Raw genomic sequence first — 72089 nt, 5'->3', positions numbered from 1 at the left:
ATTTATCCATGTCAGTTATAGTACAATATGCTTTAGATATTTAATTCCTGGGCACTTAAATTGAAAGTTAGTGGTATGGTTATTTAAAAACTCATTAAAAACAATTTAAAAAGAGATAATTTCTCACTGTAATTGTGTACTTTTCTCCATTTCCATTGCTTATATAGATACTTATTGCTTCTTCTTACCATCTTTTAAATGATGTTTAGTTACTTATAATAGTTTTCTTTATGTGAGCATAGTTATAAACACACATGATAGTATAAAATAATACAAAGAATAGTGTACTCTATCTTACTTATCAGTTTGTAAATACTCATTTGTGTGTGTGTGTGTGTGTGTGTGTGTGTGTGTGTACTTTTAACGTGAGTGAGGCATGTGCCTTGAGAGTGTGGCGGTTGCCATGGCAACAGAAGCAAGCAGGTCTTTGTTACCTAAAGATGGTGTCATTGCTGGATTCAGAGGCTAGCTGTAAACCACTTCTGATTATAACATACCTCCCTTTTTCTTATCATAGAGGGAAGAGAAAAGGGAAATAGGGGAAGCCGATGCTAAAAGGGAAATAGGGGCTTTAGACATCTTAAACTGCTCCCTGCTGTCTAGGAGCATTATCAGTTTTGGGGTGTAGCTGACTTTCACCATCCGGGTCCACTTGATAATTGTGTAAAAGGAAATGTTTGAGTTTTCAGTTAGAAAATTTTGACTTTTTCTTTGAAGGAATGTGGAAACAAGATTAATGAGGCAGGGAGGAAATAGTAGCTCCAGGAAAATGGGGAGAAGAGGCATTAAGAAGGGCAGTATCCTATTTCCATGTAGGGTTTTCAAAAACCCAGGAATTGGAGGCCTCATGCTGTTCCCTAAATTTCTAGATGTCTGGTTGCAGCTGATGGAATTTATTTCTTACTGTCCCAGATTCATTGACATAGAAACAGCATTCTTCCTGGAGAAACAGACAAAGACCACCTTCTTTAGCTGTCAGAACATCTAGTCCCTGTCAGTTCTGAAGCACAACTGGTGCCAAAGAATCGATCTTTTTCTGGATTATGAGCATGGTTTCATACATTCCTTGGAAACCATTGTCAAGCTGGGATAAGAACTTCGTGTATAGGGTTACGGAAATCGTCGGCCCTGCTGTTCCACTGCCAGCACCTGTAGCTACTTCTGCAGCAACCAGGAATAGCACAACCTGCAGTGCCCTCTTATGCTGGACAGGTATATGTCAAAAACTGGAATTGGTAGAGATTCTTTGCCATGTATTACTCCTAGTTCAGGGAAGGAACACCAGTGTGCAAACTCCTCTTGACCAGCTGGCAGGTAGGTGACAATATATACCAGTGCCACAGAGAATTGACGTGTTTTGGACTGCAGGGCACTTAGGCAGAGATTGGGTGACCAGGTTGGGTGCCATAAGGAGTTGGTACACCAAGGTCAGGGTCTGAATCAAAAGGCTAAATGACAAGTTATTACCATTTGTGAGGGAGGATGTCAAGGACGTAAGGACCTTGGAGGAGTGTTTGATTATTTCTCCTATTTTTTCGATATCTAGAGTTTGGGAAATTGGACAAAATTTCTCTGGATGTGGATAGTACTCACTGGAGACCCTGCTTTGTTTTTACATTAGAGCTTACCAACAACTGTTTTCTACCTGGCATTCCATGGGTCTTGTATATAGAAGAACAGGGTCTGGCATTGCTGACAGAAGTGATTGGTCCTTGATCCTAACATATGTATCTGGAACGACCAATATGGGCAGCCCCCATATTTGTCTGGCCATTTTTTGCAATCATTTTTTGTCTGGTCAAAGAGGAAGCAGACAAAGAGAACATAGTATGCAGGAGGAATGACAGATATAGGGATGACAGCAATTTGGATTGGCTCCAGCATGGAGCGGTTTCCTGATCCTATTGGGAAAGTCTGTTTGTTATCAGTGGGGATTCCTTGAACCACGAATCTCTAGATGTAAGTGATACCATGGATGGAAACGATCAGAGGAGAAGCCCAGGTCTAATCCAGTGGAGTGGAGCGCAGATGCTAGAGTGGAGTCTCATTCTTCTGGGATTGGGGACAAGGTGGGTGGTCTCAACATCTTGTGGGGCTTAAGAGAGCAGGGTCCATGAAGGGCCCTACCATTTAGGAGAGACAGCTAAGAGCTGCTGATCTGGAGGGGACAGAAGAACTTGATCTCAATGTTGATAGGTAGTGGACAGGAGACAGCGTGTGGCCTTAGTCAGTGGTGGTCAGTAAAGTTCCATAGGAGAGAAAGGGGGTGACAAAGTAATGGGGTAAGTGAATGGTCTAGGAGGGGAGCACATTTAGTTGAAAGACCAGGAGTTAGTACTGACATCCGTACATGAGTTTGAAAGGTGAGACAAAGAGGTCACTTGGGGAGAGCTTGTAGCCTAAAATGAGCCAGAGGTAGGAGTTTTGCCCAATCAAAGTTCCTGTGACAGTTTGACAAAAGTGGATTTTAGGGAGCAGTTAGTTCTTTCTACCTTACCTGAAGATTGAGGGTGGTATGGAATATGAAAATGCCAGGTGACATCTAGGGCCTTAGACAGAATTTGAGAAATTTGGGAAGTAAATTAGGGACCATTGTCTCACTGGAGGGAGGCTGAGACACTAAATTGGGGATGATCTCTTGGAAGAGGGGCTCAGAAACTGTCTGAACCCTTTTGTTAGTTGTGGGATATGCCTCCACCCACCCCTAGAATGTGTCAATCAAAACTAGGAGGTACTTAGCACATTTGGCATGTGGGTAAAGACAAGTGGCCAGTCAGCTCCAGGAAGGGAACCTCTGGCCTGATGGGTAGAAAAAGGGGTGCTACAATACCAGAGGTTGAAGTCTGACACTTGACAGACTTTGGAAGAGGCAGTGATGGATTTTAAGAAACTTAAGTCCTTAGGAGTAGGCTTCAGGTGGATTTTTAACAAAATAAGACAATGCCGTGCTGTTAGGATGAAAGCTGTGTCGAAGATAGGACAGAGTTTGATGAGTGTTAGGGAGTGAGAGTGGGGATGTGGGTTGCAGTGTAAGAATGTCCTGGGGAGGGTGAGACATGTGTAGGCCCCTAAGGGCCTCAGCTCTGGCTGCCTCTTCAGCTCCGTCTTTCCCTTGGAGACAATAGAGTCATTCGTCAGGTGGGAACTGCAGTAAACAAACCCTATAGCTGTGTGGAGATGGGAGGCTCTAGCATGGCCATAATTTGGTTTGCATTAGTTACTGATCCTCCTTTAGTCATAAGTACCCCATGCTCCTTCCAGTTAGTAGCAGGTTCAGGATGATATGGAAAGCATGTTTAGAATCTGTGTAGATGTTGAGGGATTGTCCCTGTGCCAGGTTAAAGGCATGAGTAAAGACTACTACTTCAGCCTGTTGATTGGTGGTATGAGCAGGAAGGGCCTGTGCCTCAGTGTCTGACACTATGGGGCAGCTGGCTCTTATGGCTCCTTCATGTAGAAAGGAGCTTCCATCTCTATACCAGGTATAGATGGTCTTAGGCAAATTGCCCTCCTGTATGTGTGAAGGGTGAGGTAATAATTCTTCTAAGGTTTTAATGCAGGCGTGAGATAAGGAGTGGTTAGTATTTGGTGGAGAAAGAAGATTGGAAAGGCAGGTGTGATTGAAAGGTTAGTGTGGAGTCTTCTATTAGTGCTACCTGAAGAGACAGAACCTTGGAGGGAGGTAGATTCTGTAAACCTTTGAAAGGTAGGAGCTGTGACGTGTTATAAGAGGAGAAGACCATGATAGGCAACCCAAATGTTAGTTTTTCTTATTCTTGAATAAGGAGTTCAGCAGCTGCTAAGGTACAAATACAAGGTGCCATCCCTGCATGGTTACATCTAGTTTTTTTTGACAGGTATGCTACAGGTACAAAGGAGGGTCCCAGTTGGTGACCTAAATTTCCAAATGTTGGTATCAGGAACTGCTTTTGCCTCCAGCAATGATGTCATCTTGTCACCTGAGCATCTGTTGTCCAGGCAACGGTCATCCATTTCCAGCATACATTTCATGTTACAGTTACACCACATTTCACATAAGAGGCAGATCCTTTCTGCCCTCTTCCTCTTCTCTCTCCTCTCTTCCCTTTTTCTGCTCTCTTTCTCTCCTACCTCTCTTCACCCCTTGGCTTTTGTCTCTATCATTCCAATAAACCTCTCCACGTGGAGCCCGGTTGGCCTGGTGTGGTTTGTCCAGACGTGAGCCATAGAGCCTCTCTGTAAAAGACAATGTAAAAGGTGGTATGTGTATGGCTACTTAAAAAGACAACCAAAAGCCATCAGTGGCTGAACAAAGAGGAAAGTGAAAGGAAATGGTTCATGGGAATTCAATCAACCTGATAACATTTTACATTTTATACCCAGGTTTGGTGCCTTAGGAGAACAGCCTATAGTATAGTTGGTGACCTCCAAGGGAGCTGGGAGTTGGGTGGAATCTTGTGAAAAGATCAAATACAGAGAACTCATTCTGAACCATACAGATTCCATAGGATGCTTTATGCTAAGAAATATAATGTCAGTGCTGGAATATTGTTATTGGTTAAAACTTAGGCTTTAATACCAAAGTACTCATTTTGGTTCAAACTGAATTTGAACTCCTGCAGCATGAAATACCGAAGAGGGCACCATCCCATATTACCCCATATACTAGCAGGTCACATGGCACCAATGGGTCATTTGGCCCTGGTGGGCTGTTCTCATCTTGACAGACTTTCTGGCCTGTAGCACTAGAAACCTCTTCAACCAATTTGCTAAGTCACTTTAGAAAGTTACTACCATGACAAACCTCAGATTCGAGCATCCAAATTTATCGGCTGGCTGGGGGTGGGGGTGGTAGTGGGACTGTACCTATCTCTGGAAATCAGTTGAGAAGCTGTGTGAAGGCAAACACCACAAAAACTCAGTTTAGAATCAACAGGTAATTCAATCACTGGGTACAACTACTAACATCCTTACTAGTAAGCCATAGTAAATGAAATCCCTCAGTGGCTGATCCTGACTGATCGGAAATCTAAGTGGGAGGCTCTAGTTCATTCTATCACCTACCCCAAGTTCTCCCACAATCCAACAATCCACAAGCCCCTTTTCTCATCCTCTCTTTCTCCCTCCAACCTGGAAGTCTAACCTGGAAGTATATGTCCAGTGATTGGTGCCCTGAAACCTTTATTCAGTAAGGAAAAGACCTTGCCGCAAACACCCACCATATCAAAGACTAATCCATATGAAATAAGCATGGGCATGGTTGACTGGATACCACAGGTCATATGGTAAGGTGGAAAGAGAAAAGAAGATAAGTCTTGTATGCTTCTGATCACTATAGCCTTGACTACTCAGTGGTAGTAGCAATAGAGCCTGCCCAGGACAAGGTAAAGGGTTAGAACCTACACATGACCTTTTCCTCTGACTTTCACATGTGTTTCCACACAAAAGGGTGTGCATTTACCCATAAATATATACACATCACACACATGCCTCACACACACACACACACACACACACACACACACACACACACATACACACACATACAGACCACATACATTAATAAAGACAGATGTGCAAAAAAGACACCTAACCCATGGGTATATAACAGCCACACCTGTATATGTGTATATATGTAGGCATGTGTGTACATATGTCTACTTGAATATTCTAAAATGTTTTTTAAAGATTTATTTATTTACTATATATAAGTACACTGTATCTGTCTTCAGATACACCAGAAGAAGGCATCGGATATCTTTACAGATGGTTGTGAGCCACCATGTGGTTGCTGGGAATTGAACCTATGACCTCTGGAAGAGCAGTCGGGTGCTCTTAACCGCTGAGCCATCTCTCCAGCCCTTGTAAAATGTTTTTGAGTAATTTAGTAAATATGTAATTTATTTATATGTGTATATAGATATCTGTCTGACACACAGTTAGATACACATAATAAATACATAGGTTCTTTGTATATTTGGTTTTGTCATGGAGTATACTGGTTTCTCCATCTTTGTTAATTGACAGTTTTGCTGGATAGAATAACCTGGATTTGTGTTCTCTTAGGGGCTGTATGACATCTTCCAAGGATCTTCTGGCTTTAATAGTCTCTGGTGAGAAGTCTGGTGTAATTCTGATAGGTCTGCCTTTATGTGTTACTTGATATTTTCCCTTACTGCTTTTAATATTCTTTCTTTGTTTTGTGCATTTGGTGTTTTGACTATTATGTGATGGCACAGATTTCCTTTCTGGTCAATCTATTTGGAGTTCTGTAAACTTCTTGTATGTTTATGGGCATGACTTTCTTTTCTTTAGGGAAGTTTCCTTCTACAATTTTGTTGAAGATATTTACTGGACATTTATTTTGGAAATCTTAGCTCTCTTCTATACCTACTATCCTTAGGGTTGATCTTTTCATTGTGTCTTGGATTTCCTCAATGTTTTGGGTTAGGAGCTTTTTGCGTTTTACATTATCTTTGATGGTTGTGTCAGTGTTTTCTGTTATCTTCTGCCGATGAGATTCTCTCCTCTATCTCTTGATTTCTGATTGAAAATACTTGTGTTTCTGACTCCTGATCTCCTTTCTTCTTTTTCCATCTCCAGGGTTGTCACCCTTTGTGCTTTCTTTATTGTCTCTATTTCCATTTTTGATTCCTGGATGACTTTGTTCAATTCCTTTACCTGTTAGTTTGTGCTTTCCTGTAGTTCTTCAGGAGATTTCTGTGTTTCCTTTTCAAGGGCTACTATTCCTTACCTGTGTTGTGCTGTATTCCTTTAAGATAGGTATTTATGTCCTACAAAGTATAATAGATCGACAACTCAAACACAAGGAGGAAATCTAACCCTAGAAAAAGCACAAAAGTAGTCTTCTTGCAACAAAGCCAAAGGAAGAGAAATACACAAATATAATTCCATCTCTAACAACAAAAAAATAACAGGAAACAACAATCCTATTCTTTAATATCTCTTAATATCAATGGACTCACTTCTCTAATGAAAAGACATGGACAGAGTGGATACTTAAAGAGGACTCAGTATTTGCTGCAAAGAGGAAACCCACATAAGTGACAATGACAGACATTACCTCAGAGTAAATTGCTGGAAAATAATTTCCCAAGCAAATGATCCAAAGAAAAAATCTGGACTAGCCATTCTCGTATCGAATAAAATCAACTTTCAACTAAAAGTTTTCAGTAAAGATAAGGAAGGACACTTCATATTCATCGAAGGAAAAGTCCAACAAGATAAACTCTGAGTTCTGAATATCTATGCTCCAAAGGCAAGGGCACTTGTATTCATAAAAGTAACCTTACTAAAGCTCAAAGCATATATTGCATGTCACACAATAACAGTGGGAGATTTCAACACTCCACCTTCATCAATTGCCAGCTCATTGACACAGAAATTAAACAGAGACATAGAGAAACTAACCTAAGTTATGAACCAAATGGACGTAACAGATATTAATAGAACATTTCATCCTAAAACAAAAGAATATACCTTCTTCTTAAAACCTCATGGTATCTTCTCCAGAACTGACCATATAATTGATCACAAAACAGACCTCAACAGATATAATATTGAAATAATTGCATGCATCCTATCAATTTACCATGGACTAAGGCTTGTTTTCAATAACAACAATAGTGAGAGAAAACTCATGTATACATGGAAGCTGAATAACACTCTACTCAATGATAACTTGGTCATGGAAGAAATGAATTAAAGACTTTTTAGGATTTAATGAAAATAAAGGTACAACGTACCCAAACTTTTGGAACACAATGAAAGCAGTGCTAAGAGGAAAACTCACAGCTCAAAAAGAAATTGGAGAGAGCATACATTAGCACCTTGACAGAACACCTAAAACCTCTAGAACTAAAAGAAGCAAATGCACCCAAGAAGAGTAGAAGGCAGGAAATTCTATTAAACTCAGGGCTGAAATCAACCAAGTTGAAATAAAAAAGGAATATACAAAGAATCAACAAAAGTGGAAGTAGGTTTTTTGAGAAAATGAACAAGATAGATAATAAACCCTTAGCCTGGCTAACCAGAGGGCACAGGGTATCCAAATTAACAAATCAGAAATGAAAAGTAAGACATAACAAGAGAATCTGAGGAAATTCAGAAAATAATCAGATCCTACTACAAAAGCTTATATTCAGCAATACAGGAAAATCTGTATTGAATGGATAATTTTCTAGACAGATACCAGGTACCAAAGTTAAGTCAGGATCACACAAAGCATCTAAACAGTCCCATAACTACTAAAGAAATAGAAGCAGTTATTAAAAGTCTCCCAACCAAATAAAGCCCAGGACCAGATGTGTTTAGTGCAGAATTCTATCAGACCTTCATAGAAGATGTCATACCAATATGGTGCAAACTATTCCACAAAATAGAAAAAGAAGGAACACTAGCCAATTCCTTCCATGAAACCATAATTATGCTTGTTGCTATTCAATATTGGCTGCGCCCGTCCAGAAAGAGCACACCAAACCAATACCAACACGGTTCCATGTGGTGAGATTTAATAATTCCCTTATTAAATACAAGGGGAAGGGGCCAGAGAAAGAACAGAAAAGAGAGTGAGGGTGGAGGGAGTCTGCTTGTATTTGTACTGTGTGGTAAAGATGCCCAGGTGGAGGTGAGACTTGAGCCAAAACGTCTTCTGGGAATGTATGGTGTTACTGCTAAAGGCAACACTTGATACCAACAATGCTTATACCTAAACCACACAAAAAAACAAGAAAGAAAGAGAACTTTAGAGCAATTTCCCTTATGAATATCAAAGAAAATACACTCAATAAAATTCTTACAAACCAAATCCAAGCAACCATCAAAATGATAGTCCTTCATGATGAAGTAGATTTCATCCCAAGGATGCAGAGATGGTTCAATATATGGAAATCCATCAATGTAATTCACTAGAGGGGCAGGCAGGGAAAGGTACCCTGATTCCTGATGGAGATAGGTAGAATCCCCAGGACACTTAAAGGGGACTGCCAGTGCCTTCCCAATTTCCCAGGATATCAGTTCCCCCCAAAGACCCCTTTACAGAGGTTTGAGACAGACCAGTCATGTAGGGCAATGCTGCAAGCCCCTTGACCACAGGTCATGTAGGCTCAAGACAGATCAGAGGTAGAAGCAGGATCACACCTACAAATAAGTATATGAGGAGGTCTTCCCAAGCTCTCAGGACAAACCAATAGGAAGTACCTTCTGTCAGACACTGACCCATTTACAAAACTATTTAAGCACAATGAAAGGCGTGCAGGAATTATCGTCTACGAGCTTGTTATAAGAGCTGTTACTCTGCCACTTGGACATGAGATCTGCTCTCCGGAAATCATCACTTCCAGAATCTCCCTTGCACTCCTCACTGGCTAGTCAGTCCCCTGCTGGTTCAGCCCAGCCCAGGTAACCAAAGTGGCAGGCAGTCGGGGTAAGGAGAAGGACCCGCAGTTGGGGGGGCAAATAAATGGTCCCCCTCCCTGACTGAGATCTTTCTCCCTTTACCTGTACCCACACAACTAGCCAGCCTGGTCAGAGATCACTGTGGAGCGCACTCGGGCACCAGAGCCCTAAAATGTAGTGGTGGAACAATGATCAACAAAACTGCAGTGCGGGAAGGTGAGTCACCTCCCCCAACTCTGGAGACTAACAACCTATCTTTTCCTGCTGAGTTTTCAGTCAGCACCATCTCAAGCTTAGGTCAAGCTGAAGGGGCACCTGAAGGCTCCTGGCCAGAGCTACTCTCTGGGGTTGGCTAAAGGTCCCTCTAGCCCCTGTCTAAATCCAGACAGCCTGCAAAACAGCCTGCAATCGGTTTTGGCAGACTCCCTACCTAACCTGGTAACACAGCAGACACTTAAATCTACAGGGCACCTAGTTCTTTAATCTGCAGAAAGGCTTAACGTTTTGGACTTCTGTGGAATGCCCCAAAGCCGATATGCCAAGGGAATGTTCCCATTGGACAAACCGTTTCTCCTCTTTTCTGTGACAGTTAAGTGACACACACGAAAACACAACATTAAAAAAAATTCCTCAGTTCCTGCACCCCCCCCACCCCCTGCCGGCAGTGTTGTTGCAGCTTTCCACAGCCCAACACCCACCCTGTGGCAGTGTGGGGTAAGTGTGGTCAAACTTCTAAGTCCTGTATCACCTAGGGGATGTGCCCTGTGGCAGAGCTGATGCCAAAAACCCCCAAGGCTTCAAAGGAGACACTAAGCAGACTGTCTGCTCCTCTGTCTCCCCCCCCAGTACAGGACTCCATTAAAAAAACAAAGGAGCTTCCACTTGCAACTCCCTTTACTCCACCTCACCCCATCCAACTAAGGAGATCTCTCCTTAGAGGTAGTTGTTAAAACAGCCAACCAGATAAAGACCACATTAGGACAGAAGCTATCACCTATAAAGACAATGGAATACCCAAGGAAATCCAGAACCCCACCTCCAAATCACCCCCAATTCTAAGGGCCACTGTTGAGAGCACACCTAAAAGCTCTAGAACAAAAAGAAATAAATAAACCCAAGAGGAGTAGAAGGCAGGAAATAATCAAAATCAGAGCTGAAATCAACCAAGTACAAACAAAAATGAGTATACAAAGAATCAGCAAAACCAGGAGCTGGTTCTTTAAGAAAATCAACATGATAGATAAACCCTAAACTAACCAAAGGTCACAGAGAGTGTATCCAAATTAACAAAATCAGAAACGAATAGGGAGGCATACCAGCAGCATCTGAAGAAATTTAAAAAAAAAAATTAGATCCTACTACAAAAGTGTATATTCAACAAAACTGGAAAATCTGGAGGAAATGGACAATATTCTAGACAGACATTAGGTACCAAAGCTACATCAAGAACAAATAAACCATCTAAATACCCCCATAACTCCTAAAGAAATAGAAGCATTTATTGTTATTAAGAGTCTCCCAACCAAAAAGAGCCCAGGTCCAGATGGACTCAGGTCTGAATTCTACCAGACCTTCACAGAAGACCTCATACTAATGCTGTTCAAATGATTCTACAGAATTGAAACAGATGGAACACATCTAAATTCCGTCTATGAATTAATAATTGTATAATAAGATTATACAATTAATCTTATACTGAAACCACACAAAGACCCAACAAAGAAAAAGAAGTTCAGACCAATTTCCATTATTATTATTGATGCAAAAATACTCACAAATGACTTACAAACGGAATCCAAGAACACATTGAAATGATCATCCATCATAATCAAGTAGGCTTCATTCCAGGGATGCAGGGATTGTTTAATATATGAAAACCCATCAATGAAATCTACTATATAAACTAAGCGAAAGATAAGAATGACATGGTCATTTGATTAGATGCTGAAAAAGCATTTGACAAAGTTCAACACCCCTTCATGATAAAAGTCCTGGAAAAATCAGGAATTCAAGGCCTATATCTGTACATAGTAAAAGCAATATACAGCAAACCAGTAGCTAACATCAAACTAAATGGAGAGAAAATTGAAGCAACCCAACTAAAATCAGGAAGTAAACAAGACTGCCCACTCTTTCCCTACTTATTCAATCTAATAGTCGAAGTCATAGCCAGAGCAATTAGAGAGTGAAAAGAGGTCAAAGGGATACAAATTTGAAAGGAAGAAATCAAATTATCACTATTTGCAGATGATATGATAGTATAGTTAAGTGACCCCCAAAAGTTCCAGCAGAGAACTACTTAACTTGATAAACAACTTCAGCAAAGTGCCGGGGTATAAAATTAACTCCAACAATTCAGTAGCCTTCTTCTACTCAAAGGATAAACAGGCTGAGAAAAAAATAAGGGAAATGACACCCTTCACAATATTCCCAAGTAATATAAAATATCTTGGTGTGACTTTAACCAAGCAAACGAAAGATCTGTATGACAAGAACTTCAAGTCTCTTAAGAGAAATTTGAGGAAGAACTGAGAAGATGGAAAGATCTTCCACGCTCATGGATTGGCAGGATTAATATAGTAAAGATGGCCATTTTGCCAAAAGCAATCTATAGATTCAATACAATCTCCATCAATATCCCTACTCAATTCTTTATAGAGATAAAAAGAGCAATTTGCAAAACCCAGGATAGCGAAAACTATACTCAATATTAAAAGAACTTCTGTGAGAATCACCATCCCTGACTTCAAGCAGTATTACCGAGGAATCGTCATAAAAACTGTATGGGATTGGTACAGAGACAGACAGATAGATCAGTGGAATAGAATTGAAGACCCAGAAATAAACCCACACACCTATAGTCACTTGATCTTTGACAAAGGAGCTAAAGCCATCCAATGGCAGAAAGATAACATTTTCAACAAATGGTGCTGGTACAATTGGAGGTCAGCATGTAGAAGAATGCAAATTGATCCATTCTTATTACCATGTACAAAGCTTAAGTCCAAGTGGATCAAGGCCCTCCACATCAAACCTGATACACTCACACTAAGAGAAGAAAAATGGGGAAGTGTCTCGAACACATGGGCACTGGGCAAAATTTCCTGAACAAAACGCCAATGGCTCATGCTCTAATATCAAGAATTGACAAATGGGACCTCATAAAGCTGCAAAGCTTTTGTAAAGCAAAAGGCACTGTCAATAGGATGAAATGGCAACCAACAGATTGGGAAAAGATCTTTACAATTCCTACATCTGATACAGGGTTAATATCTAAAACATACAAAGAACTCAAGAAGTTAGAATCCAGAGAGTGAAATAACCCTATTAAAAATGGGGTACAGAGCTAAACAAATCATTCTCAGCTGAAGATTATCGAATGGCCAAAAAACAGCTAAAGAAATGTTCAACATCCTTAGTCATCAGGGAAATGCAAATCAAAACAACCCTGAAATTCTACCTCACACCATTCAGAAAAGCTAAAATAAAAAACTCAGTTGACAGCAGATGCTGAGGAGGAGGTGGAGAAAGAGGAAAACTCTTCCATTGTTGGTGGGATTGCAAACTGGTGCAACCACTTTGGAAATCAGTCTGGAGTTTCCTCAGAAAATTGGAGATTGCACTACCTGAGAACCCAGTATACCTCTCTTGGGCATATACCCAAAAGATGCTCCAACATACAACAAAGACACATGCTCCAGTCTGTTCATATCAGCCTTATTTATAATAGCCAGAAGCTGGAATGAACCCATATGCCCTTCAACAGGGGAATGGATACCAAAAAGTGGTACATCTACACAGTGGAGTACTACTCAGCTATCAAAAACAATGAGGTCATGAAATTCATAGGCAAATGGAATGAATTAGAAAATATCATCCTGAGTGAGGTTACTCAATCACAGGAAAGCACACTTGGTATGCACTCATTGATAAGTGGATATTAGCCAAAAAGCTCGAATTACCCAAGATGCAATCCACAGACCACAGGAGGCTCAAGAAGAAGGATGACCAAAGTTCAGATGCTCCCACTCCTTCCTAAAAGGGGATATATATATATATATGTTTGTGTGTGTGTGTGTGTGTGTATGTGTGTGTGTATGTGTACGTGTATGTGTATGTATATGTATGTATGTGTATGTGTATGTATATGTATATGTATATATATGTATACTAGATAAGATTGATGAGATGATGATTATAAAATGCATCTTGAAAGGAACCGGATATAGATCTCTCCTGCGAGACACATCCAGAGCATGTCCAATACAGAAGTCAATGCTAGCAGCAAACCACTGATCTGAGAACAAGAGCCTTGGAGGGAATTAGACGAAATATTGAAAGAGTTGAAGGAGCATGCAACCCCATCAAAACAACAATGCCAACCAAACAGAGCTTCCAGGGCCTAAAACAGTTCCGAAATACTATACATGGAATAATCCAGGGCTCCACCTGCATATATAGCAGAGAACAGACTTGTTGGGGCACCAGGGGAAGGGGATGCCCCTGGTCTTGCCAAGGTTGGACCACCAGTGCAGGGGAATATGGGGGGGGAATAAAGTAGATGTTTAGGGGGAATACCTGTGTGGGGTAGGGGGATGGGAGGAAATGGGGGCTTATATACAGGAAATTGGGAAGGGGAATAATGTTTGAAATGGAAGTAAAGAAATATATCTCATAAAAATTTTTAAAAAATTAAAATTTAGGAACCAAGAAGATGCCAATGCCAGTTCTAGCTATAATGTTTAGGTCCTGAAATGGAGAAAGTGAGTTAATAAAAGTGAAGACACTGACCACCTTTTGATTTTCAGGCAAGTGGCCACAAATAACTTGAGCCTTCTATATTTATACAATGACAAATGTGCTTACCCAAGCAGTGATAGCATTGCTTACATTATTAAAAAAAACATAATATCCACATTTCAAAAGCTCTATCTTTACACAAAGCCCCCGATAGTTCCCCCTCCTCCTTCTCCCATTCCTTGGATCAATCACCACCTAAACTTATTTTGCATTAAAAAGCACAATTTCAGCAAGACAAAAGAGATGTCTGGCCAGGCATGTCCTGTAAACAGGAAGACATAACCCGTCTGGTAGCAAACATGGTTACATAGTTATGCATGGTGAGAGGCCGAATTAAACATTTGTTGGTAAACTATCTCTAGTTATTATCTCCTATCATAATTCCCTTTTAATTGCAGACAGACAAGTTCATTTTACAAAGCAGATCTTCTAGACATCTTTCTAATATATAGATCTTTGTGAGATGTAATCATTCTAAGAGCCATTTTCAAGTCTCTATCAATCCAACATAATCACTACATTTCCCATGTCTCCATTGATCAGATATAGCTTCTTAAATATAGTTATGTAAGCAGGACCTACCTCTCTCCACAACTGACACAGACTTGCTCAGTGTGACTGGGTAATTCTCTAAAGATATGATTATAAGTCTCAAATTCCCAGGATTTTTGGTAACATCTGGAGGATTGATAGATACAAAAAGAGGTGAAGAACATTTTATCCCTTGAAAGAGTTTTGAGAAAGATGTAGAATCATCCACAGTGACGTAGCCTGTGTGACTCCAGATGGCCTTGTCCATGACTGATGAAGTGATACAATTTTGATAATGACTATATGCAGTACAATGAAGGAAAGGAGAGCCTGTAGGGCATGCAAACTTGGTACTAAATATAAAGGCCACCAAATTTCCCTTGTCAACTAAGAAGTGGTTTAAATGGACTTGCCACATTAGAATCCTGTCACTGAATCACTCATATGCTATTCCTTGCAGCAGCTACATGGCCACTGCCAGAAAGAGGTAGCACCTCTGCTAAATTATATCTGATACATGCATGAGGATCTGAGTGCAGTCTCCAGAGAACATGTAAAAAGTCATGGGACTGTGTTCCAAGCTAATCATCCTGGTGCCTGTGAAATGGAGAAGAAAGAAACCCTGTTGCTTGACAGAGCCCCAGTCTAGCTAAATTGGTAATTCCATGGTCAGCTTGAGACCATGTCACAAAATCAATACAGTAGAGAGTGACTGAGAATGATACCCAGTATTGACCTTTGACCTCCTTATTCCCACCTGTGGACATGCACCTGCAGACACATGTATCCCCACACAAACATGTACACACAAATTTCTGCGACCTTATAAGCAGACTCAAGCCTCTTTAGAAAGTTTCATGTCAATTTTTACCCCGCAACATCTCTCATACAGCACACTGTTCCTTATTGTTTGCACTTTATCTCTTCTTAGTTTTAGATATAGTATGCCCATTGTCTATCATAATGAACTTCATCTTTAAAAATAACCTCAGAATCATTATATTCATTCAGCCTCCTTGTCTTTAGGCAACAGAAATCATTTTTTTAACTTATTTTTACAGGAGACTGGAGAGATGACGGAGAAGTTAAGAACATGTATTACTTTTGAAGAAGACCCATGTTAGATTCAAAGAACTAGATGACTCACAATCACTGGTAATTTCAGTTTCAGGGACCCAATACCCTTCCTTTTCTAGCCTCCACAGGCAACCCTATGCATGCAAATACTCACACATAATTTAATAAAGACACACACCCCCCCCCCACACACACACGTTTACAATTTAAATTATTTTCTGGCCTTATTTTTTTTTTTACTAGGACGAAGAGGGTAAAATTATTCAATCTTCTTCAAATTTCTGAAGGGGAACAACATTTTGTCTTCTCAATAGGAGACAAACCCCTCCAGATTTAGAGGAATCTAAATCCAAGTTGACACAAGTGTCCATCATATACATTAATGTTCCTTTCGAATTGTCTTTTACTTTTCCATAATGGGTATTTCTTACAATTGTGTTGCTGTAGATTTGGTTTTACCACAGGCTTCTTTGATGCTCTGAGCTGTTTTGATTTTAATTTCTGCTCCCCTCTCAATTAGCTTCTCAGCCTACGTTGTTATTCTATCTTATCATTCACTTTATACCATCCATGCTCCATAAATTTGAAGAAGATAACAACAATTTCTGCTTAAAGTGTACTTCTTTTCCTTATAGTCACTGTATTGAAAAACATAGACTTTTGCCTTTAATTGTTGTTTTGTTTCTTTGCCACGAGCTTTTTCCTTGAGTATAATAATATTGTTTTATTCTTTTAAATGTATCCTTTCCAAGTAAGACAATAGAAAACTTGTGGGGGTGCTTTGTAAATGAATATGAGGATGATCCCTCTTGTCTACATTTTGATGTCTTATAAATTTGAAAAATGAGTGCTGATTCCCAACTAAATCCTGCACAGGCAACCACTGTGGAGAGTCCAGTGGAAGTGCTCCATGACTCCTGATGGATGTCAGATCCCCTTGGATTCATACACTTGACATTTTAAACTAATATATTACCCTAAACTCAGGTTGTTGGGGGTATTTTCTTTCATCCTCTACCTCATATCTCAGAAAGAATGAAGAATATTATATTGGAACAAGGTCACTTGATTCTATTTCACGATGTGACTAAGAAACCTGGAATCTCCTAGTGGTATTCCTGATTTGGGTATAAAGGAGAACATTTTGTTTTATTTCTCTAGTTACATATAGTACATTTCAGTGTAGATGCCTATTCCTCCACCATGGAAGGAAAGGTCCCTATAAATCTAAGTGATACAAATGCAAGTGCTATTGTCTGGTCACCCTGGTTACACAATTCCACTGTGGAAAAGTCTCTGGAATCTACATGCCCCATATTTAAGTTTTTTGATTCACCAATATGAGTAATACATGTTCATGAGTCTGAGCTTATAGTATCCAAGTCTTGTTTAGCTTATCTCTGCAAGACCAAGTTGCCTTCATATGAACTATATATGTATTCTTTTTTTTAATTCTCAATATTATGTTCTGTTGCTCTGTAATACTAGGCAGAAATTCCATGTATGTAATTTTTTTTCTTGCTCCAGAAATGGGAGAAACAGAACACACATATGTATAGAGATACTTTCTCTAAGTCTGGGTATGTATCAGCTTTACAGAATTCTTACCATATCTCATGTCAATTATTTCCTTACTTTAATTTATGCATATATTTTAAGTCCTATATTTATAGAATTCTAATTTTCTGATTCTTTTAGTTGAGTATTTGCTTGTTTCTGCATGTGATTGTACACATGTGGATGACAGAGTATAATTTATGGCATCCATTTCCTCCTTCCATTGTGTATGTCCCAAGGACCAAACCAAGGTTAACAGCCTTGGCAACAAATATCTTTACCTACTGAGCTATTTCACTCTTCCTAGTATATTTCATAATTTATCGTTGCAAGCCCAATTGCTACCCCATGCCAAAAAAGGAATGTTTTCTTGGTGGTGTGTGCTATAATCTAAAGCATTTCTTTAGATTAAGTCATTGTCCTCTTTAATACCCTATTATGACACATATAATATCTGTTGGCATGCAGAAACACATATACATATATAATTTCACTGACATACACTGTCGGTGCCCCATGCCTGCACTGAGACGGTACCGAGAATCGGGCGAAAGCCTGCGGAATTAAAGAAACACACACACACACACACACAGGTTATTATTAGCCATTCTTTTGTAAAATTTTTAATATCACTTCAATACACAAGCTTAGAGATATACACCCACAAACTCTCACCTACAAACTATATAGGAAGGTTTTTTATCAATGTGATATAAAACTAGAGATAACTTGGAAGAGGAAGAAGACATCTTTTTTTTTCTTTTTCTTTTTTCTTTTTTTTCGGAACCCAGGGCCTTGCGCTTGCTAGGCAAGCGCTCTACCACTGAGCTAAATCCCCAACCCCGGAAGAAGAAATCTTAACTAAGAAAAAAATTCTTCATAAGATTGTCCTATGAAAAAGCCTCTGGGCACTTTCTTGATCAATAATTTTGTTGGAGGGCCCAGCTCCCTGTAGGTTGTCCCACTGCTGGGTTTATTGTTCTAGCTTTTATAAAAACACAGGCTGAGCAAGCCATAAATATAGACCAATAAACAATCTTCTTCCCATGTCTCTCTAACATTTCCTGCCTGCTTAATCACTGGGATATCTTCCCACCCTACCTGATGCAACTAGGATTTGTTTTAGTGATTTTGTGTTTTGGACTGATGACTCCTAATGGGATCATAAAATAAGACTTAAGTTGAATCTTTCAACGTTCTAGAAAATGTGTAGAATAATTTTATTCTAATACCCCATCTTTGAGACACAGGACATCATATATGAAAGGTCAGAAAGTTTCTGCCATAAATATAGGCATCCTGAAAGGTTAATTCTTTACAGCCAATAGGTCCAGGTAAGAACTAGGTAGATAAATATTAGAAAATGATTGTACATTGTAAGGTTAGTTCATATAAGGAAGTAGCCATGTTTGAAAGTGTCATATAATTGAGGGCCAGGTAAAGTAGTAATTCAAAGAAAAAAGTGACAGAATGTATCACAGATAAAATATGCCCAAGTCACATGAGAACAGCGTAGGAATAGGAGAATAAACAAGAGTAGAGAAAGAGAGACAAAAATAGATAATAGAAAGACAGAGAGAAGTAGAGCAAGAAAGAGAAGTTGTCGTGTGTGGTATGTGTTTATGGAAGCTTTCTGGACATGATTTTACAGATTCAGGTTCTGAGAGAACAAACTATTCACTGGGGAAAACAGAAAAAGCTGGGGAATTAGAAGGATCCAGAAGATTGTAACACATTGTCCAAGTTAATGTGAGTCCAAGTAGAACAACTCATGAAGATGCCAAGAGAAACCATATTGAATCAGGCAGCTTGGAAGGTTGGATTACATGTAGGCTAGAAGCTCCTAGTATTAGGTCTATAAATAGTAGAACAGAGGGAAAAAATACTCTGGCCTAAACCTAAAGGACGTATTTGCATAGCTTGGGTAAGACTCTTATCTCATCACTTTATCTAAGAAAAGAAAAGTGACATTCACTTAGAAAGACATACAGACAGCCACACAGACAGACAGACAGACACACAAATACACAGAGACACACAAACACACAAACATAGAAACATAGAGCAGTGTGGGGAGGGAGGGAAGAAGAGAGGGAGGGAAGAAGGGAGAGAGAATGCTCGCAGTCAAGCATTGAACTGAGAACAAGGCTCCAAAAAGAGAAGTTAGAGAAAGAACTGAAGTAGTTGAAGGGGTTTGTCACCCCATAAGAGGAACAATATCAACCAACCAAACCCCTGCCCTCGATCTTCCATGGACTAAACAACCATCCCAAGAATACACAAGGATGAGCCTATGGCTCCATCTGCATATGAAGCAGAGGATTTCCTTTTCAGGCACCAATGGGAGCAAATACCCTTGGTCCTGTCATGGCTTGATGCCCCAGTGTAGGGAACTGTCAGAATGGGCAGGTTGGAAGGTGTGAGTGGGTGAGTGAGGAACTGCCCTCATAGAAAAGGAGGCATGAGGGCAAATAATAGCTGGTTTCTAGAGGGCAAATCAGGAAAGGGGATAATATTTAAAATGTGAATTAAAAAAATCCCCTCCCCCAATGAAAGAAAAAGAAAGAGAAATAGAGAAAGAAAAAGAAAAACAAATGGGGGTACATAACTAAACAGAAGCAGGCTGGCGATGTGGTGGCGTTATTCCCATGATAGTCAAGCAGCTTCCAGGAAACCAAAGTCTTAGGGTTCCAGGGGAGTATGGTTGCAAAGCTGAAACTTAAGGGAATTGATGGAAGGGCACCACCAGGCGTGGAGCCTGCAGCTTAATTTGACTCAAGACGGGAAACCTCACCCAGCCCGGACACAGACAGGATTGACTGATAGCTCTTTCTCGATTCCCTGGGTGGTGGTGCATGGCCATTCTTAGTTGGTGGAGCGATATATTTGGTTAATTCCGATAACGAACGAGACGCTGGCATGCTAACTAGTTACGGTACCCCCGAGCACTCTGTGTCCCCCAACTCCTTAGAGGGACAAGTGGCGTTCAGCCACCCAAGATGGAGCAATAACAGGTCTGTGATGCCCTTAGATGTCCGGGGCTGCACGCGTGCCACACTGACTGGCACAGCGTGTGCCTACTCTACGCCGGCAGGCGTGAGTAACCCATTGAACCTCATTTGTGATGGAGATCAGGGATTGCAATTATTCCCCATGAACAAGGAATTCCCAGTAAGTGCGGGTCATAAGCTTGCGTTGGTTAAGTCCCTGCCCTTTGAACACACCTCCCTTCGCTACTGCTGATTGGATGGTTTAGTGAGCCACGGCCATGGCGGAGCGCTGAGAAGACGGTCGAATTTGACTATCTAGAGGAAGTAAAAGTCGTAACGAGGTTTCCGTGAACCAGCGGAAGGATCATTAACGGAGAAGGCCGAGGGAGTGTCCGGTCCTTTCTCGGGCCTGTGTGAGTCCCTCCTCTCACCAGGAGGCGCGTCCCCGGGTCCCAGTCGCCTTCTTGGTGCGCGCTGCGGCCGGTCGGCCGAGTGAGCGTTTCGGGAAAGGCAGGGGACGTTATGGAGCAGTGCGGTGGGGGGTCGGGTCTGGTCTGTCGAGGGACCTCCTCTGTTCTCTCTCTCTTCCTCCCTCCTCTGCTTCCTTCCTCACCTCCCTGCGCCTGCCTCCACCTCCGCCTCCGCCACTGCTGCCTCCGCTGTAGCCGCCTGCTCCTCCCTTGGCCGCCAGCCAGCCACGGCCCTCGGAGGACTGAGGTCATTCTGCCTCTCTCTGAACCGGCTCCGTAATCTCATCTCGTGTGCACCGGGGGCGGTACATGATCTCTTCCCGGTCGGAGGCCGGGACGCGCTCGCAGTCCTCATGCCACCTGCTGCCCCTCCGCCACAGCTCTCCCGCTCTGACGGTGCTGGGGTGGCTCTGTCGCGTGCGGAGGGTGCCTGTGCCGCGGGTGGGCTCACGCACCCACACCGCCTTCTGGGCCTCGCGTGGCCGCCCCGCTCTTGTCCGGTACCTACCTGACCTGTTCCAGCGCGGAGGTTTAAAACCCGGGGGGGGGGTCACCCTACAGTCCGTAGGTCGTCCGTGGGAGGGCTTCCTGGTTCCTCCCCCCACCTGGTGCTCCCTCAGACTCAGCGGGCCCCCTCCAGCTGCCGGCGCTTCCAGAGGCGGCGGTCGGGGGTCCGTGTCGCGAGCCCCCTCTGGGCACCCGTGCGGTCCCAGCCAGAGCGCCCGACTTGCCCGCCCATTGGCCGGCCGCCGCCGTGTTTGGCGGCGTCCCATGTCCCATGTGTCCTGCCTTTCCGTTGCCGACCCTGTCTTTTTTTTTCATTTCACATGTATCCTTTAGTTTCCCGCTGGCTGGCCTGAGGTGGAGCCGCCTCGCCTTGTCCCCTCTCTTCCCATGCAGCAGGGGTGGACGGGTGAGCTGGTGCCATTGTTAGCACCCATACGAGTTCGCTCACACCCCAGATACCGATACGACTCTTAGCGGTGGATCACTTGGCTCGTGTGTCGATGAAGAACAAAGCTAGCTGCGAGAATTAATGTGAATTGCAGGACACATTGATCATGGAAACTTCGAACGCACTTGCGGCCCTGAGTTCCTCCTGGGGCTACACCTTTCTGGGAGTTGCTTGAGGATCTATTGCCGCCCCCACTGCGGTTTCGCTGCCTCAGGGGGCGCGCGTAGCGCGGCTGGGACTCTGCTCGCAGGGCCTCTCCCCTCGGCCCTCCGTCTCCCGAAGTTCAGATGTGGGCGGCGTCCGGCGGTCCTCCACGCCCGGTGGGTCTGCGAGCGCCTTGTCATCCACGTCCACCAGCGCCGCTCGCCGGCCACCCTCCTCGTGGCTCCTTCCTGCTCGCTCAGTCGCTCCCGCTCCCGCTCGTGGGGGGCCCAAGTCCTTCTGATCCAGGCCCAGCCCGTGGAGGGTGTGAGGCCGGTAGCAGCCCCCCAGCGCGCCGGGCCCAGGTATTCCCGGAGTCAGGTTACTTGGGAATGCAGCCCGAAGCGGGTGGTAAACTCCATCTAAGGCTAAATACCAGGAGACCAATAGCCAACAAGTACAGTAAGGAAAAGTTGAAAAGAACTTTGAAGAGAGAGTTAAAGAGGGTGTGAAACCATTAAGAGGTAAACGGGTGGGGTCAGCGCAGTCCACTGGGAGGATTCAACCCGGCAGCACGAGTTCGGCCGTGCCGGTGATCCCAGCGGATCTTTCCAGCTCCCCGTTCCTACCGACCCCTCCACCTGCGCGTTTTTTCTCCCCCCTCCACGCGTCCCGCTGTCGCCGTCCCTGCTCCTCCTAACAAGGGGGTCGGCGCGCGTTCAGGCGGAGGGCGAGGGGTGGGGGGGCGCGCGGGTTGGGCCGGGATTGGGGTTGGTGGGTGACCGCCCCAACCCTCCACCCCCCCACCCCCCCCCCCCGGGTCAGCTACTGCCCTCAGCCGGGCGCACTTCCACCGTGCCGGTGCGCAGAAACCAGCTATGGGACCGCTGGGAAGGCCCTGCGGGGAAGTTGCCTGGGGCAGCGGTGCGGCATCACCCATGGGCCCTGGAACACCCCATCCCGAGTGTTACAGCACATCCTCTCCATACAGAAGACACTGACAGACAGACAGACAGACAGACAGACAGACACACACACACACACACACAAATACATATTTAAATATTTAAAATGATGTTTAAAAAAAAACCGTCTTCCTGTTTAACAGAGGTTTAAAGGTAAGTTGGCTGACAGAACGTTTTTGTGGTTTTTTATTCTCTTTTTTACCAAAAAGGAGGTAGATTTGTTGGCCCTTCTATTAAAAGCCAAAGTATTAAGTGGCCAGCCGATGTTTCAACTTTTCCCATTCTGTTCCTTTCACGAAAACCAGGGAGTGTTGTTTCTTTGGCTCTTCCTTTTTGAAACAAAATGAAAGGAGCTCTACCAGTTGGCCTAGTTTCCCTGTTCATTTTTCGTCTTCCACGGTATGCTCGATGAAATAAAGTAAATAAATGAAGTTTCTAGTTATTTATTTGTTTGGGAGACCTGAACTCTCCCTCGAGATATTTCCATCTCCCTCCCCCCCCCACACACACACAAGTCCTCCTCCCTGTATGTGGGGGAAGCAGGATGGGTGAACTGGAGCTAGCTGAGAGGGGGTGGGGTGGGGTGGGGCTGGAGAATATGCATGTCCCTGAAGGTCTGTCCAGGAAATATTGATGCTGCCCTAGCATGCTTTGCTTCATTGCTGAGTCAGGGGGTGCCTCTTTAGGGGGGGCAAGTTTTCTGCCTCAAATCAGTGAGTGATGATTTCAGTGTGAATGTCTGATCCCTCGATGTCCTTTCAGTGCTCTGGCTCATGGCAAATGACTGAAGAAAACCTTAGTTAGACTCATACCCAGCTGTTTGGAAAGGGTAATGGAGTTGATAGCACACCCTCAGGTGTGCTCACTCTCAACACCCAGCCTCGCCCTGCCAACTCTGGATTTCTAAGTAAGCCTGAATCTGCACCATATTTACAGGATTTGGCATTTCTGATTCATGTTTAATGTTTAATTAAATAAAGCTTGTGAAGGGCTGGAGAGATGGCTACGAGGTTAAGAGCACTCACTGCTCTGCTCTTCCAGAGGTCCCGAGTTCCATTCCACAGAAACCACATGGTGGCTCACAACCTTCTGCAAAGGGATATCCCATGTACTCTACTGCCGTGTGTATATGAAAAGGGCTTTAGTGTACTCATATAAATGAAAATAAATAAATACACCTTTAAAAGAATGAAACAAAATGAAGCTTGCAAAGAAATTGAGCATCTTAAAATGCCAGGCACATTTATCCGCTCCTTTTATTTTATTTCGTGTGTGGATCACATAACCACAGAGGTGGTTCCCCTTTTCTTAACCTTGAAAGCCCAACTGGGACAGAAGTGCAAACTATCATCTACCTATCTGGGAGTGGAGTGGTTGGATACAGGGAGATGGAGCATTTGCAGTTAGTAAAGTTCTGCTGTTGGTTTTTATTTCTTTTCATTTTTGGATAGATATCGAGAGCCCCCCCTTTTTTTTAAGTACAAATTTTGTTTTCTGTGCAACATTCTGATCATAGCTTCCCATAGCAAAGCTCTTTCCAGATCCTTCCTCCCTATCCACCACCCCGTTCTACCCAAGGCCTGCCCTTATATGTGGTTGATGCATACCCAGGTGAATCTCCATTGGAGAAAGCATGATATTCACATCTCCTATGACTGTCAATGGCAGATGACTTAAATGCCAGTGAGTTTGGACTTGACTCCATTTTCCCCTTGGAGAACTGGGTTTGGATCTGTTGAACGAAGGCAGGCCCTCGGTTTTGAACCAAACAAACAAACACACCAAAAAATATTTAAAGCAGGCAACAACTGCCTGCACGCCAAGAGACTGTTGACTCCTCTTTGGAGCTAGTACGATGTGAAACTTGCAGAATCCACACAGCACAAAGGGAACACTTTAACAAATTATGAAGGAGAGAGAGAGAGAGAGAGAGAGAGAGAGAGAGAGAGAGAGAGAGAGAGAGAGAGAAAGAGAGAGAGAGAGAGAGCTGTTTATCTCCCTCCTCTAGTTTTTCAGACTAGAGATTTCATCTTCCACTGCTCTGGTGCTGGTGGTTTTACTGCTGGTTTGGGGGGATTGGGATAGGGATAGGGTAGGAAGAAAAAAGGCTTGAGTGCTGATTTTAAAGCTCTCTCTCTCTCTCTCTCTCTCTCTCTCTAAAGCTCTCTCTCTAAAGCTCTCTCTCTCTCCCTCTCCTCCCTCTCTCTCTCTCTCTGTACACACACACAAACACACACACACACACACACACACACACACACACACACACACACACACTTCCTAGGATGAAAGAAAAAAATGAAAAGGAAGGCACCCATAGTGATGCATGACTTTGATCTCACTTGGGTCTCAGCACTGGAGAGGAAGGTAGGAAGACCTATCTAGATGCAATGTGAAGAAGGCCTATGTCAGATGAGTTAATGGCTAGGGAACTGCTACCTGGCTAGTCTGCCATTTTCTTGCAGTTGCTAATATTATAAGGACACTTTCTCATTGGTTGTTTCTGCTGTTACTGCCAGAATTCATTACATATTCTGTTAGGTTCTTCTGTGTGATAACACACTCAGAAACCAAACACTGTAGAAGTAAGTCTAACTGCTTTCTTTGTTGTCTAGTTACCCGCAATAGTCTTGGACCTGAACTGAATACCCAGCAGCATTTCCCGCACCCACCCATGTGTAAGCTTTTATAAGCTGGACCACCAACACTAGAGGGACCGTGCAGACAGAGACTATTTGGAACCAGACTTCTATTTTGAGTTTTTGTTTTCTTGTTTTTTTCTCCTGGCCTGTCCTGTCCTGTCCTGTATGTTTGTCTCTCTGTCTGTAAATCCACACATATAGTTCTTTCCACGTCTTATATTTCAATACATATAATGCTTGTTGTGATCCTCATTTCATTCAAGGGTACTACTCTCTAGATCAGAGAAGCCCCCTTACAATTCTCCACAGGTAGTGATGACCGGAGTGTTCAGTGCGACTAAGCAGGAATTATATGGTTGCCGCCATTATACTTGATCTTACCGAAGGTAGGGTTGTGGGGCATGGTTGTCACGATGGTGACCAATAGACAGTGATTGAAGAGATGGAACAATTACCTACAATTCTCCCTCTCTGTCAACTGTTTCTCTGTCACTCTCTGTCTCTCTTCCCTCCTTCCCTCCCCCCTCTCTCCGACCTGAATGAACATTGGAACTAAAGTAAATGTACATGTGAAAAGAAGCCAGGTGTGGTGCTGCAGGTCTTTAATTGCATCACTTGAGAGGTGGAGGTGGGTAGAACTCTGTGAGCAGGCTGCAGACCTGATCCAGGTACTGATTTCCAGGGTTTTTGTGCAAATACCCCTTACTCAACTAAAGAAATGAAGAGGAAAATAAAGAAACAGATAAACCAAACAAACTAAGAAAAAGGAAAGGCAGTAATGGGGTGGCCTGGCATACAGAGGAGGGGCAAACATTTATCTGTCATTGCCTCCTCGTTTGAACACACAAGGGGGAGGGAGAGAAAGAGAGAGGGAGAGAGAGAGAGAGAGAGAGAGAGAGAGAGAGAGAGGGAGAGAGATAGAGAGAGAGAGAGACATCTGTTAATCTTTTTGTCTCCCTCCCCTAGTTTTTCAGACAGGGTTTCTCTATGAATTCCTCTGTAGACTGGTGGCTCAGAGGGCAAAGCTGCTGGCTGTTAAAGGTCTAGGTAAAATAATGTGATGGCCTAAGGGAATTGTTAAGGCCTAGATGCCGTGTGAAGGAGGCCTACATCAGATTGGTTACGATAACTCTGACCTGACTAGCCTGCCCTTTTTTACAGTTACTATTATTGCAAGGACGCCTTCTCATAGGTTGTTTCTGCTGTCACTGCCAGAGTTCATTACATATTCTCTTAGGTTCTGTATGACACAGACTCAGAAACCAAACATTGTAGAAGCCAGTGTGTCCTTGAGTGCGTGTCTACAGTGCGAGTGTGCGTGCATGCGTGCATGCCCAGGGCCATTCTAGAGCCCACCCCAGATTTGTGTTTCAGAGATCTTTACTTATTTATTTTTCCTGCTTTGGCTTGTGTAGGCACTAAGTCACCACACTTCCCAAAAAACAAAATGAAACAAAACAAAACAAAATCCACCAACAAATGGACCAAACCGAAACCCCAAGCCAAACAAACAAATATTCCTGCCTACCTGTCTGTCTATCAGGGCTACAACAGAGAAGTGGAATCTTGAATAACAAACCTAGAATACCTAAGTCTGCCTGTTTCCCCTCTTCCCGCCCTCCAGTGCCCCCAGCCCATCCCCTAGAGCTGTGAAAGCTGAAGTGGAATACAATCTATCATGTATAACTCACTCTGCTTTCAGGATTGAGGCACATGTTCTCTCAGCTGCTGGGAATTTGATCCAAGGGCCTTTAACTCTCCTGAGCTAATGTCCTCTGACCAGGATCCTAGTCCTTAGCCAATGGCAAATTTAAGACTGGGCCTCCTGCTTGTTCCAATTCAGGCTAAGAGTTCAGTGTCAGGCCACTCTCCTGAGCCCCACACAGGGCTGCCTGCATACTCTTGTGACTGCAATAGAGGCAGAGTGATCTCTGCCCAATCCTCTTCTCTCCTCTTTGTCACAGCCATGGTTCCCAAGAGCACTTGTCAAATACATCTATCTCTATCTCAAAGTTAAGTTCCCAGAGAATCAATCCCCATAACTGACCATAAATGAGGATTCATTCTGTGTATGTATATATTGTTGCAGTTTGTTGCAGTTTCCTCTCCAACACGAATTGGCCAGTACAATGAAAGTGCAACTCAATTAATATGAAAACAATCTAGCGTCTAGATTGGGCAGATCCACCCTACACTGTCCTATTCCTAGCTCCCAAATCCCTCATCCCTTGCACCTTTTATTTGCCAGGTCTCCAGCTTCTCCTTCTCCCAGGACAACTCTCTCCTCACTTCTTTCCTTTCTCCTCCCCTGACTCCTCCCCCTCCTGACTCCTCCCCTCTCCTGACTCCTCCCCTCTCGCTCCCGACTCCTCCCTCTGCCCAAATCTCAAGTTCTTGCCTTTATTTTACAAATTCAGAGAGAACTCGAACGCAAACCACAACATTTCTCCCTTTCTGTCCAGTTAAAAAACCTTTCCCCTATACATATGTGAACTAAGTATTATTACCATTCTGCAATTTATAAAACCAACAATACACTCATCATCCAGTCCATCAATTTTGTTCATCAACCATGTCATCTATACTAAAAACTATACCTGACTATATCCTGGTTCTAGATCCTATGCCACCTGAAAACAACCCTAACAGATTTATCATCTTTCCCAATACTAAACCGCTTGGGTTGTCTATGAGACTACCAGTCTCCAACCACATCAGAAATCCAAGAATGATTAATATTACCTGAAAATATGGGAAGCACAAAACATGGCTTCCAAGCTTAGCCAATTTATAGAGACTACTGATCACCTGGACAGTCCCCCTATTCCTTAATATGTCAGAGCTTCAGTCTTCAGCCTTCTGGCCAAGGATCATCTGACAGACCTTTGTAATGCAGATTTTGAAGGGCTGATCACCCTGCCTTGGCAGAGATTATCAGTCCAGTATTCTGCATAATTTGTCCTATTCTGGACAGTGTTTTGTCTGTATATGAATTGAAGCAATTTGCTCAGTGGCTGTGTCACCACGATTTGAGCAACTCCATTGATGCTCAATTTCTTCTTCGAGTCTAAGGGTTCCTGTCAGGGGCAGACAGGTCTCTAGTCAAATGATCTAGATGAAGAAATGTCCATAAATGGGTTATTCTGTGGACTTCTGACGCCCTTGAAGATTTCCTATCTACATAGGCGTTTCTGAACTGTTAAGCATAGACTACAGTTGGCCCTCTCTAATCGAAGTATTTCCAAAACCCATCTAAACTGACCAGAACCATGACTTTGCTATCTGGTCTTTAGTTGGTACTGGTTAATCAACTAAAAATAATGTATAATAGCAGTTATAGGACTGGGTCTAAGACTTGTATTCTTAGATGCATAGTGGAGGCACAATGCTTATGTTAAAGTAGCAATATTAATCTCAATTATAAACCAATAAGAAAGTATACCAATGAAAACCTCGCATTTGTGTAAAATGCATTCTATACCAATGAAAAGATTGCAGCTTCAACTTTGTATCAATTACAAACATTTCTATCAATGTAAGATATAGCTGTAAAATTTTGTTTAAGAGTAAGTTTGCTAATCTATCCCTGTTTGTCTATTTCTCTAACTTCTAGGTATTACTATATCACCCCCCCCTTTTTTTTTAAACTAAGAAGGATAGAAAAGAGGAAAGGAAATGTAGCAATCCCTGAGTTTAAATTCTCTAGTTCCCCCTGCCCAAAGCTACATTTGTATAGTATCCCTTAAAAGAAAACATATCCACAGTTCTTAGAATAACCAGAACCATCCAACCCAACAGAAGGAACTGGGACGATGATCTTCCTCGTCTGCTTCCAGCTGAACTGGGGTGAAGAATTCCCTTCTGGGGCCCAAGGGGAATTAGGAAAAGTTGGCTTTGTTGAAGTAGAGCTAGCTGGGATTCGCCTGCCAGTCACTCTGTGCTGAGAAAGTTCATCGCTTAGCTGACATCTTGACTATGACAGTCTGAAGGGCTGGATAAGTAAGCTGGCCATTCTGGAAAAGTTCTGAAAGCAAGCCTTTAAATGAAGCAGCTTCAGTGTAATTGAGGGAGAATCAAACACGAAGTTGGACTGGAAGGTCCCGGAATCTCAGCATCCCAGAGTGTGGATCATTTCAGGGCTGTCTTTCTCTTCTTTCATCCTGCAGCACACAAAACTTTACAAGCATCATATAGTTCTGTAAGCACATTCACATGGAGTAAGCAGGGTGCACAGCTTAGTTAATAAAGATCAACAAAGAAAGGTGACTGCCTTTCTTCAGGTTAGTTTGATCATATAATCAAACCGTAACATAATTTTGTAATACATGCCATTTTACAGGATGCATGTAATAACAAGTTATGAGAAATTCGTACTCAAAATGTTACTGGCTGTTTATAGACATTTTAGTCTCAGCCAGTTCATACACGGAGACCTAAACATCCTCATATATACATCACCTATTTGTTGATTGTCTTAGTCTCCCTTTTCTTCTGTGTTGCCAAGGACTTCAGGAGGTCTCCCCTTGTCATGTCTGATCTTTATCAGCTTGGAAGGAACCCACAGCTTTTCTTCTCCTGTAGAAACATAGGCATAACCCCTTCCCCAGAATAACACATTTCCCATTTTCCATTCTGACGTCAGAATATCCTTAATATAATAAGCAGGCTGGTTTAGTTCAGTAGCCTTTTCCACAATCCAATGTCTTTCAGCAGCTGTGCTGTTTTGTTCATCAGCATTTAAAAAATTTAAGGTTAATAAAGTACTATGTAGCCTATCTCTGGAAGTTTTTGTTGCCCCTTTTTGCCTGTTAAGCAGCTCCTTTAGACTTCGATTAGATCTCTCCACAATCGCTTGTCCTGTAGGATTGTGTGGTATACCTGTAACATGTTTTATATTATAATATTCAAAGAAGTGCTTAATCTTATTAGAAATATATGCTGGACCATTGTCCGTTTTAATTTGTATGGGTATTCCCATTATAGCCATAACTTCTAACAAATGTTTAATTACAGAATCGGCCTTTTCTGATGCTAAGGCAGTTGCCCATTGAAATCCTGAATATGCATCTATAGTATAGTGTATGTATTTCAGCTTACCAAACTCTGTAAAATGGAGAACATCCATTTGCCAAATTTCATTTCTTTGGGTTCCCTTAGGGTTAGTTCCTGTAGGCAATGGAGTTTGATTATATAACGAGCAAGTAGGACATTGTCTCACAATCTCCTTGGCTTGTTGACAAGTGATAGAGAATTCTTTCTTTAAGCCTTTGCTGTTAACATGGTGTTTTTTATGGAATTCTGAAGCCTCTAGTACACTTCCTATCAGTAGCTGGTCAATTTCATTATTACCTTGCGCCAGAGGGCCTGGCAGACCTGTATGGGATCTTATGTGTGTTATATATAGTGGGTAACTCCTATTTCTGATCTTTTATTGTAGCTGAATAAATAGTGATGTCAATGCAGAATAATCCTGAATAAGTTCAGCAGTCTCTATGTGTAAAACAACCCTTTCTGCATATTGAGAGTCAGTTACTATATTAAGAGGCTCTTGAAAATCTGACAACACCATGAGTATTGCATACAATTCAGATTTTTGAACTGACTTATAGGGACTCTCAGTCACCTTGCTTACATTTTCTGATTTATATCCTGCCTTTCCTGACTTACTGACATCAGTGTAAAATGTAGGGGCTCCCGATATTGGAGTTCCCTTTATTATATGAGGGAGGACCCAGTTAGTTCGTTTTATGAACTGAAGTCGCTTGCTTTTAGGGTATCTGTTGTTAATCTCTCCTAAGAAGTTACTGCATGCTCTTTGCCAATGTTCATTTTGTACCCACAAAGAGGCAATTTCTGCATTAGTAAAAGGTACCACAATTTCAGCCAGATCCATTCCATCTAATTGTCGAAGTCTCAATTTTCCTTTAAGTATCAATTTAGAGACCTTCTCAATGTAGGTTTTCAGTTTCTTACTCTGTTTATGTGCTAAAATTATCCATTCTAAGATATAATCTTCCCTCTGCATGAGAATTCCTGTAGGGAGATGAGTAGAGGGTAAGATGACTAATATGCAGGCCATCTTTGGATCAATACGATCTAGATGTGTGACCTGCAATTTCCTTTCTACCAAAGCTAGCTCTTTCTCAGCCTGAGCTGATAGTTTCCTTGGGCTATTTAAATCTTTATCGCCTTGTAAATTTTGAAATAAATTGCTTAACTCTTGAGTGGTCAAGCCAATCACAGGCCTCAACCAGTTAATATCTCCCAGTAGTTTCTGAAAATCATTAAGTGTCCTTAATTGATTTCTTTTGATTTGCACCTTTTGTGGCCTAATCTTTTATAGACTTATTTTATACCTAGATAATTAATAGAATCCCCTCTTTGTATTTTCTCAGGGGCGACTCGTAATCCCCAGCAAGGTAAGGTTTTTTTCACTTCATCAAACATTCTTTCCAGGATATTTATATCTGAATCAGACAATAAAATGTCATCCATGTAATGATAAATAATAGATTGGGGAAATTGTTTGCGAATCATCTCCAATGGCTGCTGTACAAAATATTGACACAAGGTAGGGCTATTCAACATTCCTTGTGGCAGGACTTTCCATTGTATCTTTTTATGGAGCGACCTCTATTGAGGGTAGGCACTGAAAAGGCAAACCTTTCCTTATCGCCTTCATGTAGAGGAATAGTGAAAAAACAATCTTTTAAGTCAATCACTATAACAGGCCACTCCTTAGGCAACAAAGAAGGCAGTGGGATCCCAGGCTGCAGGGAACCCATCGACTGAATAATCTTATTAATTGCTCTGAGATTTGTCAACACCCTCCATTTGCCAGACCTTTTTTTTAATGATAAATACTGGAGAATTCCAAGGGCTGGTGGACTCCTCTATATGCTGAGCCTCCAGCTGCTCCTGGACTAGCTCTTCTAATGCCTGTAGTTTTTCTTTTGTCATAGACCACTGATCAATCCAGATGGGTTGGTCAGTCAGCCACCTTAGTGGCAAGGCTGTTGTCTTAACAGCAGTGGCTCCTTGGGGTAGCACTAAATTGTCAGCCTCTGCTGTATCTTGCTTATGGACAGCTTGGACAGTCTCTAACTGTCCTTGATAACATTCCCTGACTGATTTAAAGTTTTTATTAGGAGCCTGATGAATTTCGGGGCCAGACCCTGAAACTGAGGGGATATTAATTTGAGTTTTCCACTGCTGTAGTAGATCTCTTCCCCATAAGTTAATGGCTATATCAGCCACGTATGGCCTTAATTTTCCTACCTGACCTTCTGGTCCTATACATTTAAGACACCTGGTGCTTTGTTTCATGTGGGATAAAGTGCCAATACCTTGAAACTGCATATCCACTCCTTGAAGTGGCCAACTAGTGGGCCCAGATTTTGGAGAGATGATGGTAACATCTGCTCCAGTGTCAACCATTCCTTCAATTTCAATATTGTTTACCAGTATTTTTAGTTTTGGCCTTTGGTCCTCTATAGACGTTTGCCAAAATATTCGTTTTTCGCTCCCTTTGAGGCTTTTGGAATTGTCCATAGGACTTCCCTCAGCCTCCTCTGGTCCCAGAACATCTATTTTTGAAGTCGTGCCATTTAATTGTTCTGAGGAAGAGAACTCTCCCTGCCTGGCATTGGGCCCTGCGAGAGCCCCCCCTGGGAGTTTTTTGGGAGGATGTGGCCCCATCTGTCTGTTATTGCTCTACATTCCTTAGTCAAATGTCTACCTCTGCCACATCTTTGACACATTCCAGGAGGCATGGTCCCCCTTTTGGTATTACTTTGGTTTTTCTTGCAGTAATATCTGAGATGACCCTGCTCACCACAATTAAAACATTTGTAATCTTGGGTCATCTCTAGCTGCCCAGTGGCAGCTTCTCCTATCACAGTCTTATCAGGAGAACAAGATCCAACAAAGCTGTATATCTAATCCACTCATCTATTGGTGCAAATCTTGCCTTCAGTGGTCTGATTACTTCCCTGCATTCGGTATTTGCATTTTCAAAGGCGTATTTGCATTTTCAAAGGCTAAAGACTCAATTATCGCCTTTCTTGCCGCTGAATCTGATACACTCCTTTCCACAGCTGAGGTAAGGTTTGTAAAAAGTCAGGGAAGGTTTCTTTAGGACCTTGTATGACTTGAGTGAATGTTTCAAGTCTTTTCCCTGATTCTGCGACTTTGTCCCAGGCCTTTAAGGCTGACAATCGACACCATGCCAGAGTTTCTTCATCATATAGAGCCTGCACCTCTACTTCAGCAAAGCGGCCTTCACCAAGCAGTTGATCTGTGGAAATCTTTCTGCCCCTAGCTCTATTTTGTCGTACTATCTCCCTCACTTCTTCTCTCCACCACGAAATCCATTGTAAATTTTCAGCAGGTTCTAGAATTGCTCTTACCATATCTTTCCAGTCTTGGGGGATTACTCTATTTTTAATAGCCCAAGAAATCAAGATTTGTTTTACAAATGGTGAATGCATTCCAAAATTAGTTACGCTTTCCTTAAATTTCCTCAATTCTAACACATCCATGGGTTGACATTCAAATTCTTCATAACCCTGTGGATGATCATCGTCTGGAGGCCTTTGTTGTACACTAACTGGGTAGACTAAAGTTTGTTTCCTAATAACCTTAGGTTGGCTTTCCCTAATTTTATCTTCTTTCTCTACCTGAGTTTTTTCTTTAGTTGTAATTTTAAATTCCTCTCTTAAAGTCTGTACTCATGCTTCATATCTCTCCTTCTGTCTTTCCCCCTGTTCCTTGAGTTCCTGAATTCTCTGTTCAAGGCTTTGCTTCCACACGTTGAATTTTTCTTTATATTGTACTTCTAATAATCTGCTATCCATTATCTTTTGATTAATTTTAAAAAGTTATTCTCCAAGTCTTGCTTCCAAACCTCATTACTTTCTCTCTGCTGTTCAGTATTACCTGTGAGCTGTTGTATGTTCTGTTCTAACATCCTTACTAGTTCCTGTCTACCACCTTCATTTTCATCTTTCTGTCTCTTATTCTGATCTATAATTTCCTGTGTCTTCAATTCTATTGTCCCTTCTAGGCTACATTTCCAAGACTTAATTTTCTCTTTCTGTTGTTCATGTTGTTCCATAATTACTTGTATCTTCTGTTCTAAGCCCTGCTTCCATAATCTTAGCTTCTCTTTATGTTGTAATTCTGATATTGCAGCCTCTGCCTTATTTTGATTTGCTAGTTTTAGTAAGTTATCCTCTAGACTTTGCTTCCAGATTCTATCTCTATCTCCCTGATGTTCAATTTGATCTACGAGTTGTCGAAATCTTTTTTCTAGTGCCTCTTCTAGCTCCTGTTGCCAAGACTTAAGCTTATCTCTCTGTTGTTCAGAGTCATGTATAAATTTCAGAAATTTCTGTTCTAGCATTACTTGTAATTTCTTTTCTAAGGCTAGAAATTTGCTATTTAGGTTCCTGTCTTTTGAGAAGATATAGTAAAACAGAAGAATGAATATTGCAATATCGGTAAATGATAAAGTGTCTATTTCCTCAAAATTCACAACTGTCAGACCATTCAAAATATCATCCCATAAGGCCCAAAAGATATTCATTGTGTTTCTCATCTTTAAGTATCAAAAGGTTATATATCTCTCTTACATCAAAGTAGTACCTGATCCGAAGCCCTATATACCTTTTTCTCCCTCCACCTCAGAACATGTGCAGTCCTCTCGATTCTTTGTTCCCAGAGAGGGGCCTCTTTGGGTTGTCTCCGGCTTTGCTTGGTCATGTGGTGATCTCAGGAATCCTGTTCAATGTGCCGGCCAGAAAACTCCCTCACAGGCAGTTGTGCTCTAGGTTCTCCTATCCCTTTCCTCGATTCTAGATGATGCCCTCGGCTGTAGCTCTCTGTCTGGGGTTTGGGGAAGGGAGCCTCTCTGCAGTTCTCCGTAGACCCCTCAGACCCAGTCACCTCCCAATCCACAAGTACTCCTGCCTAGATCTCTATCAGAGCCCTATTCTGGGGGTGAGAGGGAAGTAAACTTTTATCTCAGGTTAGGTGAGTTCTAATGGATACGTTGGGCGCCATTTTGTTGCAGTTTGTGGCAGTTTCCTCTCCAACACGAATCGGCCAGTACAATGAAAACGCAACTCAATTAATATAAAACAATCTAGCGTCTAGATTGGGCAGATCCACCCTACACTGTCCTATTCCTAGCTCCCAAATCCCTCATCCCTTGCACCTTTTATTTGCCAGGTCTCCAGCTTCTCTTTCTCCCACGACAACTCTCTCCTGGCTTCTATCCTTTCTCCTCCCCTGACTCCTCCCCCTCCTGACTCCTCCCCTCTCCTGACTCCTCCCCTCTCACTCCTGACTCCTCCCTCTGCCCAAATCTAGAGTTCTTGCCTTTATTTTACAAAGTCAGAGAGAACTCAAAGGCAAATCACAATAATATATAATGTTGTAGAACACAGAATAGGGATTCTTGGTGAAAGCTTTGTGGATATGTGTCTTTCCTAGATGTCTTTGCCCTGGGATTTTTCTACATGACTTAGATATCCCCGCCACCATGCCATTTAAGTTTTGTTTTTCTTTTGGATGCTAATGCTGTTTGACATAAGATCCAAGGCTGAACTTCCATACTGGGCTATGGTTTCAGACTTGATCTATAGCCAAGTGGCCCTCGGGTTGCTTCCTTTTGATCCTAGAGGTTTATTAATCTTTCTCAAAAGGCTTCCAGTACTTGATAGGATTGTGCTATATGCTGTCAGAGCAGAGTTACACAGAATTCATATGCTGACCTTCCTCTGATGGTGCTTACCATTTCCAAGTCCTCAAATAGGGCAGCGCTTGGAAAACAAAATCACTGCAGGCAAAGAAATCATATATGTGGGTCTACCACTGGCTCCATGAGAAATGAAAGAGGAATATAGTTTTGGCTTACTGGTAGTATTATCCCAAGTCTAGGGAAGGGGACTCCTAGAGAGTACTAAGCCTTCTCCTCATCCATCAGAGTCTATATAGCTTGTAGCTTTCATTTGGTCGGTGTGGTGACCTTAACATGTTCTAGGTATTTCTGCCATGTTACTTCTCTATATCTAGACAAGACCTCAGGTGTACAGTCACATTGGAAATATAAAAAGCCTCTCATCTGAACTGTGAAATTCAATGTGTGTTATATTTAAAACCACAATAATTGAGTGGCCATTGCCACAGTAAATTATTAGGGGGTTTCTACCCCACCATAGATCATTTAGTTCCCAAATAAAAGACACAAAACTTTTAGATTTATAAGAAGCCTGAAAGTACTAGAACTGGGCAGACATCAACCCTCTGTGCTATTTTTCCTGGTTCCCTGTCAATAACCCTGATGTATGGCTTGCCATGCCCTGCCTGGGCCACACCTGTTCTAACATTCTGGCCCTCATGGATATATACTCACGGTCCACCTACCCTATGGGGTGGTGTCTCCTTCCTTCTCCTCCCATGTCCTTTCCTTCTCCTCATGGACCCTGCCTGAGCCCCCAAGCCCTGGAAAACTTTGCTCTGTCCCCTCTCTTCTGCCCAGCCCATGTTGTAGGGATTTTTATTAACCAGTAAGGGATAACTCGGGAGACAAAAACAAACAAACAAAGAAACAAACAAACAAACAAAAATCTGGTATACATGAGGATTTCCTTGTCCTGGAGCAACCAGATCTTCGGGTACAGAATTTAGCATTTGAATATACAGCAGGACCAGACCAACCCATTATATGCCAATCTACTTTGTAGCTGGACTCAAACCTTGGTTCTCACACCAGTTAGATGTTCAACTGTGGAGAAGTTATTTTACCTGTGTGTGACTCAATTCCCTTATTGCACAGTGAGGATGAAAATGAGTGTTTAATTCAGACTTGTCTTGGGGACTGATGAGTTAATGTACCAGTATTTAAATATTAAATACCATCTACTTTGCATAATTAATAAAAGTCTGTGGAAAGGGCAAAGTAATAAAGCCAGAAGAACATTTGATTAGAAAATAGAGCCATACAACTACCTCTAATAATAAACTGAGAATCAGGGAATGGTGGAAGACTAAGACCAGAGAATTGGGAAATCAAGGCAAGCCTGGGTCACGTAATAAGATCCTATCTCGAAATATCAAGACAAGTCATTATCGTAGTAATTATAAATCAAGAAATAGCCATTGAAAAGAATTTACAAAATCAAGGCAATGGAGCAGTGTGGATGCTGTGTGTCAAGTCCCTCTGCTGTCCATCTCTGGGACCAAGTATGCACCAGATCAGTGACTGGAATTGAGTGCTGAGTGCCTGGAGCAAAGGGATGCTGGCTGAATGGCCACATTCGAACAGCACTAATACAGGACTAAATGCTAAGAAAAAAAAGTGATATCCAAAACATGTAAATTTTAATGTCCTCCAGAAAGGCAAAACCACAATAATTTTAGTTTGTCAAGGTGCTTGTGTCACCAAACTTCTAATATTGGTAAGGATGCGAAAAACTCTTCTGATGCAAACCAGTTGCCAATAAGAAGAACAACCACTGTCCTTACCAAGGTGACCTGGATGCTGTAAAATAGGCCGAGGCAGCCTGAACAGCCATCAGAGTAAGTTAAACACACAGATATCTGTCATTTCAAAAAGGGGAAAATGAGGCCTGACCCCGCCCCCCCTTTAAGGAAAACCAAGAATATTCCAGCATTGAGGCTTACAAATCAAAATATGCCAAGAAACTTCATAGAATATACATTTCTCCTGTGTGCTACTGAGTGTGCGGGTGTGTGTTTTGTGTGTGTGTGTGAGTGTGTGTGTGAGTGTGTATGTGAGTGTGTGTGTGTTTGAATGTGTGTGCATGTGTGTGAGTGTGTGTGTGTGTGTGTGTGTGTGTGTGTGTGTGTTTGTGTGTCTTTGTGCACTAATGCTTCAATTAGCTGCTATGGTGAATACTGTCCCCAACTCAATTATGAAGGTTAATATTAAGTTGTAAGTAGTATGTCGAGAGTGGTCACAAAGAATAATTAGTAGTCTTCTTCTGTTAAGTTGTCTGAGACTTCCAATTGCTGCATGCTGTGAGTGGGCCTTGCATCTCAGCACACTAACGCTTTTATGTACAATTCCCGTGTGTTTTGCTTAAACAATTTTCTATGAAAAACTTTAAGAATTTTTTTCTCCCTTTCATTTTTTGGGGGGAGCATGGGTCTTTTTTTATATTTTTTTGTTGTTTGTTTTTTGTTTTTGTTGTTGTTGGTAGTGGTGGTTTTTTTGTTTGTTTGTTTGTTTTTTTGTTGTGGTTGTTGTTGTTGTATTTTTTTTATTTATTTAATTTTTTTTTTTTTTTGCTTATTTTAGGTCCACAGGATTTTCTGTAGCCTGTGAGGAAGTCCTAGATTTAGGACACTGGATATGTACACCTTAGAGAATTTACCACTTCACTGCACATTTTTTTTTTTTTTTGGTTTCTGTTTTTCTTTTGAGATCTCACTGTGTGAGCAGAGGAAGCCCCGAGGAAGTGAAGCCCTGAGTGGATGTGTGCAGTAAGCATGAGCATGTCCATGCCAAGGACACAAAGCCATTTATCCATGGGGAAAAGGCGAAGGCCCCCATGCCCCTTGAGGCTCAGACACATGCCAAGTCCTTCTCAGGATGGTGTTGATAGTGTGTGCAGAAAAAGTCTACTCTACCTTTCTCCCTGGCCCCATCTGGATATTTACAGCCTGAAGACTGCTCCCTGCAGAGACTGCTCCTACTGAGATTAGCGAAATCTGCCCCTTGTCATTTACATATACATAGTCCTCCCCTCCTTGTTTATCTGCAAGTAATGCCCACTTCCTTGCTGCTGTGTGCAACATCACTGCTTTCTGGCCAACTATATAATACACATGCTGAGCTTCTGGGATGCTGCATTTTCTCCAGCCCATGGACCCAGCCTTCCCCATGTATGTGTGTCCAATGTCATTCTTCATTTCCTCCTCACTCCCGGTCAGGCCCAAGTCCCTGGAGCCACACAAAGGACTTGGCAATCTCAGTCTGCTCCACTTTGAAGGAAGTGCTTACTAAACTGAAATCTAAAGGACACAGTGGATTAAGCTCCCTATCAAGTGTCTTTGGTGAGGGTTGGGGTGGGTGTGAGACCAGTTACATTCTGACTATTGCAGAAGAGTAAAGGATTCAGTTTGCTTTTGGTAAAGGTAAGCTCCCCAAGAGGCTATCATTGCCAACGTTTTCACAAGTCACTTCTAGGAGGTCAACTGACTCCTAGGTGAGTCTTTGGTTACACTGCTTCAGTTTTCTGTGGCTACACTGTCCAAATGGCACCCACTGGTCACACATGGCTATTTGAGACAAACTAAACTTAGAACTAAAATCTTCCTCTTTAATTACAGCAGGCAAACCAGGAGCAAATAGCCAGCCAGAATCCATAGCCAGAAGCACAGCAGATATTGAATATTTCTATCATCTAGAAAAAACTCATGAACAGCAGTGGTCTAGGTTCCTGCTGTCTGGTTTTTCCTTCAGGGAGAATTACTTGCTGTACCAATATCCAAAGATTTATTTTTAAAGCAACTATTCCAAAATATGACTTACTATCCCCTAAATTAATCCAGTTTAAGTCTACGATGCAATGGATCCCCATAAATCTACCCAAGTTCATCACTAGACCACGGAACAAAAGAAAAAGAGTGTATGCTGTTATATAAAATAGTATGCAACAGTAATGACCACTGCATAATTATACTGCACTACTTTTTGAATTCTTCAAAATTCATGCCTTTTATTGCTAGTTGTACAAAAATACAGTATTCTAGAGTTGAAAAAATATTATACAGTATTTCATTGAGACTTTAAAATTTATTATCTTTTGCTAGTATTGTTAGATTCTTTATAAGAGTTTTACTTTGTGGATTTTTTTTTTTTTTTTTGCCAATCTGGTCACTATTTGATGCCATTTCAACGTTCTCAGGATTTTGTCGAAAATATTACCACAATGATATAGTGATACTCATTTTCTTTAGCCATTTACATATGTATATATACATATATGGGAAGTTATATATACATATTTTTATGCTATACTGTTAGAATCCAATTCTATTATACATCAACATATACAGTTTGCTCAATCTGATTTCTGTGAATGTCATCAGTCATGGGGAAATAGTAAGAGCCTGAATAAACATGGACAATATTTGCAGAATGCACATAAAATTGAAGATGGTATATAAGCAAAAATGTGAAGTATATCACTTACAGCCTTCATATCGAATGCACTTTAAAATGTTTAATAGATGAAAAATATTTCAATTATCTTTACCCACTTTTTTGCTTTTTTCTTCAAAATGTGTCTCCTAGATGATTTGAATTATATATGCCGCTCAAGATTCTTTTGACAACTGTAACCTAATGCCTTAAATGTGTTTCTGATATTTCTATTCAGTTGATCACTGTTCAATAACTGTACCAAGTTGATAGGTGTAATTTTATTATCACTTTCAGAATGTAAATTTCATGGGTGAGTATACACTTTTGATTCTAGCTCTTGGGTGGCATAGGCAGGTGGATCTGTTTTTTGAGGTCAACCTTGTCTACATAGCAAAACCCTATCTTAAAATATCAATCAATAAATAAGCAAATAAATAAAAAGATTCTAAAATATTTGAAATTCGTATGAACACAACCACATCTTTAATAACAATTGAGTTTTATTGCAGATAATTAGTATAATTAATATTTACAAAATGTTACATAGTGTCATATAGGAACTCAATTTCATTGTAAATTAAACCTGCTTTTCTCTGTTCATTGGTTTCTCTTAGTTAACATTTTCATACACATATACAATTTATTCCGATTATTCTCTCCCCCACATCATCTCATCCCTTCCCCTATGACTTAAACATACATAGTCTTCTAAATTTAGGCTTTCCAATGTCTGATTTCTCTTTTATTTATTATACATTCTTTTACTTTTCCATCTACATTTTATGGTATCATAATAAGAAACCCATTCTGTCATTAGCTTTATCTCAGTGTTTGGTAGGAGACATTCACATTCTTCAGTAGCTTGTCATCAGTGCAAGAAATGACATCGAGGTCTCTCTCTGTGTCTCTGTCTCTCTCTGTCCCTGTCTCTCTCTGTCTCTGTCTTTGTCTCCAACTCCTATGTCTCTATGTCTCTCTGTCTCTCTGTCTCTCTCGCCATCTCCTCCCCAATTGTTTTGTTTTCTAATATAAGGTCTCAGACTGTAGTCTAGGCTAGCCTTGAACACAAGGCAATCCACCACCATCAGCCTTGTGAGTGTTGGGATTCCAGGCATACACCATCTTGCCCAGTGAATTTTATGACTCCCTTATATCCCTTTACCATTTCTGAATTATTTTTAATATTGCTGTGACACTTTTCTAGCTTCTAGATGTAGATACATTAACTTGGTTAGAAGGTTTTAGTTTTTAAAGATTTATTTATTTATTTATGTACATGAGCACTCTGTTTGCAAGTGTGCCTGCATGTCAGAAGAGAGCATCAGACAGAAGAGGGCATTAGATCCCACTAAAGATAGTTGTCAGTCACCATGTGGTTGCTGGGAATTGAACTTGGGAGCATTGGAGAATTAGCACTCTTAACCACCAAGCCGGCTGGCTCTCCAGCCTGAAAAAAAAAGATATTAAATTTCATTCTTTTTTGTGTTTGTTTGCAATCTTTCTTCTGGAGAACATTGTGATGGAATGTCCAAATGGTACTTAGTGGCAGTTGGTGTAGAAGGAGCCATACCTGTGTTGCTAATTTTTTATAGTCAAGTACACGGATACAAACAGTCTACTCCAGGGAGAATCTTGACTGTTTCTCTGTTGGATGGGTTCCCTCCTCTTTTTCTTTACTTGTAAAATGTTACTGAGGTTTTGTACTTTTATGATGAAGTTGGGGCTCAAAAAATTCATACTGTTTTGAAGAAAGCATGCTGTACCTTAAAACTTTATCTTAGAGCAATTTAAGTAGTATAGGAATGACTTATTTTTTAAAAGCTTTGGAAGAACTCATAACTAATGTACTGGGAAAATATCACCTAGCTCACCCAACTGTTTTCTGTTTCTGACTCTGTGTTTTTATTACATGCCTGTGCAAAGTCAGGAAAGCATGACTATTAAATCAATTAGTCAGTCACTTGCAGCTCAGAATAATGGCTTTTTGTTGGTTCCTTTGTTTGCAGGCTAGGGATGAAACCCAGGCCAAACCCTTTACCACTAAGCTAAATAACTAACACTGAACAGTGTTTCTTAAAATGTAATAAAAATCAATTTAATGTTCCGCTGATCACAGTACCTTTTTGCTGTTTTTTTAGTGGTTAGTAGTCTGCCAGTTTGTCCTGATTTGTCAGAATGCATACTACTTTTGTGTTGGATTACTTTATACGATTGTGTTTTTATTTTCTTACTGTGTTTTGGCTCATTACTTCCGTGCTAGGCATTTTGCGTACAGAGTTAATATGTGTTCGTTGTTACTCTAGTTTCCTTCTGAGAGGACTAGTGTCGAACATTGGCTTTTATTTTTCTGACCTTGTCTCTGTAGAACACTATTCTTTTTATTTAAATGTAAATGTAATGGGAGAATGTGCTGTCATAGAATTCATGCTCTTGTTTCAGCAGAAGGGCATTTGTCTATTTCTATATACAATTAGTTTGTGTAACGAAAGAGCATGTTTTAACCCTTTGTTCTCGGTATACTCTCCATATGTTGCGTAGTCTGCTTTACTTCTCCTGTGCCCCTGTCAGCCGTGGACTTTCTTTTCAATTTGTCTGAAGATTCTGTCATATATTATAGTGCCTTCACCTGCAGTCATATTTCTCAGGGTCCCCTGCTGTTCCCATATGTGCTTACAGAGGGAGCTTCCAGGATGTTATGACCCACCCATAGGTTCCTATTCTCAGCATTCAGTTTAATTCTTGCTGATCATCTGCTCTCAGTGTCTTGGGATTCTTAGTCATCTCAGCACTTGCCCTTTGCAGAGAGCCCTCCTGCCTGAGTCATGTAGCCAACCCTGTGCAGTCAATGGCCTTGCTGAGGTACATTTTGTCACAGGCTGATTGGAGATACTTTGTTGGACTTCCTAGATAAGCCATTGCATCATCTAAATGAAATAGGACTCTGGCAGGCAGTTTGGGGAATGTTCTCTCGTTATCCTCCTCCCCGACCAGGGTGAAATTAGTACAAGCAGTTCTCTCTGTGTCTCCTTCATTTAATCTCAAATGTTCCCTTGTTGCTTCCAGAGGAGCTTGAGGTCAGGTGTCCACCAGATGGGACCGAGCTCAAGCCCCACCAGTTCTTTAGTTTGGAGCAGCTGGAGTAAAAGGAAGCTCTGGTTTTAATCTTTTTCTTCCAGAATCCTTCTGCCTTAATTACATCCCACCATCATCCTGGAGGTTCAAGACTCACACTCCTTTAAATACAGGAGGAGTGGAGGAGGCAGCTGAGTCTTCTCTGTGCAGTTCAGAGATTGGAGATGTCTTTTGTAGAGTAGGGTGGGGTTTAAGCTACATCATAGTGTAAGAGAGATCTCACTTCTTTGTCAGGACACTCATCATCCTGACTACTTATTTCTCTCCATAAAATGGGGAAAGAGCAGTAACAGCACATGTGTATTTGTGTGAGTTAAGAGAGGAGACTCTGAGAAACCTTTAAACGAAACCAGGTGCCTGATACAAACTCACTGCTTCTTTGCTGAGCTACATGGACGAGCCTCGAGCTTACCAAGATGGTGATGGTTCCTGGATATTTGGAAGTATCTTGTTGTCCTGTTGTTCCAGGGAGGAAAATGGGGAAAGAACAAGAAGATGGGCATTCTCCAAACCTCAGTGCTCTGGTTAAGGTATTAACTATCCAGGTGACTGTTGTGGGACTGTTCTGGAAACGATGGTCCTGTCTACAACTACCCATTCTATTGACCTGTACTTTAGTGGATTGCGTCCTTGAAATTGATCAGTCGTGACATAAACGGGGTTGGCTCAAGAAGAGCTGCATAATTTCAATTATGCTTTAGCATCTTGTCTGTGAAATGGGAACAAATGTGTGCCTGCTCTTGCTATGCTGTTTTTCCTTCTGTCACAAGGGAGTGGTGTCAGCTCAGAGGGACATAAGCATGCTTTGCGGACAACCTGGATGTGAACTACTCTCTGATGCCCTATTCACCCCAGAAATCTTAGATGTTCTTAGGATTCTTGAATTCTTAGAATTCAAGCCTCTTACCTGAGGCTTGGAATCAGCCGCACATGCCAGGAGGACCACTAATACACCTTTCAGTCCTCTCTGCTGTTCTGTTCTTGCCTGCATTCGATGACTGAGCTGGCTGCACAAGGAAGGCCCTAGTTCTTATATGTTCTTTCATTTTCATCCTGGGAATATTCCTAACCTGTGATCCTTGTTACACCAACCTGCCTTTCAGAATTGATGAGTGCACTTCTCTAAGACAGTCTCTGTTTGCTAAACAGGCACCTCTCTTTTTCAAAGAGATCATCTGTTTCTCTCAGGGTTCTAGTTCTCCCTCTTTGGAATCAGCAGCTTAGATTTAGAAGACTAAAGCAGTTTTTATTTTTTAGGGATTCTTGTTTTTTTTTCCTTGTTTCTTTTTTTTTCCACCTTACATCCCAATAAGCCCCTCATCCCTCTTCTCCTCCCAGTTCAACACTTACAAATCCTTCCCCCACTACTTCCTCCTCCTCCCTTCTTCTTAGAGAAGGGGAAGTCCCACTTGGGTACTGCCACACCCTGGAACATCCATTCATAACAAGACTAAGTGCATCCTCTCCCACCGAGGCACAAACAGGCCGTCCAGTTAGGGGAAGAAGAACCAATAGCAGGCAACATAGTTGGCAACAATCTCTACTCCAATTGTTAGGGGACCCACATGAAGTCCAATTAGCACATCTGCTACTATGTGTAGGAGGCCTAGGTCTAGCTCCCAGCATGCTCTTTGTTTGCTGGTTCAATCTCTGTGAGTCCCAGTTAGTTGACTCTGTAGTAGAAGACTAAAATGTTTTATAGGTCAATATGGATGGATAAGTGGATGTGCAAAGAACTCTAACTTCTATGAAATTTACAATGCCATGAAAACACTTCAACAAAAATTTTGGCATACTATTTACAATCTCTTGAACACCATTCCTCACAGAACAGGCGTGATGGAAATCCCGTAGTAACTGAAGAGGCATAGGCATGAAGGAGGAGAAATACTTGCTTACTCTATTGTTTGTAAGGAAAAAAACCTCTTAACTGAGCTTAAAAATCCGGTTGCGAGCCAAGAATTGCATGTTCCAAGAACATGCCTCTTCCTGTCACCATATCAAGGTACCAAACCGTTGGCTGCCTGTGGAGCCAGTATCTTTCCAACCCACATGTGAGCAGGAGTTTGTGGGAGACAAGTACTTAGGTCAGGGATCAATCAGAACCTGGTACAGGTCTTGGGTCTCTGGCATCATTAGTTATAGATATGCCAAGATGCTTTGGGGAAGGTTTTAATTTAAATCCCAAGTTTATTTCAACGAAATCTCCCTGATACGATCTGTTGGGAATTTAGAGTGAACTAGACAAGTGTTCATTTTGGAGGGCATTTGTGAATTAGACAGTAGGTCCATAAACAACAACCAAACAAACAAACAACTAAGACAACAACCCATTCTGGGTGTATGACTCTCAGGATGCCACTACTCAGTTCAGAGCTCTCAGTGAAAGGGTTGAAGAATCTTTGTTGGCTACATCAATTTTTTTAATTGACATGTAAATGCAGAAGATTAGAGTCCACTACAGGAGTGGCAGGATCCTTTAGGTGATTAGTGAAAACATCACTTTTAGAGAACTCCTACAGGAAGACCCCTTCATTCTGTCCTGTTGGGTTTAGCAGTCCAGGGACATATAAGGAATTGATTTCTGTATGTGAAATGGGTTTGCTCCACTGAGGAAGTTCAGTGGGAGCAGGATGGAAGGGACCGGGTTGTGAGTGGGGGGCTGGCAACAAGGTGCAGAACGAAGACCATGGCCCGGTGCCCTGCGGCCTGCCTGTGGGATGTGAGCTAGCTGCCCCCTCAGGATGCCTTCAGGTGAGGACAGGTGGGGGTGGCTTGTGCCCTGCTGAGCCGGTTTAGGAGAGTGTCAAACACAATCCCAATGCTCACACTGGAGCCTGAACAGGTCACCGCAGCCTGTAGGGGGCAGCGTGCAGCTCACCAGGCGATGGCGCGGGCAGATCATGGTGTGCCTGAGCCTCCGAAGAGCCACGAGAGGGGACTGAGGGGCCTTGGTGGAGCCCGGACCTCCGCGTTACGCGCCTCCCCGCGTTGCCCGTGTTGCGGAGTGGCTGCATGTATCCTCCCCACCCCGGCTCCACCGAGCATGAGCCTGGACTGAGGGCACACAGAGCTCTTCAATGAGCGTGGTACCTTAAGGCACTGGGAATTCGTAGGTGAGCGCAGGGCCTGACGGGAAGCGGCGCGCGCGGTATTTTTGGCGACTGCAGTGGCGCGTGTGCTTGGGCGTGTTTTTCTTTCACATGTGCCAGCAGTGGGGTCGCCGCTGAGAGTGACTAAACTTTCTCTCCCTCTCCGATCGCCGCAGGCCAAAGAGGTGATTCTGCCTGCATGATGTCCTCCTTGGTGGAGGCGAGCTCTTTGCAGGCGCCACATCGCGATCAAAAAGAGAAAGAAAACAAGAAAAGAAAAAGTGGAAGAAGCAGCCAGGTAAGGGGGTGGTAGCGGCGCTGGGGGTCACCTGTGCCACTGTCCGGCGCGCTTTGACTGTGGCGGGGTTTCCAATGGTGACCTCAGCCTCGGAGTGTCCAGGGACGTAGCCCGGGCCAGTCCTGCCAGGGTACCTCGAGGCATGGCACTCGCACAGACCCCTAGCCTTGCCGCAGGTCTGGTCCCCAGGGACAGCAAGCTGCCAGAGCAGCAGCATCAATGTAGGTAGGAGACCCGCGGGCATTCTTGAAGTCACTCTCCCAGCCCCGGGGAAGCAGTGCCAGAAGGAGGCGTTGCAAAGTGAGCCCATTGGGTAGGGGAAGCTAGGATTCAGGGATGTTTGGAGAGCTGAAGCAGGGATTGCAAAGCCCATGGCATTGAGAAAGAATGGACAGGTGATTTGGAGTGTGCATGAGAGCTGTGCTCTGGCATCCCCAGAGCAACTTGGGGCTCTCACCTCTCTCTAGATTGACTTGAATTAAATGGCCTTGTACCTCCCAGGGCAGGACAGGGTTTTCAGAGGCAGCTTAGCCTGGTGGCGCCCTCCATGTAAAGTTTCTATTGTATGTTAAAGAACGGGAATCGGGGATCGTGGGAATATATTTTCTTAAAACCTCAGGCAATGAATATATATATATTATTTGTAATTGGTTGCGCCTTGCAAGGGATTGTATTGGGAGGATGTAAAATACCCCTCCTTCAATTACTTGGAGAAAGGGAACAGAAACAGAGATTCCCTCTTTTTTAGCCTGCAAAGCTCTGAGAGATTACAGCTCCGCATAATTTAATTCTTCCCCTACCTGCTCTGAGCAGGCCTCCAGATCAGCAAGTGCCTTTGGAATGGTTTTGCTTGTTTTCGTTTATTTTCCATGGTGCTGTTTAGAAGGCCACGAATTGTTATGTGAATTTTAAATTTCAGGAGGTGACACCCAGAGTTTATGGTGGTTTCGTTCAAATATTGCCGTGTAGTTGCAGCATAAAAAAATATTCCCTGTGACAAGAAGTGGAAAAAGAAAGTTGATAAGCTAAGAAAAGTAAAGCCTTGAGCCAGACCAACCATTTGGCTTCCTCAACTATGGAGAAAGCATGGAATGTTGCTTTTTCAGAATCGAAAGGGTTTTTAGAACAGGGCAGTGAATACTGTGTGGTGCTAACCCGTCCTTTTTGTGGCTGACAACAATTAGGATACAGGTCAGAATGTGCCAACAAGCACAGAGTTGGCACTGGAGGTATTTGAACTAAGAAGTGCTCAGGAACTGTGAACGTTTCTCTGTTATCCATCTAGTGAAGTAGAGCACTTTGATGCTGTGTAAGAGGCCGTTGTGAGGGCTGGAGAGATGGCTCAGTGGTTAAGAGCACCAAGTGTTCTTCCAGAGGTCCTGAGTTCAAATCCCAGCAACCACATGGTGGCTCACAACCATCTGTAATGAGATCTGATGCCCTCTTCTGGTGTGTTTGAAGACAGCTGCATTGTCTAACGTATAAGTAAGTATATTGTACAAAAAAAAAAAAAAAAAAGAGGCCATTGTAAAACTGCATCTAGCCTTGTCATCTACTGCTTCAGTTTCTATGCGGACAGGGCACAGTTGGAGAGCTTCAAGATCAAGTTCATTGCCTGTCTTTAAAGATCAAGTGTATCACCTAACTTTTTTTTTTCTTTTTTTTTTTTTTTTCGGAGCTGGGGACCGAACCCAGGGCCTTGCGCTTGCTAGGCAAGCGCTCTACCACTGAGCTAAATCCCCAACCCCCATCACCTAACTTTTAAACCAAGAAATGTAGTGTCTTTTTTGCTGCTTGTGTAGCTTTTAGTGATGTATCTTATCTCCTATTACATCCTTTGTTTCCATGATAGTTGTTTTCAAGTATATATGATTATTGATCCTATTTGTAGACCTATTCAATATTTCTGCTTTTATTGGTTAAATATTTTTGGTGAATTTGCATTGTGATATCAGTAAAATCCTATGTGAATGTTTTAGAGAATATACTGGTTTGTGTAATTTGCCCTCAAGGATTTTTGGTGGCCTGAATTCGCATTTAAAAGACTCGAATTTATACCATCCATAGCAGGATTGATAGGGAAGCACAATGGACAGTGACAGTGTTGTTCCCGTTGACAGTTGTGGGAGCCAAGAAAGAAGTGTGACTTGCATATTTGCGACTAACAAAATCGAGACTGAGTATCATTACTGTTGAAGCCCATGTAAAAAATGATGAAATTTTCAGAAATCACCAGTTAAGAAATTGTAGTGTTGCTTGTATGGAATCTGAGTTTCAAAGTTATGTTTTTATTAAGTTTTTTATTCACCATTTCACCCTTAGATGCACAGTGCTAAGATCATAGTAGGTGCTCAATAAATCACTTAACCATCAGGGCAGAGGAATGGTAAGAAAGTATGTATTTTCTATAAGTTCTGTTAGTTTTGGGAACAGGTGATTTTAGGTTTACCAGTCATATCTTGGTATCTTGTCCCACATAAGACAACTTGACAGAATCCCCTTTCTGGCCATTATGTTCAAGTTATTTTTGTCTTAAGCCTTCTTGAAAATCATGGAAGTAGTGTAGAAACTTGATTATACCTGCAATATAGCGAAAAAGGTCAGTCTAGATAGGTAAGCAGTTATGTTTCTCCATGAGCTGATGTCTTTAAAATATGTAAATTTTAGGAATTTAGTGTTGTGTTTTCTAAAGATACATCGTACAACATACAGATAACATTGTAATAGAATAAAGGAATCTTTTGATTTAGCACCAAATTCCATAAAGCAACGACTACTGCATGGCCATATGAATACTCTTGGCCATATGAATAGCAGAAATTGTATTTCACTTTTTTAAAGCAGTAACAAAAGTACTTAAGGTTAAGCGGAGCCCATGGGAAAAGGTCCCGGTGGTGTTTCTCTTTGGTTTCTTGTGCTCTTTCTAGAGAATGGCTTTAAGAAATAAGTGCGGTCAGGTGGTCAGTGTGGTCAGGCAGTCATGAGCAGATGGTTAAGCAATGTGCTAGGACCCCATAGACCACTGAGCCCAGGTGAAGAGGAGAGGCTAGGCAGTGAGCCCAGCTGAAGATCAAAGGCTAGCCAGTGAGCCTAGCTGAAGAGCAAAGGCTAGACAGTGAGCCTAGCTGAAGAGCAAAGGCTAGCCAGTGAGCATGACTGAAGAGCAGAGGCTAGCCAGTGAGCCTCGCTGAAGGCTGAAGAGCAGAGGCTAGCCATTGAGCCTGACTGAAGAGCAGAGGCTAGCCAGTGAGCCTCGCTGAAGGCTGATGAGCAGTGATTTTAACATTTATATATAAGTTCTTCAGTTTTCCTAAAAGTTTGTACAAAAGTTTGCCTCCAAAAAGTTCGCTTAAAAAGTTCTCTTTGCACTCTTCTTATCTCCTTTCCTCTTGCTCTTATGTCACAATAATTTCCTTACTCTCAAGGCCTTATTCTCAACGCTATGCCTTTATTTCTAAGTTCTTCTTGAGTTCTGTCCTGTTCGGTTCAGTTCTGTGTAAAAAGCTTTCTCTCTCTTTGTCCTCAGCATTTGTATATCTTTCGGAATACATCATCACATGGTAAAAAGTTCACCACAAGTTTGCACACGAATTCAAATCATAAGTTGAATAATAAGTTGACAACAGAGAATATTTACATGCATATCCATTAAGAGTAATTATCAGGATAAACTGTCATCATCTGTCACTGGCTCTACAGGTTCGTGGAGAGTAAAAACTGTAATTTTTGTGAGAAAAGAGTAAGTGAAATTACCTATAGGCAAATCCAGTCAATTTTTTATGTTCGGTCCTTGCACCTATAGTAAGTCATTAATTCTCTTTTTATGAACTTTGGTTAATTGGTTTATACGCTCTTAGAATGGGCTCTAATTTGGAGATGCCCGCTTGGTATTGCAGAAGCAATTTACTCATGACACTTTAAGAATGGCAGAGTTTTCAATGCAATTTTGATTATCAGAGAGAACATAAGAGCAGTCCTATTATAAACGGGCTTTGAATTACTAATCTAATTTTAGGAATTCTTTTACAATCATCATTAAGAAGTAAGAAATCATCTATTTGTCGATACAACATCACTCCAAGACAATACATCTTTGTTCTTCTGTGGTGATCTGTTCAAAAAAGTAGACTAAAGAGCATGACAAATACAGAGGCAGATGCTTACAGCCCACCACTTAGCTGAGAACAGGGTCCTCAATGGAGGAGTAAGAGAAAGGATTGAGGGAGCTTAAGGGGTTTACAGCCCCATAAGAACAACAATAAGGAACACCCAGAGCTCCCAGGGCTGACACCGTCATCCAAAGAGTACACATGGACAGACCCATGACTATAGCTGCATATGTAGAAGAGGATGGCCTTGTTGGGCACCAATGGGAGGAGAAGCCCTTGGTCTTATCAAGGCTTGATGCCCCCGTGTAGGGGAAAATCAGAACAGGGAGGCAGGTAGGCCTGGGTGGTTGGGTGGGTGTGGTAACACCCTCATAGTAGAAAGGGGAAAGGGGTGTTATAAGGGGTTTTATGGATGGGAAACCAGCAAAATTGATAACATTTGAAATGTAACAAAAGCCCTCTGTGGGTAGGGGACAGCGGATAAGGTGCTGCTAGCCCCCTACTTCCCTGCTGCCTCCCTTTGTTCGTGACTCTGGTGCCAGGTGTCATCCCGGGACTCTCCATGGGCTGCTGCTGGCACTGGTGCTGGTGTTCAGGGCCAAGAGCATGATGAGCAAGGAGCACATAGTTTGTCCCGATTCAGAGCTGGGCCAGTGGCCACCAGAGGACAAGCACAGCTTCCTGTACGATCATGAGGTCTTCCTGGGCAAGGAGAACTCCAAGACCTTTGATAGCTAAGCCTGGATGAGAGCAAGGAGAGGCTGGGGAAAATTGTTGATTCAATTGACAGTGATGGAGGCAGCCTTGTTACTACTGAGCAGCTGAAAGTTTGGATCAAACAGGTACAAAAAAGATACATCTACCATAATGTGGCTAAACTCTGGAAGGATTATGATAGGGACATATACGAAAAGATCTCCTGGGAAGAATACAAGCAGTCTACTTTTGGCTACTACCTGGGAAACCTTGCTGAATCCCAAGATAGCTCTGATCTTCACACCTTTAAAAAAATGCCTCCATGAGATGAGAGGAGGTTTAAGGCTTCAGACATTGACAGCAACCTTACAGCTACTCGAGAGGGATTCATTGCTTTCTGAACCCAGAGGAGTTGAAACATATGAAGGAGATTGTAGTTCTGGAAACCCTGGAGGATATCGACAAGAACAGGGAAGGACTTGTGGACCAGGATGAGTATATTGTGGACATGTTTTTCCCACGAGGACAATGCCCCTGAGCCAGACTGGGTTTTGTCCAAATGGGAGCAGTTCATTGATTTCCCAGATCTGAACAAGGATGGGAAGCTGGACAAGGATGAGATTCACCACTGAATCCTCCCTCACAACTATGACCATGCAGGGGCTGAGGCCCGGCGTCTGGTGTATGAGTCAGATAAAAACAAGGATGAGATGCTAACCAAGGAGGAGATTCTACAAAACTGGAACATGTTTGTGGGAAGTCAAGCCATCAATTACAAGGAAGATCTTACCAAAAATCGTGATGAACTTTGAAAGCCACTCATCCTCATGTGGCCTACCGTCATGGGCTTTGTGCAGATGTTCTGGGTGATTACTATAGTTGTCAGTTGTATAGCAGTTGTGTCCCTAAACCATGAGAAACCTTACTAAAGCTCAAATCACACATTGCACCTCAAACAATAATAGTTCTACACCCCACTTTCATCAATGGACAGTTCGGGGAAACAGAAATTAACCAGAGACATAGAGAAACTAACAGAAGTTATGAAACAAATGGATTGAACAGATATTTATAGAACATTCCACCCTAAAACCAAAGTATATACCTTCTTCTCATCACCTCATGGTACCTTCTCCAAAATTGACCATATAATCGGTCACAAAACAGGCCTCAACAGATACAGGAAGATAAAAGTAATCTCATTCATCCTATCAGATAACAATGGACTAAGGCTGGTCGTCAATAACAACAAAAATGACAGAAAGCCCATATATACATGGAAGATGAACTCAATGTCAACTTAGTCATTGAAGAAATAAGAAAGAAATTAAAGACTTCTTAGAATTTAGTGAAAATGAAGATACAATATACCCAAACTTATGGGACAAAATGAAAGCAGCACTGAGAGGAACTCTCATAGCCCTGAGTGCCTGCAAAAAGAAACAGGAGAGAACATATGTCAGCAGCTTGACAGCACACCTAAAAGCTCTAGAACATGCATTAAATAAACCCAAGAGCAGTAGAAGGCAGGGAATAATCAAACTCAGGGCTGAAATCAACCAAGAAGAAACAAAAAGGTCTCTACAAAGAGTCAACAAAACCCGGAGCTGGTTCTTTGAGAAAATCAATAAGATAGATAAACCCTTTGGCAGACTAACCTGAGGTCACAGAGAGTGTATGCCAATTAATAAAATGACGTCTGAAGAGGGAGTCATAACAACAGAATCTGAGGAAATTAAATACACTCATCAGATTGTACTACAAAAACCTATATTCAACACAACTGGAAATTGTGGAAGAAATGAACAATTTTCTAGACCGATACCAGATACCAAAGTTAAATCAGGAACAAATAAACCATGGAAAAACCCCATAACTCCTAAGGAAATAGAAGCAGTTATTAAAAGTCTCCCATCCAAAAAGAGCCCAGGACCAGATTGGTTTAGTGCAGAATTCTATTAGACCTTCATGGAAGACTTCATACCAATACTGTGCCAACTATTCCACAATACAGAAACAGACAGAGCACTACCAAGTCCCTTCTTGAAGCCACAACTACTCTTACACCTAAACCACACAAAGATACAACAAAGATAAAGAACTTCAGACCAATTTCCTTTATGAATATTGATGCAAAAATGCTCAATAAAATTCTTGCAAACTGAATCCAAGGACACATCAAAACGATCATCCATCTTGATCAAGTAGGCCTCATCACAGGGATGCAGCAATGTTTTAATATACGGAAATCCATCAACGAAATACACCATGTAAACAAACTCAATGGAAAAAACCCATGATCATTTCATTAGATGCTGAGAAATCATTTGACAAAATTCAATACCCTTTCATGAATAAAGTCCTGGATAGATCAGGAATTCAAGGCCTATATCTAGACATAGTAAAAGCAAAATACAGCAATCCAGTAACTAACATCAAACTAAATTGAGAAAACTTGAAGGAAAATCAGGTTTTCTAAAATCAGGGACTAGACAAGGCAGCCCACTCTCTCTCTACTTTTTCAATATGGCACTTGAAGTCCTAGCTATAGCGATCAGACAATGAAAGTAGGTCAAAGGGATACAAATTAGAAGGGAAGAAGTCAAAATACTAATATTTGAAGATGATATGATAGTATACTTACGTGACACGAAACTTCCACTAGAGAATTACTTAATCTGATCAACAAATTCAGCAAACTGTTGGAGTATAAAATTAAGTCAAAGAATTAAGACTTGAATAGCCTTCATCTATTCAAAGGGTAAACAGGCTGAGAAAGAAATTAGGGAAACGATACCCTTCACAATAGACCCAAATAATATAAATTATCTTCGGGTATTTTAACGAAACAAGTGAAAGACCCACATGGGGTCGGAGGGGGGCGCTGGAGGGGGCTTATGGACTGGAAACCTGGAAAGGGAATAACATTTGAAATGTAAATAAAGAAATATATCTATTAAAAATTAAATTTAAAAAAATAAAAAAAAACTAAGATATAATCAAAAAAAGAAAATGTGAACAAGAAAGAAATTTTTGGATTTGAAAAACGATGAATGCCAGGTATTTGACAAACTGTATGACCATGGCAAACCCTTTAATAAATTTGAGAATTTTTTTTTACTTGTTAATGAACTGGGTCTTTTTTTTCCATAGTGAATAGAAATATAGTCCCTTTCTGACTGTGAGGCTAGGAATCCAGATGTAGTGGAATTTATTATTTGTTAAGTCCTGAACCATTGCGCCTGCCTCTAACACAGCTTATGCTAAGGCAACCGGCCAAGGGGCCATCTAAGCCATAGACCAAACTATCTGGACTAACAATTACAGGTGAAATTCCTACTTGTAAATGGGAGGAGAGGAATAAAGGATACCTGTGAGGATTGAAAAAAAATGAAATATACCCCCAAAATCCAATAAAAATGTCAAAAATAAAAAGAAGAAATAAAAGAACTTACAAAATGCAAAAGATTGGGGTGTCATTCCACAGTCATGATGTGTTTCTTCTGTGATAACTTACAGATTAACTCACCTCTCTATGACTGTTTTCTTATTTGAAAGTAAGTAATGGCATCATCTGTGGACTGGTTGGTAAGAACAAAAGCTTTGCCTAACTTGAATAATAGGTTCCTCCAGAGCATGTGCTTAACATTCTAAGCACAGAGATATTTGCTGAGGGGAGTAAAAACAATATCTAAACATAAAACAGTGATTCAAAAAAATTCTGCATGCTGGTATTAAAGGTATGTTGCAACTTTAACCAGCTTTGTAGGTATTTCTAATAAACAAACGAAGAAACAAAAATCCTATTACAGTTCTAGCAGTTGCATCCAACAAAGAGAGAGCTGTGATTAGTGTGTGCTGCTTCTTTCCCCAGATACCACTGGGCCTCAGGCCTGCATCCAGTGAGCTGGAACTAAGAGCAGCCTAGTTGAAATTCCTACTGCCATGGCAGGATTCTGCAGGAATATTTTCCTTTGACAACAAGGAACCTGTGTGGAGGAGACCTCTTGGTGGATCCTCAAGGACTCTGCAGTTCCTATTCTACAGGGAGAAGCCATGCCAGGTCTTTGAGTAAGGCCAGCCAGTTGTTTGGGGAAATCTCTGGTCTTGTGGCAGAGGTCAAGGAATGGGTGAAAGAATGGCAGTTCCGCTGAGAGCAAAGGCTACCCCTTCTAGGCCTATGACCTCCTAATTGATCTTTTCACCTGATGCCTTATTCACATTTTCTTACTATCATACAACTATGATCTTGATGAACAGCTTGTCTCTTGTTTTCTCAATCAGGTCTTTGTTGTCACAGACTTTTTTAACTTACTCCATCACCTGGGACTTATTCATACCTTCTGTATGCAGTGGGACCCTTGGTGGGCCTGTCATATCTAAAATAGAAGCTCTGGTAATCCAAAAATTGGTTCCCAGTATATGTCAGGCCAGGAAAGATGTCACCCATCATTAATGAAACAGCAAGGGAAAAAATTACATAGGAAAAATATGTTCCTTAATCAAAAGAAAAGACCCTCAACTTCCAAGGACTCCACAATCTCCACCCCTCTGTTTTTAGCTTTGCATAGTGATGTTGTACAAATGGAGATGGTAGTAAAAGGCATTGCTCTTCCCACAAAAGTCATACATGAGCTTCACTCTGACATTAGTGAGGTTAGGTGGCATTATAGCACACATTCAGGTGGCATTACAACACCTAGGATAAGAACACAGAATCCATATATGACAATGCCAAATGGATTCCCTCTTGAACTTATGGACCCATTAAAATTGAGGTTTAACCTGACCTTAGGCCTTTCCAGTCCGTGCCCATCCTCCTGATTTTTATGTGTAATATGAGTAAAAGATCACAGTGCAGCCCACAATATCCTTATGATAGGACTTGGAAATTCAGGAAGAATGGTATTGGAGAAGTGATGGCTATGTCATTACAATGTAGTAACACAAGGTCCAGGTTGACGTTTGCTCACTGATGTCCAATTTAATTGTCTTGTTGTGTTTCAAAAAGTGAGGTTGTTCAACTTAGTATATAAAAGGCACAGAAATTTATAATTTTATATATGCCCTGTAGTTGGTCCCTATATTCCCAAGAAAAGGGAGTTTTATTAAAAAAAATAGGTAATTATAGACCATTGATTTTGTGGAATACATGGATGTGTAAATGAAACAATGTCAAGGTGTGAAGGACTGCACAGTAAGCAAATATTTCCAGGTTTTACACAATCAAAGTATAGAAGAAAGATATTGGCCTCCAGAAAAAGGGAAAACCTTGGGAATAGAAATGTATATCACATCCATTGTCTAAGGTGGTAGATTTATTTTTAAGAAAAATCTCCCTCATCCATGGTCCCTAGAGATTTGGGTGCTAAGAAAAATCTCTTATCCAATTCAGGGATGTAAGCCATTCTTCCCAGCAAAGCATTGATGACTTCTAGTGAAGCAGAGAGAAATATCTAGCTTTGGAATAGAGGTTGCCAAACGGTATTTCCGGTGACACATTAGAGACTGCAGGAAAGGGCCCCCACAGAAATTGATCAATTTGGGGAGAGCTAGTTAGCAGGTAGGCCATAGAACTTCCCAGTGACATCATCAGTAAGCCCTTCATTGGACAATCTATTGTATCTAAGAGATCCCTTGAATCTTCTGTGATTGTGTTGTGGTGACACCAACTGCCTTTGGGAAATTCCTTCAGTTCCCTTTGGGCTCACAAACAGGCATGTTTTGCCAGCTGCTCAGGCTATTTGGAGGGAGAGTGGAGATCAAGAAGAGACCACACCAAGGCAGAAGGAAGCTGACCTCCTGTCTAGTAAAGCAGGAAGGATGAAATCATTCTGGGGAAGGCTTGGTGAGTCCTGGGCAGAGTTGGGGAACTTCCTTGAGGAGGTAGGTTTGAGATGTGCCTTCTAAGACTAGGCCTTACAAGCATGAGCCTTAGGATTTCTCAAAGGCAAACCAAGAATCAGGAGTTCCTGATCATTAATTTGAGAGAAAGTCAGAAATTGGTAAGCCTTCAGTTTCTTTTCTAGAAGCTTTTTAATTGTTTGTGTCAATGAATGGCAGAGGAAGGCACTGTGAGATTAACAATGTGACCATCCATGGTTGGGAGTTGAAGCACTTCATCCTCTAGATTACTGTAGGTTACATAAGTCTCTGATGACAAGAACAAGGAAAGATGCACCCCTAGTCATGAGTTTAGGTCTTAGACACTTTGGGCTGGAACACATATGATTAGAGCTTGATGGTGCTAAACATTATGAACTCCAGGATTTATCTGCACCACATCTGATATGACATAACAATGTCCCACATGTTTATGTCTGAGTCAGGTTATACGTTTCAGGGTGAGGGGTTTTATAATAGTGAGCTTGGCACATGTATGGCATTAGAGGTTGGAAAGAGGGTCATAGCTTAAGAATCCAGCTCGAGGGCTGGAGAGATGGCTCAGTGGTTAAGAGCACCAACTGCTCTTCCAGAGGTCCTGAATTCAAATCCCAGCAACCACATAGTGGCTCACAACCATCTGTAAAGGGATCCGATGCCTTCTTCTGGTGTGTCTGAAGACAGCAACAGTGTACTCATATACAAAATAAATAAATAAATCTTAAAAAAAAAAGAATCCAGCTCGAAGAAAGCTTTTCTGCTGTTTCAGGCATTCACCCAGTCTCTACCATTTCCTCTTCCTCAACCTCCTTTTGGGACTCAGAACGCTCTTTTCCTCCCATGGGCCATCAAATATGCAAATTCACTTGGGTTTATCTATCTACAGGTTTTGGTAGGAGGGCATCATCCCCAAATGTCATCAGTAAGCAAGAGAAGCGTCTAAAGGAACTGGAGGAACTCAAATTTGAAATCCAGAAGTGTAAATTCGAGAGGCATGAACTTTATCAAATCCTGGACCTTTATATCTATGATGATTGGGACTACAGGTAGTCATTATGCCCAGTAACCTGTCCACTGTATTGTGCTCTCTCTCTGCTAACCCAAGATTTCCTCATATCACGAGAGAGTTTCACCTCTCATCCTGGATTTTCAGGAGCCTTGGCAGGCATTGGCTTGTGAGATAAGCTAGGTGCTGTGTGTTTAGGGTCAACCTCCTTTTTATTTGACCCTGAGCTCCTTGGATTAGCATAAGTTCTGTCAATAGCTGGAAGGACCTGGTTAGACTTGATGCATCTAAGTGAGGGAATGAAATTCCTGCATGCCATCACTCATTTACTCTGATTTTGTTCACTATACACTGATTCTATGGCATCTCCATGGAAGTAGTTGGCATTCTAATTGTGTTTGTATATGGGTTGGTATGTATTTATATGAACGTATTTCTGGGTGTTTTGCTCAGGACCTGGAGACTGGGACCTTTGATGGGATCTGAGGATCTGTCTGATGGACAGTTTGCAGGTCATGATAGCGTGGAAGCCCACATGGACCAACAGAACTCTTTGCACCTTCTATTTACTTTGGTGGTAGATAGGACTCTCCTGAGGGAAGGAGGGGTTACAAATCCTCTTCCCTGTCTAAGTAGTTATGCCCTCTGGGAATTCAGGTAACAATAGGAAGCAAGGTTTGAGAATCCCTGCTTTCAAAACAAAAGAAATGTCATCATAACTATCTGTTGGACCCGAGGCTGTGGCTCAGACAGGAGGAAACTTATTACAGAATTAGTCAATGCCTTCATGCTTACCTGGCCAACTCTTGACAGTCAGTTCCATGGACCTGGTAACCTGGCTCTGTTGTCCTGTGCTCAGGATAATAAGTTTAATCAGCACAAATAGGACACAGTTCAAAGGAGCAAGTATGTGACATAAATTGGTTTTAAGTAATCAAGTCAATAGTCTGATTTCAGGTAATCTTTTTTTGCCTGATTTGAACTTCATTTATTTTTTGAGTTTACTTTTTTTTTTAGCTATCAGGGACCGTTTATTGTGACCTAGAAATGGTGATTTTGATAATAAATTCTGGACATTTGTTATTCCTAAACAGGCATTTCACAGGCTCCACCCACTCTAGTACAGAGGGGTCTTTGCAGAACCATATCTCCACAGCCTTTTAAAGAGTCCTTATTTCAAAATAAATGTTTGTTGATTTGGATAGAAATATTTCCTTGAAAGAATTGTTGTTGTTGTCTCACTGTTGTGGTTTTGCTCTGGTCTTTGTGTTTGCCACATTCTTCCCTCCCCACTCTTAAATTTGAATTTTTTAATGGGTATTTCTTATTTACATTTCACCTAATTCTGAAATCATGAATTCAGACAGCTATTTGTTCCTTGGGCCATGCCCTAAGACAGGCCGGATCTCGAATTGCTAATACTTCAATCCGAACATGAGATGAAAATGATGGCTATGCAAATGGTGACCAACTCAATAAGTTATGCCATGGAGAGGTACAAGGAGCTCATACAAGTGAATAGTTCTTACCGGTGAGTCACTGACAGAGATGAGAACCCAGAACTAGGCAGGGAATGATTCTGTCCTGTATGACTTTGAACAAAATCAGGGCTCTGGCTCTATAGTGTCTGACTCTTAACAGGAAAGTCTGCCTCCTGGCACAGGGTCTTGGATTTGTAACTTTAGGACTCAGTGGTCCTACATGTGAAGAGTTTAGAAGACCCTCCAATTGTTATTTTCCCCATTAACGATCGCTCCTCTACATAGAAAAGATTTGCACCATGATGGGAATATCAATCAACTCTGAACTTCTAGGACACTGACAGGTTCTCTGTGATCCATGAGATACACATGCAAAGATTGTATAGCTATTGGGTCTTCTATCATCCCTCAGAGGGTATTTGCCCTCTACTTGCAGATGGTTTTAGCATACTATGGACATATGAGCACCCATATGGTCCAATTCTTCTACCTTGATGTATATAAAACATCTTAGTGTCAGGATTTTCAGAGGTACTTTGATTCACAGGGAATGTGGCCTCTGGATTTGGCCTCCTCTAATTGGTGCTAACTTGTATACTGTGGCTCTAGCCTGTTGATGTCTGGAGATGAGGGCCCTTGAAAGGATGATTGAACTTGCAGGAGTGACAGGCAAATAGAAGCTTCCTGGGATTTCATATTTATTGTTTGTGGTTCAGCAACCCGCACTTCCAGCTCCTGCGTGAATGGATTCAATTGAAGAACAATGTAAGGATTTTGCTGAATGAGAACAGACAACTGCTGGTGGAGCAGACTAAACTGCCAGCATCCTATGAGAAAGCAAAGAGGTTCTGTGAGGAGGCCAGCAATTACATCTGTGTCCTTAGAGCCAAGCAACAGCAGGTAGGGTTAGGCCTCAGGGACAGGTTGTCCTCATGTCTTATCATAAACATAGACAAACCAATGTAACTGTCCATTACTGTTACATGTACTGACCTATGTCCCATCCAAGTGTTCATTTATGTGATCATTTACAAGGCTTTCTGTGGAGATAGCCCTTTTTCAAGAAACTGCATGTTTGGAAAGCAAATGGTCCTGCTCTTTGAGAATCTGCAGTTTATTAAGGGAGATAGGTTGATCACACATCACAGCACTACATGCCATTATGTGTGGAGGGTGCTATGTGGGAGCCCCTCTTTAGACTTGCACAGGGCTTTGAGGGATGAAGCAAAAGCCTGGAGCTAATTTTCTTTACATGGATCCTGTGAGATTCCAGGAAGGTAGTAGTTTGCGGGGAGGAGAGCCTGGTGGAAATGCTAAAGAAATGGTTCTCATTGTCCTATTTTGGTGGATTTGTTCTTTCTCTCCCTTTTTCCCTGTATATCAAGACCATGTCTTCATGCTTCCTAAATCTTGGGTACCAGACAGAGCCTGAGGAGCAGCATGTCAGTCCTGTTTTGTTTGAGTGTTTCTTGAGAGTTCATATCTTGTCCTTATACTCTGAAGCTGGTTGGAAGAGCAGGGATGTGGAAAGCGGTTCTCAAACGCAGAGAATTGGCATGAGAGATTTGAGACTTCAAGAACAAAGTTATCCATATATACCCCCATTCTCATCAAGAAGAGTGCTATCTAGGCCCTTTTATTCCTCTAGGGAAAAAGAGCTGAGTAGAAATTCTTAAAATATCTGCTTTGAATAGTCTATATTATGTTGTTCCTCCAGCATGATGGAAACTTCATTGTTTTATGTTGTTCCTCCAGCATAATGGAAACTTCATTGTTTTCTGCCGACGTCTGATTTTTCGTGAGTGTGTGTGTGTGTGTGTGTGTGTGTGTGTGTGTTTGTGTGTGTGTACATTGCTGTGGTGACCTATAATTTGTGGGTATTTGGGGACGCCAGATAATGACATCTGATTTTGTCCAGTCATTCTCTAACTTAGACCTTTTAGCCTAGGTCTCTCAGCAAACCTTCAGCTTCCTGTTTTGTGCTGGCCAGCAGTCTTTGCATCACTTGTCCAGTTCCAGGTAGAGCCCCCTCTCTTATTTGTCTCAACACATTCTTTAGCCATTCAACTATTTTAAAAATAAGGCTTAGATTTCTTCACTTTACCTGAGTAGAGGTATCCCCCTTGAAGATCCTGGTTTGTCTTATTGGCTTCACCATGATCTTACATGGAATCTTATAGTGCATCCGTCTGCTGACATTGTTTTCCTGACTATATCGTTGGCCTGGCATTCTTTCAGGCTAGATTCCCCCTCAGTCTTGTACAGAAAGGTGTAGTTCAGAAAAGTCACTGTCGTTTATTTCATTATTCTCCTTCTGACTGATATTGAGGTTGTTTTAATATCACGTGAACTATAATGTTATGAAAAGTTCCTGAAAACTGACCATGAGTCACTCTCTTCCTCTGATGCTTCCAAGGTCTTCTATGAAGGAAGCAGGGTAGTTTTAGTGAGGGGCCTATGATGAGTCAACATGAAGCTTACTGAAGGCTTTTCTTCAAATCCTCTCTCTGGGGAATTTGGTGTTGTGTTGTTTAGGTTATCTGTGCAAAGTTTGTAACTCAAGTAGGACCAGCAAGTATCTGCATAGAAAGATTTTCTGAAGTGGAAATAAGTACAGGCCAGGACAGCACAGCCTGCTGGAGTCTAAGAGACTTGTACACATCATAGCTACCACTAATTCCTCACTGAACAGGAAACCTGCTGGATAAAAACTTAGTTTTCCTTTGGGTGTGTGTGGGTGTGAGTGTGTGTGGGTGTGTGTGTGTATTTGTGTGCGTGTGTGTCAGTATATTTGTGTGTGGATCTATTTGTGTAAGGGTACATGTGTTTTTGGGTGTGTGAGAGTGTGTGTGTATGTGTGTGAGTATGTGTGTGTGTTTATATGTGTATATGTATGTGTGTATGTGTGTGTGTTTATGTGTGTGTATGTGTGCGTGTTCGTTTGTTTGTGTGTCTATGTGTGTGTGTGAGTGAGTGTGTGAGTTTGTGTGTGTGTGTTTTTCTGTGGATGTATGTGAGTGTGTGTTTGTGTGTCTATGTCTGTGTGTGTGAGTATGTGTGAGTGTGTGTGTTTGTATGTGTGTGAGAGTGTCTATGCATGTGTATGTGTGTGTGTATCTGTGTGTGAATAAGTGTATGAGTGTGTGAGTGAGTGTTTGTGTATGTGTGTGTATTTGTGTGTGTGTGTCAGTGTATATGTGTGTCTCTGTCTGTGTGAGGGTGCATGTGTGTTTGTGTCGGTGGTGAGAGTGTGTGCGGGTATGTGTGTGAATATGTGTGTGTGTTTATGTGTATATATATATGTGTGTGTTTATGTGTTTGTATGAGTGTGTGTTCGTTTGTTTATGTTTTTATGTGAGTGTGTGAGTTTGTGTGTGTGTGTGTGTATGTGTGTCTAGCATTCACCTCATATGTGCCTCCCAGTAGATCGCTATAGCAGGCTCCTGTCTTCATGCACTCCTTAGCTTCATCAATCTTATCTACTTTTGGTTGCAATATATATGTGTATATATGTATATGTGTATACACACACACACACACACACATATATATATATATATATATATATATATATATATATATATATCCATCCTATATACCCATGTGGGGCAGTCTCTGAATGATCATTTGTTCAGTGTCTGTTCCAACCTTTTGCTTCCATATCCCCACCTATGAATATATTTGTTCTCCCTTTTAACAAGGAATGAAGCAACCGCATTTCGGTGGTCCTGTCTCTTGAGAGGTGAATGCTAGCAGGAAACATTGAACTGAGACTGGCCTTCCCATTGGAGGAAATAGTGAAAGTATTGGAAGAGCTGAAGGGGTTTGCAACCCCATAAGAATAACAATGCCAACCAACTGGAGCTCCCAGGGACTAAACCATTACCCAAGGACTATACATGGACTGATCCATGGCTCCAGCTGCATATGTACCAAAGGATGGCCTTGTTGGGCACCAATGGAAGGAGAGGCCCTTGGTCCTGCAAAGGCTGGATCCCCCTGTGTAGGTGTATATGGGGTGGGGGACAAATTAGATGGAGAACACCATTATAGAAGAAGGGGATCTTTTACTTGCTTGGTTAAAGTCACACCTAGGTACTTTATATTATTTGGGTCTATTATGAAGGGTGTCATTTCCCTAATTTCTTTCTCAGTTTGTTTCTCTTTTGTGTAGAGGAAGGCAACTGATTTATTTGAGTTAATTTTATACCCAGCCACTTTGCTGAAGTTGTTTATCAGCTTTAGTAGTTCTCTGGTGGAACTTTTGGGATCACTTAAATATAATATCATATCATCTGCAAATAGTGATATTTTGACTTCTTCTTTTCCGATCTGTATCCCTTTGACCTCCTCTTGTTGTCTGAATGCTCTGGCTAGAACTTCAAGTACTATATTGAATAAGTAGGGAGAGAGTGGGCAGCCTTGTCTAGTCCCTGATTTTAGTGGGATTGCTTCAAGTTTCTCTCCATTTAGTTTAATGTTAGCAACTGGTGTGCTGTATATGGCATTTACTATGTTTAGGTATGGGCCTTGAATTCCTATTCTTTCCAGGACTTTTATCATGAAGGGGTGTTGAATTTTGTCCAATGCTTTCTCAGCACCTAATGAAATGATCATGTGGTTTTGTTCTTTCAGTTTGTTTATATAATGGATAACAGTATTACAGAGCAATAGTGATAAAAACTGCATGGTATTGGTACAGACACAGACAGATAGACCAATGGAACAGAATTGAAGACCCAGAAATGAACCCACACACCTATGGGCACTTGATTTTTGACAAAGGAGCCAAAACCATCAAATGGAAAAAGATAGCATTTCCAGCAAATGGTGCTGGTTCAAGTGGAGGTCAACATGTAGAAGAATGCAGATCGATCCATGCTTATCACCCTGTACAAAGCTTAAGTCCAAGTGGATCAAGGACATCCATATCAAACCAGATACACTCAAACTAATAGAAGAAAAACTAGGGTAGCATCTGGAACACATGGGCACTGGAAAAAATTTCCTGAACAAAACACCAATGGCTTATGCTCTAAGATCAAGAATCGACAAATGGGATCTCATAAAACTGCAAAGCTTCTGTTAGGCAAAGGACACTGTGGTTAGGACAAAACGGGAACCAACAGATTGGGAAAAGATCTTTACCAATCCTACAAGAGATAGAGGCCTTATATCCAAAATATACAAAGAACTCAAGAAGTTAGACCGCAGGGAGACAAATAACCGTATTAAAAAATGGGGATCAGAGCTAAACAAAGAATTCACAGCTGAGGAATGCCGAATGGCTGAGAAACACCTAAAGAATTGTTCAACATCTTTAGTCATAAGGGAAATGCAAATCAAAACAACCCTGAGATTTCACCTCACACAATTGAGAATGGCTAAGATCAGAAACTCAGGTGACAGCAGATGCTGGAGAGGATGCGGAGAAAGAGGAACACTCCTCCATTGTTGGTGGGATTGCAGACTGGTACAACCATTCTGGAAATCAGTCTGGAGGTTCCTCAGAAAATTGGACATTGAACTGCCTGAGGATCCAGCTATACCTCTCTTGGGCATATACCCAAAAGATGCCCCAACGTATAAAAAAGACACATGCTCCACTATGTTCATAGCAGCCTTATTTAGAATAGCCAGAAGCTCGAAAGAATGCCCGTCAACAGAGGAATGGATACAGAAAATGTGGTACATCTATACAATGGAATATTAGTCAGCTATCAAAAACAATGACGTTATGAAATTTGTAGGTAAATGGTTGGAACTGGAAAATATCATCGTGAGTGAGGTAACCCAATCACAGAAAAACATACATGGTATGCACTCATTGATAAGTGGCTATTAACCCAAATGCTTGAATTACCCTAGATGCCTAGAACAAATGAAACTCAAGACAGATGATCAAAATGTGAATGCTTCACTCCTTCTTTAAAAGGGGAACAAGAATATCCTTGGCAGGGAATAGAGAGGCAAAGATTGAAACAGACATAGAAGGAACACCCATTCAGAGCCTGCCCCACATGTGGCCCATACATATACAGCCACCCATTTAGACAAGATGGATGAAGCAAAGAAGTGCAGGCCGACAGGAGCCGGATGTAGATCACTCCTGCGAGACACAGCCAGAATACAGCAAACACAGAGGCGAATGCCAGCAGCAAACCACTGAACTGAGAATAGGACCCCCGTTGAAGAAGTCAGAGAAAGAACTGGAAGAGCTTGAAGGGGCTTAAGACTCCATATGTACAACAATGCCAAGCAACCAGAGCTTCCAGGGACTAAGCCACTACCTAAAGACTATACATGGTCTGAACCTGGACTCTGACCTCATAGGTAGCAATGAATATCCTAGTAAGAGCACCAGTGGAAGGGGAAGCCCTGGGTCCTGCTAAGACTGAACCCCCACTTAACGAGATTGTTGGGGGGAGGGCGGCAATGGGGGGAGGATCGGGAGGGGAACACCCGTAAAGAAGGGGAGGGGGAGGTATTAGGGGGATGTTTGCCCGGAAACAGGGAAAGGGAATAACACTCTAAATGTATATAAGAAATACTCAAGTTAATTAAAAAAAAAAAAAAAGAAGGGGAGGGGGATGGGATAGAGGGCTTATGTCCAGGAACCAGGACAGGAAATAACACTTGAAATGTAAGTAAAAATATTCAATAAATGAAAAAATACGGAAAAAATGAATTTGTGACCAATGGTGCTGGGTTAATTCCTCACATGTTGATCAGATCTTGAAGAAGCTCAGATTGATAGATTTCTAGGGTAGGAGCGCCCAATATTCCCTGCTTCAATAAAAATAGGGCTATGTATTCAGGTCCTTCTCAGCTTAAGAGATACAGGCTGTCCCTTCACAGATCATGGGAGACAGAACAAAACAAAACAAAACAAAACAAAACAAAACAAAACAAAACAACCAAAAGTTCAGAGCCTATAGACTGGAAAAAGGAAGCTGGGTGTGGTCGTTGTTTGGCCTTGTCTACCTGGATGGTTAATCACAAGAGTTCCACTTTTCTGTATTTGAAATATGGAAATGAGCTGGAGAAATGAATCAGCAGTTAAGCACAGTGGCTGCTCTTTCAGAGGACCTGGGTTGGATCCCTAGTACCCACATGGCTGCTCTCAACACTCCATAACTCTAGTCCCAGGGATCTCATGCCCTCTTCTGATCTTTCTACACACCAGGCACACACACTAGTGCACAGATATACATGCAAGCAAAACACCTGTGGACATAAAAACAAAGAAACAAACAAATGCAAGCAAATAAATAAATCTATGGAAACCATTATATCTCAACAGGACATAGGTTTGCTACAAACAATAAGTGAACTTTTTTTGTCGTCTACTTGAATTTATTTTTACATTCTTAAATAAAAGATGAAAAGGAGGAGGAGGAGAAAGAAGAGGAGGAGGAGGAGGAGTTGGTGGAGGTGGTGGTGGTGGTCTTGGTGGCCACAGAAGTTATTCATAAACACTGAACAGGAACTAAGACTCCAAATCTTGGGTACTCCTTGTATCCTCAGCCTCAGATCCCTAACAGACTCCCACCCTCTCGGGGTTCCTTTTCAACAAGACACCCAGATCAGCAGCAGAGGTACCTGGGGTCCTCACTCAGATTGTGAAGAATGGAATAGAAGGGAAAAGTTCAAAAATGGGAGCTGAGAAGGAGAAGGGATGAAGAAGAGAGATCCTAGGCTCTAGAGGACAGAGTCGGGCCACAGGAGGGGAAAGTGAGCCAGTATGGGAGTGCCCCTCCTGACTGTTGTAGCCCATGCTCCCTGGACCCCAGAGCACCCCATGGTTTGTTTTTCAGTCCACTCCCCTATTCCTGAAGCCTCACAGGCCCAACTCCAAGTCCTCCAGCTCCTCCTCCAGAACCCTGTGCCATGTCAGCTTCTCCAGCTGTTCTCTGCTGAACTTCCCGGCCTGGAAGTGCTACTGCAGCTCCTCCACCTATCAGATTCTTCCTTAGGTGCTTGATCTTCTTGGCTTTCTCTGTGGTAGCAGCAGAATCAGGTGCATGGAAGGCAGCTAGAGATGTGGCTTGGGGGCCATGGTGAGCACTGGGTGTCTGGGCTGAGTGTCCCACAGACACCTTATCAAGGGTCCTGCTCAAGGCCTCTGCATCTTTCTCCTGTGGCTGGCTCCTCTTTTTCCACTTCAGGTTGCATTTGTCTGTCTTGGAGAGGCCTGCTTCACCACTGTCAGGTCTGGATGGGGTGACCTGTGTGGTGGCGTCAGGGCACTGCCCTGGGGGAAGTTCTGGTTTATTCTTGAAAAACTTCACATACTTGTTTTAAAAGGCTGGGATTCTTGGAGCACGTATCCTTCTTTGACCCTCAGCTGCTTGTGCCTTGTCCGATCGGGTCTCTGTGTTCAGGCAGTGTAGTTACCGCTGGTCTTGTCAGTTACATAGAGAGTCGCCATCAAACCCAAAAAATGAATTTCTAGGGGTAATAAGTGGAATTGTCTTGCTTTTAAGCTCTTGATAAATGGCAGCATTCTTTCCTTTTTAAAATTGCTTTTTAGGTGACCTGGGTTGGATCTGGAATTGTGTTGGCTTGTTTTGAGTTTGGTTTGCTCTGAGTTAACTTCAAATCCATGAATACTTCAAGAGGAATACAAGGTTTGATGGCCTTTGCGTATTCAAACCCAGTTGCAGAAATACCAAGGAGGGAGAGTTACAGGAATATTAAATACAGAAGCTCCTAGCATGAATCTCAGGAACAAGGCAGCCATCTAACCAGAGGAGCAAGCTTGAGCTTTGAAATTAAGGACTTTGCTCCCACCCACTCCTGGCTGGAGATGAGATGGAAGTTAGGACATTAATCTCAGATCTCTAGCTCCCAGAGCATAACACAGCTTCATGGTTCAGTTCTTTGTTAGATGTTGTTTTCTTGCATGCTGCTTTTAGGATTATTTCTTTTAGTTTTCTTTCCTTCTCTTTTCTTCCTTCCTTCCTTCCTTCCTTCCTTCCTTCCTTCCTTTTTTAAGACTGGGTTTTACTGTGGAGCTCTAGTTTTCCTGGAACTCGATCTTTTGACCAGTATGGCCTTGAACTCATAGGGATCTGCCTGCCTCTGTCCCACAAATGGTAGGATTAAACACAAGGCATGCACCATCACTGCCTGGCTAGAATTATTTCTTTATTTTGTATTTTTGACATCCTGATTGTATGTCACACAGAATTTCTTCTCTGATTCTGTCTGTTCGGATTTCTATGTGGCTGTTATACTTGCAAGCTTAATTATTTCTATAAATTTGTGATGATTTCTGCTAGAATTTCACTGAAATATAAATCTGTCTCATCCATTCGATGTTACTTTGGCTCTTCCCTGCTATACCCCATGAATTCTTAGGTTTGGAATCTTTAATGTGTCCCAGGATCTTTGGAATATTGTTTATGCTTCTTATTTTCCCTCTTGTCCTCTATGCCTGAGATTTGTTCTTGTGCATGATCTTATCTCTTTTTTTTTCTTTTCTTTTCTTTATTTTTGGAAGTGGGGACTGAACCCAGTAATCTTATCTCTTAATGACAGTCTTTGTTGTGGTTTCTACCAGTTTGACCATTCTCTTCAAATATTTTTATTAGTTTACTTTTCAAAGTTTCAATCTCCTTCCAAAGATTTTCCTCCATATTTTGAAATTCTACTACTGTTCTCTTAACTATTACGTTTACTTTTGAGGCTGTCTGGACAAGGTTTTAGATATATTTCCTTAATTCATGAATGTATTTGACTCCTTATGATCATTAATTCTTTTGAATAGTAAGGCTGTAAATTCTTTCTTGGACATTTCAATTATTTATGTATTGGATACTTTGGTTTCTGTAACTTAGATCTGCATCCAGTCCAGCTATGATGACTAGGGGAATTTGACTTTGATTTCAGATGAGTGACTTAGGCAATCTAGTCCTCGCTATGTGCCAACAGGATCAAGCATGGGGAAACACCTTAAGCACCAAGGTGACCAGATGGAGTCAAAAGTTTGGTCACCCCCAGATTTTACAAACCTGTCGGAGACTGGATACCCAATTCAACTTTCAACTCAGAGATAAGGAATATGGGAAGAGGCAGACAGCACAAAATGGCAAAAAACAGGAATTAGCAGACCTGGACTGACAACAGGAAAGCTGGGTCTTGATTCCCCAGGGAAACAGAAAGAAGCCTGAAGCAAGGAGGAATCAGAAAGGACCTAGGAAGCTCTTTCAGGAGCTTTGTAAGCTGACAGGATTCTTGTGTGTAAGTTTTGCTGCCCTTCCTTCACATTCCTTTCCATTTTCCTGAACCCATACCACTCTGCCCTGGAAGGATTTCAGTGGTAATCATTCTCTCTGAGAGTGCATGAACGCACTGGGCTGCTTCCAAGGGCACCACAAGAAGAATTTACAATTTATCAGACACTGCTTTTTTCCTCTCTAAGAATAAAGAAAGAAAGAACAGAACAATGCAATATAGGTTAAGCGAAAGGTCTTAAGAGGTAATAATCGGTTTTATGTGAAGTATTTTCCTTAAATTGCCTTTTACAGAGTAGCAGGTGTCCCCCAAACTTCCCAGGGGCTCCTTAGAACATTTCTTTCTTTTCATTCTTCAGTTGGAGGTGAGGGAGGGTTGGGAAGCCACTGTGTCCACCTTCATTGTCCCTTCAGGGAGCCCAGCAGGAGGCTCTGCTCTCCAGAGTCAGCAGAAATGGCATGCATCTGAGCCAGGAGATGGAGACACTAATTCAGTGTGCTAGCTAGCTTGTGGCCTTAGGGTAAGTCTCCAGTCAAAAACCTTATGAGTAGGGCTCTGCAACAGGACAAGCTTGGGAGCCACTTGTTAAAGCAGAGAAGCCTACTGGAGGAAGGAACCATGTCACCAGTGCTTCATGGATCACTTTCCTCCACAACGGAAAGACACTGGGGAGAAACATAACTTTCTTCTATGAAAAGGCATTTTTTTAAAGGTTAAGCAAAAGAAAAAATTAGACCAGCAACGCATAATGGAAATAAAATACAAATCACATTTGTGATTTCAAATTTTCTAATAGTCCTATATTTTAAAAATAATAGGTCAAAAGAAAAGAGCGAAATTTGAGGAATATATCATGGTTCTAGTCAATGCATTATCATTTAACATATGACCAGTATAGACATTACCAATGACATCATTAACACTGATGTATTTCATATTAAGCTCTGTATTCTAATATGCATTTTACACATGTTGGCACAAAACAAAGCTCTTACATCCAAGGGGCTAAGAGTCAAATAAATGTGACCAGAAACGTGGATTCAACTTGCTGGATATAAGATGAGAGAGAGAGAGAGAGAGAGAGAGAGAGAGAGAGAGAGAGAGAGAGAGGGAGAGAGAGAGAGAGAGCGAGCAGATAGAGGAAACTAGAAGAATCCAGAGCAGAAAAAGAAAGCTGTAAACTGAACATTGCCAACAGACTGGACAGGGGCAGACTCTCTGCAGGAGCATAGAGAACAGAGAAAAGAGGGAGAATAGCAGGGTTGTAAGGAATTTGACTGGCTGGGGGCAGGGAGCCTGTGAACGCAGGAGGCTGGGACGCTGGCATGGACTCTGAAATGTGCACTAGTACCTGGGTACATGTAACATTGAAGAAGCCTGGATCTCTCACAGGGTAATGAGAACCACAGGTACCCATGTGTCCCTTCTCTTGGGTAAGAGGAACAGAGGCTAGT

General features: G+C 41.9%; 1 non-coding gene and 3 pseudogenes across 1 annotated transcript; 3 read left to right on the top strand and 1 right to left on the bottom strand.

Annotated features, from left to right (window-relative positions):
• Positions 1–19836: 19836 nt before the first annotated feature.
• LOC148001934 (18S ribosomal RNA) lies at positions 19837–20721 on the top strand (annotated as a pseudogene; the record flags this gene model as incomplete).
• Positions 20722–21793: 1072 nt separating this feature from the next.
• On the top strand, positions 21794–21946 carry LOC148001933 (5.8S ribosomal RNA). Its single transcript, XR_015634985.1, has one exon. It is a non-coding gene; the product is annotated as a 5.8S ribosomal RNA (ribosomal RNA).
• Positions 21947–46718: 24772 nt separating this feature from the next.
• LOC148001932 (reticulocalbin-1 pseudogene) lies at positions 46719–52902 on the top strand (annotated as a pseudogene).
• Positions 52903–68236: 15334 nt separating this feature from the next.
• LOC148001931 (partner of Y14 and mago pseudogene) lies at positions 68237–68827 on the bottom strand (annotated as a pseudogene).
• Positions 68828–72089: the final 3262 nt, after the last annotated feature.

This window comes from Rattus norvegicus, chromosome 12, assembly GCF_021556685.1.
Source record: "Rattus norvegicus strain SHRSP/BbbUtx chromosome 12, alternate assembly SHRSP_T2T, whole genome shotgun sequence".
Lineage (NCBI taxonomy): Eukaryota > Metazoa > Chordata > Mammalia > Rodentia > Muridae > Rattus > Rattus norvegicus.
This window is presented reverse-complemented; position numbering and strand designations above follow the sequence as displayed.